The following is a 72,089-nucleotide window of genomic DNA, read 5'->3' on the forward strand; positions in this document are numbered from 1 at the left end:
GAGCACAGGCTCAGGACGCGCAGGCTCAGCGGCCATGGCTCACGGGCTTAGTTGCTCCGCGGCATGTGGGATCTTCCTGGACCGGGGCACGAACCCGTGTCCCCTGCATCGGCAGGCAGACTCTCAACCATTGTGCCACCAGGGAAGCCCCAGTTATCTGGATCTTAGTCATCCTAATAGCCATCTAGTAGCATCTTGTTACTACTTGGGATTTAATTTGTAAACCCCAAGTGACAAATGATATTGAACTCTTTTAATGCACTTATTTGCCACCTACATATTATCTTCGGAGATGTGTTCACATCTTTTGAACATGCTTTAATTGGGTTGTTTGTATTCTTATTTTTGAATTTTAAAAGTTCTTTTTATATTTTGGATGCAAGTTCTTTTCAAATATGTGTTTTCAAATATTTTCTCCCAGTCTCTGGTTTTTCTTTTGATTCTCTTAACAGTATCTTTCCCAAAGTAGAAGTTTTTAATTTTAATAAAGTTCAATGTATCAACATTTTCTTTCACAAATCATCCTTTTGGTGTATCTAAAAAATTTATCATGAAACCCAAGGACATCTAGATGTTTTCCTTTGTTATTGTCCAGAACTTTTATACTTTTATGTTCTACATCTAGGTCTATGATTCATTTTGAGTTAATTTCATGAAATGTGTAAAGTCTTGCATATGGATGTCCAATTGTTCAAGAACCATTTTTGAAAATACTGTCCTTTCTCCATTTAACTGCATTTACTTCTTTGTCAAAGATCAGTGACTATATTTGTGCAGGTCTATTTCTGGGTGCTCAAATCTGTTTCATTGATCTATATGTCTATTCTTTTGCCAAAACCTTGCTGTCTTAATTATTGTAGATTTATAGGAAATCTAGAAATTAGGTATTGTTATTCCTCCAACTCTCTTCTTCTCCTCCTCTTCCTTCTTATACTTCTTCTTCAGTATTACATTAGCTATTCTAGGTCTTCTACTTTTCCATGTAAATTTTAGAATTAGTTTCTCAATGATTGAAAAATATTGATTGGAATTTCAATGAATCTATAGATTAAGTTAGGAAGAATTAATATCTTAACACTACTGAGTCTTCCAATCCATGAATACAGAATATCTATCTAGATTTTCTTGGATTTCTTTCATCAGAGAGTTTTCCACATATATTCTGTACATATTTTGTCAGGTTTATACCTAAGTGTTTCTTTTTTTTTTTTTTCTGGTACTATTGTAAATGGTATCGATTGTTGAATTTCAAATCCCAGTTGTTCATTTCTGGTATATAGGAAATCAGTTGACTTTTGTATAGTTATTTTTGTCCAGTGACCTTGCTATACTCACTTATTAGTTCCAGAATGTTTGTTGTTGTTGATTTGAGGGGATTTTCCACATTGACAACCATACCATCTGAAAACAAAGTCAGTTTCATGTCTTCCTTCCTAATTTGTATACTTTTTATTTCCTTTCCTTGTCTTCGTGAACTAAATAGGACTTTCAGTACAGTGGTAAATAGAACTGGTGAGAGGACATCCTTAGTTTGTAACTGATCTTAGAGAAAAGGCATCCAGTTTCTCACATTATGATATCAGCTGTAGGTTTTTTGTAGATATTCTTTATCAAGTTGTGAGACTTATCCTTTATTCCTAAGATATACATTTTTTATATTCTTTCAAACTGTTTTATTTTCTCAAGTTCTAATAATTCTGCTATTTGTGGAATCACCTGACATTTGCTCATGGTTGATCATTTCCTTTTGTGCTTTGTAGTTTTGATTATGAAAGTTTTGTTTTGTTTTTCTGTGGAATTCCTGTTGTCTGCTTACAAAGATGCACCCACATAGAAGTGATAAAGTCCAGCATGTCAATCACTGAATTCACTTAAATACATTCAGATTCCCTGAGCAGAATTTGGAAGCAAGTAACTGGTTCACTCTTTAATATTCTTTTAAAATCTTCTATCATTTCATGTACTTGCGGGACAAAGTTGGGCAGTCAATAATAGACCTGGATACAGTTTCCTACTCAGCTTATTGGCTAGTTATACAATCTTGGCCAGTTTCTTTAATTTCAAAGGTCGTTAATCTTAACATTTCTCTCTATAAAAATTAAAAATGGTGACCTTCACAATTTCTTTTTGCTCAAAGAAGTTTAGAGAAGACTCAGTATCTGAAGTTATCAATCTGTGAACTCCTTGAATAGTGTTGTGAATAGCTTCTAAGGTAGCCCCTGATCCCCACCTCCTGATGTTCATGCCTTTGTATAAGCCCTGCTTTGTGAGTGTGGGTGGCTCCTGTGAATTGTATCTGACAAACAATATGCCACAATTGATAGGATGTCACTCCTGTGATTATGTTCTATTATATGGCAAAGGTGCCGAGATGTCAGTCTGGTTACGTTGCATTATTTAGGACTCTGTTTTGCTTGCAGTATCTCTTTCTCTCTGTTGCTGAGTTTTAATAAGCAAGCTGCAATGAAACCTATGGCCACAAGGAATGCTTCTGACAACAACCTGAGGGACTGTGGTAGGAAATCCTTCCCCAATAAAGCCTGCAGATGAGAACTCAGTCCTGGGTGACACCGTGATTGCTGCTTTGTGAGACACTGAGGAGACCCAGGTAAGCTTTGCCCATACTCCTGACCCACACTTTGAGATAATAAATATGTTTTAAGCCTCTATGTTTGCAGTAATTTGTCAAACAGCAACAGAAAGCTAATACAGGTGCAAAGCTTCAATTAAGTAGGTAATGCCTCTTAATAACAGCAAAAAGGTAGGTATTAAGAGGTCACCCAGATTTTTTTTAATCTTCTTTTAAAACAACCATTTCATTTAAAGTAAGTAAGTAAAGGGAGAGAGAGAGAGCAGAAAGTTCTGACACTGAAGAATAGCATTCTTTATTTCAAAAAGGTATCAAATTTTTATTTTGTTGCCCATAGTTCTGTAAGGAAATAGATATAAAGCACCAATAATTTTGTGATCTGAAGGATAGTATAGTTGTTATGTATTATTTACTGTGCTTAGATTGTATACATCCATAAATATTTATACTTTATGATTAGTTACACAAACTGTGTCCAAGTTTGATTTTCAGTTCAAACTGGGATTTTTAATACTGTTTGTATCATGCAACTAAGATATAAAAGAATTGAAAAGTAGAAAGTAATAAATAAAAGTTCATTTCAAAAAATATGGTTCCAACCTGTTTGACATGGTGGTGTTCCTTTTAGTCACAGGACAGTAATTCCCAATAGGCTTGATTCAAATTTGGCTTATCAATCAATGCCATACTAGAAAAATGCATTTTCATAACAAATTATCAATTAATAAGTTCACCAACATTACATATTTGACAACTTTGGGGTTAAAAAAAACTCTTCATTTTTCTTTTCCCAGTAAATTAGAGCAAAGTGAGTCACTGTGGTCATTGTGCACCAGAAAATTAGAGAAATGAAATCTTCTAAAGCCCCACTGAGGTCAGATTCAGTCTGAAAAGCTGTGCTATGAGAAATTACCCACATTTCCACTATACAAGAGTTTTCATACAACTTGTGAACACACAAAACATGACATACCCTTACTTCCTGTACTTTGGTTAAAAAGTGCTTAACTTTTTTTCCTGAACATATCTAATTCTTGACTAATTCTGCTCATCACAGACTACAGCAAAACATGCCATGTGCTTCTTCCCTGTACCATTTTGGGTTTGATGCTTACTGTAAGAAAGTATTACACTATATTTAACACTTAAAACCACAGAAAAGCAAATGACATATTGTCTGCTTTTCCAGATGAACTGTGGTAGTTCTTGAAACATTGTTCACATTGTAGAAGACTATAAAGTCATCTTTCCTCAAATAAATGTGATACTTCTTTCCCCTTGACTTGGCGAAATAGGATTAACAGATAATGCTGCATTCATGTAAGCAGATCTTTAACATGATAATTCTAGCCTACAATGAGAGATAAGCAGTATCAATCAAATCACAATTGATTTGCAAGCCCTTGTTGAAAATAAATGTATTGCTAACCATGCAGTTATTAATGTGCTTATATCTGAAAACTTGCTTGTGGAAGCGAGAAGGAAGAGTCACCCTAAATATATGTTTGTTTTCCTATTTACCAAATAGGAATGTTTTTTTTTCCTATTTACAATACCCTTATTCATGCAATATCTACAATTGCGCATTTTAAATTTTCCTGGGATTGGGGCAGGAGGTAGTCCTGTGGTGATAACTACACAGAACCAGCAAAAGGGTGAGCAATATCTAGAGAGACTAAGCGGGTAGGCTAGAGCTGGGAAGAACTGGCTTCCAATATCAGCACTGCCACTGACCATGGGGACTTCTCCCAATACCTGCTTCCTTATCTGTATGCCTAACATCTCTCTACAGGGTTATTTCCAGGATCACATGGAAAGCACCTATAACCTATTATGCATTCAGTAAATGATAGACAAGATTGCTATTGTTCCTGTGAAAGCTCTGCTTTTCACATGAATGATTCTCAAGCAGAGCCCGCTGGATACTTCTGAATTCAGAGATTTAATAGGAAGCAGATCTCAATTAGAAATCTTTTTCTATTTTATTTTATTATTTATTTCTTACCCTACAAGCTTCCTTACCTTCACCTCTTTTTTTTTCTCAAAATGACTCACTCTTTACTCAGTTTATTTAAGTGTTTAAGTGTATCAGTTGCGCTCAAAGTCAACTATCTCTCTCTCTCTCTCTCTCTCTCACACACACACACACACACGCACACACACACACACAGAGTTTAAAATCAGTAAGGACTATTTATTGCATTGTTCAGATTATCTACCCTAGAATATAGGTAATGAGCAGCTTTATCACCAGAACAGAGAAATCATGGACTTTAATGGGTATTGAATAAAAATATGATTGAAAGGCTAGAAGTAATGTGATATTAACATAACTAATAGACAAAAGAGTGTTGAGGCAATAACTATTTGGAATATATAATATAAAGTGAGGAGTAATGTGGAAAAAAAATCTACAGGAGGAAAATACTTTTCCTGACTAATTTTTCAAATTTTAGACATTTGTTCAAAAAAATCACAAGGCTGTAGGATCTTGAGAGAGCTAGACTTGTCATCAATGTTTAGGCAGAACAAAAGTTGAATTAGGTAAGAATGACATCCTCATCCATTTTGTTTAGGCTACCAATAAAAAAGGACTTATTATAGTCCTCCTTAGCACCCATCTTAGATAACATCTTTCCATGGATCTCATAAAGTTTAAACCCCCATATTAAATCTTATACTTCCTGATTTATTGTCATTGTGGATGTAAAAAAGGGCTGATGATCATCTTTGTTTATAATCTTTCATAGATTTGAACAGAAACATTCAAAATTGCCTATTAATAAGCCTCCCCAAAGGCTACTGAGCTTAAGCAAATATAAAGTTTTGTAACCTAACAATTAACCTACAGAAGGTATTCCAAATAATTATATTCTGTCACTTTCTTATTCACACTTGACTCCAAAAAGTTCTCAACTTTTTACATGAATAATCTAGAAAATAAACTTTACTCTTGCCTTCACAGGCAGCATTAAAATGAGCAGGCACTTGTGTTAATTTGTTATATTTTCTAAGTTATTACTTAATTTTCCTACTGCCTGCTTAGAACTTGAGTTGTTCTGGTTAAAAAAATGATTGAAGGAGCAAACATAATGATACAAAAATTTAAATAGGGCCTCCCTGGTGGCGCAGTGGTTGAGAGTCCGCCTGCCGATGCAGGGGATACGGGTTCGTGCCCCGGTCTGGGAGGATCCCATATGCCGCGGAGCGGCTGGGCCCGTGAGCCATGGTCGCTGGGCCTGCGCATCCGGAGCCTGTGCTCCGCAATGGGAGAGGCCACAACAGTGAGAGGCCCACATACCGAAAAAAAAAAAAAAAAAAAAAATTTAAATAAAGTTCACTATTGCCATGAAATGGGATGTCAGTTTTGCAATCCATCTGCACTTTCCCACTAAGCTGGGTGGAGTTGGTCTAAATGAATCTGAAGATATTTATGAAATAAGCTAATATGAAAGGGCACTACAACCCATTAAAAGCGACTCTCTTCCTCTTCCACAGCGCGATGAAGGCCAGGGATGAATTTTAAGAGCTGTTTCCGGACACTTCCCCTTCTGCTTTTCCTGGGCAGAGTCCCAAACATGCTTGAGAAGTTGCCTTCCCACAAGGGAGACATGGACCCACTACTAGCAGAACTAATGCTCTGGTTCCTCCTCGAAGAACACCTCTTCAGAAAATCATCCCCATCCTTGAGGACAAAACACTCATCATCTGTGCTTGTCTGCTGGCTGAAGGCTTCCCTGCTCAACTCTTCAGACACACATGTCTGGTACCCATCCTCACTGTCTATCGTCATGGAGCTCAGGCAGCTCTTACAGCTGCTCTCACTGGATAATCGACTCCGGTCCAAGAGAGCTGAACCAGGCAGGGGTCCAAACAAAGCTGATTCATCTATGTCCATATTTTCCAAACTTGGGCAGTTAGCTGCATCACCTAGAAAGCAGAAAACAAAGCCTACTGTGAAATGGATCTGAGCATCACTCCTTACAAGTAAATACACCAAATTTCTCTTTGAAGGGCACAAGAAAGAGTAAGGGTAAATAATACTTTTCATTAAACTTTCACTTGCATGAATAAGTAACTGTTCATGAGACCATTCGATAAACCTTATAGTACGATTTTTCAAACTATTTGTTCACAAACTAGTTTCCAGGTAAAAGGGTTCCATGGTGACAAAAATGGTAATGCTAGATTAAATAAATTGAAACAAGATTCTTCATGTGAGAACAGTTCAACTCATCTAACAGTATGCCAGTGCGACTTATGAATTTCCAAAAGAATCATTTCTTATATTGAAGTGACCATGCCACCTTTTATTAAAATTATCATAGAAATGGGCTCCAAAGAACATACTTGGGGAAATGCCTCTTATGGATTTTCTCTATTTTAGTTCCTCTGATTTTTAGTTACTATATTTTTTAATAATTGTAAAGTTATTATAACATCACTTGAAGTGTATGGGAAACACAGTTATAAAACCTGCCCCCAGGGGCTTCCCTGTTGGCGCAGTGGTTAAGAGTCCGCCTGCCGATGCAGGGAACACGGGTTCGTGCCCCAGTCCGGGAAGATCCCACATGCCGCGGAGTGGCTGGGCCCGTGAGCCATGGCCACTGAGCCTGCGCGTCCGGAGCCTGTGCTCCGCAACGGGAGAGGCCACAACAGTGAGAGGCCCGCGTACCGGAAAAAAAAAAAAAAAAAAAAAAAAAAAAAAACCTGCCTCTGTAGGCTGATTCTTAGAGAATTCAAAGATGTTTAAAACAGAAAGGATATCTTCCAGCCTCGATATGCCCAGATGATTCTTAGAACACTTTAATACTTAAATGCTTTGAAATGGTAGTGTACCCAGAAAAGATCCCTCTCCTAAAATAAGTAATAATTCATTTGAAGAAATTGAATGTTATCTGCTTAGTTGAATTTCTTCATCAACATTTTATAACCTACATCTGGGCTCTCCAAACTCAAAATTTAATCTCACACCAACAGCCTATTCATATCCCACTTGTTTCTGTACTATTTGAGTTGGTTAGTATACTGCTAAAAGAAAGGAGATTATTTGTAATACTAGCATGAGAAAAACATCATTAGAAGATGACTTTGCTTCAGGAAAAATAATAGAACCTTACACACTCAGAAATTGTTTTATTTTGTGCTGATAATATCTACTTCTGCTCTCCTTTGTCCTTGGTTGACACTATAAAAAGAGACTGTTTATTTTTCCATATGATCTGCAAGGTTGAGTAGGGCCAGCCCTGTGGTGACTAGTTATAATGCTTTCCTTTTTGCTAACAAAACCGATTTTAGTTCATCTCCCAACAAGTTGATGAATTTCTTTTGATTGGCGAGCAGTTGGCTTGTAGAAACTTATGCCCTGGATATTTATTGTAGGTCTAGAAAAAGTAAGCTAAAGAACTCCTTCAATCTCTCAAAAAATATGTACAACAATGACCTATGAAAAGTCAAACTCCTTGATTCTGAACTAAGGATCATGTCTATACAAGGCCACTTCCATAAAGCCATAGAACTGCCTACACTTACCAGACCAAACCCCATCTCCACTCCAGGATGCTCCAGAAGTAGAGGCAAAGATATCCCAAACACCTTCAAGTCTACAGAAATCCCGGAAGTGGCCAGAAATGTGTTCCTCTGTCTGGTTAGCAAACTTCAGACCCCCCCCCCCAACAAAGCCTGCTATATGGTTTTAAGAATATTAATTTAGAAACACAGAAAAGAGAAGTAACTCATACATGGTTTCATTTTTTGAAAAAAAAAAGAACTTTGACACAAGCCTCTAAGCCATAAATTAGTGCCTAATTAAGAATTAAATGTATCCTTCTTCTGTAAACAGATTATCACTTTTAACAAACAGATATTTTAAGGTTATAAATAGAGACATTAGCTCTGTGTTATCTGAAGAAGATACAACCTATATTTCACACCCACACAGTTAGTGGTTTCAGTGGATTATTTGTATCTACAAGTTCGTTACTCAGGTTATACCAGTCACATGGCAAATGCCAAGTCAACAAATTTTAAACTCAACCCTTCTTTTCAGAATGTACACAAAAGCAAGAGCCATGCATTTACTGTTATAATGATCCTTCATATTTCTGTTTTGGATTTGAGGGCCATGAAGAAGGATTTCTCTGCATTACTGTAACTTACACAATTTGAGCAAATAATAGGAGCTCCACCCAAGAAGCATGTTACCATTCCCAGCTTCAAGAGTTTCTGAGAACTACCCAGCCCCTGAACCGTAGATGTTCTCAGGAATTTAATTCTTCTGCTGAAGTAGTAGGAAAATCAGGCGATCATTCATATTACTCTTCTAAAATCCCCAGGTGCCTCTTGAGAGCGAGTGCACACGTGCACCTGTGTCCATGTTTTCATGTGCATGTGTCCTGTGTATGGAGGAGGGGGTGTGATGATGACTTCTCCCTCCTCCAAATACCGTGGTCACTCCAAAAGCCATGCCAAAGAAACACAGGCTACTAGTCTCAATCCATGCTAGGCAATTATTTGCTTGTAATGATGATAATCTTAAAACAATTTAGAGGCAGAAATACTGAAAGAATGAAATGTAAGTGTGGTTTCTGAACAGGAAATCACATTTACCATGAAGCAGGCGCTGTTCCTGTAACTGCAGAGATCTGAACTCCACCCATTTTCTCTTCAAGGTTTGCTGAGAAAGAAGAAGAAAAGTGCTAATTATTTGGAAACCCCAGTGAAGATAGCAATTTACTTCCAGGTGTTGAGATTTGTCATTAATTTCTTTTTCATTTCTTTCTATCACTAACAATCCCTCCCACTCATTTGAAAGATTCTTTTTCTGTATAAAAGCAGAATATTGGGAACACTAATTTCTCAAGAAATAATCTAGTATCACCAACAAGTTGAAACAATGATGCCATTTCAATAGAAACAACAGATAATAGAAACAATGATATTTATATATTTTTTATTTAAAAATAGTAAAGAAACAGATTGCTTAGGTTTGTGTCCATTTACTAGCTGTTTCGGCAAGGCTTTACACTCTAGACTTCTTCCGTCAGCAATATGAGAACAACAACAGAACCTAAACCTGGGAATTGTCATGAGGATTAAATGCATTAGTAAATGTAAAATGGTTGGAACAGTGGGTACAGCTTAGTAAACGTTCAAAAAATACCATGATCATTTTGAATGGATACAGAAGATGTAGTATACATATACAATGAAATATTACTCAGCCATAAAAAAAGAATGAAATAATGTCATTTGCAGCAACATGGATGGACCTAGAGATTATCAAACTAAGTGAAGTATGTCAGACAGGAAAGATAAATACCATATGATGTCACTTATATGTGGAATCTGAAAAATGATACAAATAAACTTATTTACAAAACAGAAACAGACTCACAGACATAGGAAACAAACTTATGGTTATCAAAGTGGGAACAGGAGGAGGGATAAATTATGAGTATGGGATTAAGAGATACACACCACTATACATAAAATAGTAAATGACAAGGATTTATTGTACAGCATAGGGGACTACATTCAGTGTCTTGTAATAACATGTAATGGAAAAAAATCTGAAAAAAAAATAGATGTATAACTGAATCACTTTGCTGTATACCTGAAACTAACACAATATTGTAAATCAACTATACTTCAATTTAAAAAAAATATACCACCATCATTCTATAAGCCTGGGGCACTAAAGTAGTCTTTTCTGCTGGATATCTACTTATTTTCTATACCCAAAAGGGGAAGTTCTAAAAGGCTTCATTGGAGGGCTAAACTTAGAACACTGTAAGCACCCTGACTTCTTAACTGCTTCCTTCCTTGGCTACCCCGCACATGAGAGCAGTGGCCCAGGGAAGGATGAAACAGCTGCTGTAATGGTCACGACTGCACGTGAGGCCTGGCCTAGCCCACAGGCTGGAATCAAAAGTCAACCAAGCAGAAGGCATCTGACAAGGCAAAAAGGGTCCTTCTCCCTCCCCCTCCTTGTTCTTTACTCCACCCCTTCCTTTGCCATTTCAGGTCCCCACAGCAAGTCCAGCAGGTAAGCACAGCTCAGATTTGCCTGGAGACACTTATCCTGAAGGACAGCCAGCCTAGTTGGAAACAAGTGGTCCTTTGTACAAATCAGTCTGGAAGGGGCAGATGAAGGCTAAAAAGGAAGAGGGGGAAAAAAAGCACATTTGGAAGGGGAAGACTGAAGGTAAAGAAAATATTACAAGAATGTCATTAAGGGTTTAAGGGGGAAAGTGGCTGGTTCCTCAGTTCAGAGATTGAACAATCACTGGGCAGGATTTTCCAAGCCTTGATAAGAGTAACATTTAGCAGCAATCATTATGGTTGTCAATATAATATGCAATCAATGAGTCAAAGCCATAAAATACCTGGCTCAGTTAATTTCTTGTTCTTTCTGTACTGTAATGTAGTCTACCTGGCTATGAGACTGCTGGGCGACCTGAATTACAGCTCTTGTAAACCTGTGGTCATGTGAAGGTCAGAGTTAGGAAACCAGGAAGTACTGAACTAGCAGGGATCTGGCATATATACCAAGCCCTTTTTTTCTTTCTTAAAGAGGTTTATCTCTTGCAAGAGAATAGAGTCTAGTTGGGGAGCATAAGGATAGACTGATGCTCAAAACTAATTATAGGGAGAAGAGGAAGTTGTATTTCTGCACTTACTATGCAGAAATACAAAGTTAGAGCTTGCCAAACAGTTTCTGTGAAAGTCAAGGTTTTTAAATGTCAAATCTGTTGATTTGTCCCAGTCATCTAAGTATGTCGTCACTTAAACCAAGAAAATACCAATGCAAAGAGCAGATGTGTCAAAGTGACTAAGAGTTTTTAGTCTATATTGAAGCTTCCTTATTTTCCTCAGAGTCAGCCTATTATTAATATCACAGTAGTGTATTTGGACAAATCTAACCTCTCATTGTTAGAAGAAAATTTAAAAATACATGTGAGATTTAACCCTACTGGATCACGTCACCTCGCTGTGCCTAGCTCAGTGCCTGGTACATAGCAGATGCTCAGTAAATATTGGCTAAATGAATAAATGAAAGGATGGCTTCCTGGAACAACACTCAGCTATCACAGACTGGATATTTTGGTTGAACATATCTCCAACGTTTTCATTCTACATGAGACATATAGCTAAACATTTCCATGGCACTTTACTACTTTTATAGTGCTTTCATGGATAATATGCTGTTTAATTTTTCTAACTGTCCTAAAAAGTTCCAGATTAGAAAATAAAGGTTCAATGTAGCAAAATATTTCCCAAGGGCTACAAACCCAGTAAATATCAGATTAAAAAGTAGGTCCTTCAGCCCACTAGATGTGCTGTTTTCGTGTTAAACATTTGAGTCACAGGCCATGAGAAAGGGAATCCCTGAAAACACAGCTCAGAAGGGACCATTGTTTCCAAAGAAGAGGTTATGGCCCCACAAAGAGTCTTCGAGGGACACAATGCACACGTAGGATGCACAAACTAAATGTCATTGTGTGAAGGGGAAGCCAACCTGACTCTGGTTAATAGGTCAGACCCAGACATTTCTGGTTCAAGAGATGAGCTGGAAATCTCATAATTTCAAGATTAGAAAAGGAACAGAAATGAAAGAAAGTGAGCAGAAATGAACCCAAAAGTCTTCTGGACCTAGAGAAAGAAAGAGGTCACAGGGAAATTGGACCCTACGGTGATAGTTTAAATGCAATTATGTGAGGCAGAGACAAAGACAAGTTTGAGAGAAGAACCTTGGCTGAAGCTCCACCATTGTGAAAAGAAGCTGATCAAAGTTGTTGAGGGCGACTAAAGCCCATGGAGATCATGTACCCAGAGAGGCAGGGGCACATAAACGTAGCCTCATGACCTGAACTGAGCAGCACACTGGCCCTCCAGGGAAGGCATCCAAGCTGCCAGACCTGGCTTTAGGCTGGAAGCCTTGAAGTGCAGAGCAGAAGCCACTGTCCAACTCTCACACTGAGTGGAAGGGAGAGGCCCAGGGAAATGGGAAATCCAGACTCCGGAGCTCCACAGAAGTTTAATGATAAGAAAGACAACAAAACTGATCATCAGTACATGGACTCTCTACAACAAAATAAAAATAGAAAAGTGTTCAAAGATTTTAAAATAAGAATATTTACAATCCTCTGAGAGAGAAATGTGATGTTCCTAAGAATAAGAAATTTGAAACGAAGAACAGATAGACACGAAAAAGAACTATTTGAAAATTTTAAAAAAACTTTTAAAACTCAAGAGAAAGAACACATCCTATACAGAACACAGACAACATTACTGAAGATATTACTAAGGAATTCAAAAATAACATAACCGTGAAAAGAACTGAAAAAAAGAATATAGATATAGTAGATGTATACACACATATATGTAAAACTCAGTCACTTTGCTGTACACCTGAAATGAACACAATATTGTAAATTGACTATACTTCAATAAAAAATAACATAACAAAAATGATAAAGTGATACAAAATCTGAAGTGGTTAGGAAGCATGGAAAGTAAATCAAAAGATGCTGAAATATGTCTAACAGAAATTTCAGAAGATAATCCAGGGAATGATGAGGAAGGTGTATTCAAAAAGGTCAAGCTGATAATTATCCAAAACTGAAGAAAGTCAGAAGTCTTTAGACTGGAAGGACACTGCAAGTTCCAAGCAGTATAAATTCAGAAATGAATCCAGACCTAATCACATTGTGGTGAAACTGTAAATCAGGAAAGACAAAAAAACACCTTAAAAGCAACCAGCAAAAGATGAAAAATTGCCCAAAATTGAAATACTGGGTTTTGAAAAGAGCTTAAAAATGGGCAATCCTCTAGAGAGAATTACCAAGAAAAAAGAAAAGAAAAAAGGCATAAAAAGAAGTACAAATGAAAATGGGGACACAAGCACAGCCGTGATAGAAAAGAAAAAGATGAGAACAGAATGTTTATTATCAACTTCATGCAATAAATTTGAAAATTTTAAAACTTTATTAACAAAAACATCATTCAATAAATCTGGCTCAAACAAACAAACAAAAATAGAAAGCCTGAGCAGTCTTATAGCTAATAAAGAAACTGAAACAGAGTTTCACAGAGTATTCACATCAAAAAGAAACACAAGCCCAGATGATTCAGATAGTGTTACAAGAATTCTACCAGAGGACAAAAAGGGGAAGAGACTCCTCACCTCATGCTAAGAGTCCAGTAAATTTGATACCAAAACTAAAAAAGATAGTCTGAGAAAAGAAAATTACAGGCCATCTACCTGTAAGATGAAGTTACCCTCAACAATGCTAAAGAAAATGTTATAAAATCAAATCTACAAGTATATAAAAAAGATGATAAATTATGACCAGGTTGGATTTATTATAGAAATGCAAGGGTGGTTTTACATTAGAAAATCTTTAAATGTTATTCACCAAATTGACAGATTTTTAAAAATAAATAAATGAGAAGACCACCTCAACACTTACAGAAAAGAAGTATTTGACGCAGTTTAATACACGAACACTGTAAAAACTACCAGAAAACTTGGTGTAGAAGAGAACCTCCTTAACCTGAAAAGTATAACCCTAGAGACAGGAAAGAATCAAAAGAATTCCCTTTAAGGTCAAAAGCAAAGCAAGGATGCCTTCTATTTTAGCTTCTATCCATCATTGTATTATAGGCCTTAACCAGTGTAGCAAAATAAGAAAAAGAGCTAAATATCATTCTCAACAGATAGTTATTATCTTCATGAGAAACTCAAAATAATCTGTAATTTATTAGAAATTATATAGTTTAGTAGGATGTTTGAATATAACAGCACAGAAAAATTGATTTCACACATCTACACATTAATCTCAATCAAAACATTATTTTTAATAAAGAAACTATAGTAAGAACAAAAATCATTTTACAAAGGAATAAATCTAATAAAAGCTGCATAGGATCGATCTGCATAAAATTATAGGAATTTATGGAAAGACAAAGAAAATAATAAAAATTATTTACTGAGATAGTCTGTCAGTAAGAAAACAATACCATATGGATGTAAGTCTCCTCAAATTGATCTATCTATATAAAACCGTATTATCTATCAAAACTCCAACATACATTCATAGAACTTAACAATTTGATTCTAAAATGTATACAGACAATCAAAGGACCAAGAATAACCTGAAAGCTTGCCCAATCAGACATCAATATTTATTACAAAGGTACAATAGCTGAGTTTGAAATAAACAAATTGATCAATGGATCAGAATTGGAAGCCTGTAAGATCCATTCATATCTGGAACTAGCTTAAAAATAGAGGTTTTACTGCAGGTCCATTGGGGAAAAAGAAGGACTGTATAAAATAAATGGTACTGGGAGAACTGAGTACTCAAATAGAAAAAAATAAAACAAAATTGGAATCCTATCTCATACTACATACAAAAATTAATTCTGAATGAATTAAAGACTCAGATATTTAAAAGCTTTAAAACTTTTAGAAGAAAATATAGAAAATGCAGAGTACCTTACAAAGGATAAACAATCAGGAGCTCCCTCATAAACAAAATATCAAAGGAACAAAGTGCTCAAAGTGCTAAGGAGACAAAACACCAACTTAGAATAATTCAATTACCTATAAAACTCTCTATAGTAGTAGTGAAACAGATATTTTTCAATAAAGACCCACCTACCCTCACTAAAAGGAGTATAATACTACAGCAAGAAGGAAAGTAAACCCAGAGGTAAAGAACAGAATACAAGAAACAAGGACAAGGCCGACAGTTCACAGGTTGGTATACTTGTGTACCAGCTGTTAAGAAAAAAATGCCGTCTTTTTCATTTTAAAAATGGATAGAATTTTCTAAAGTAAGCAATAATAAGGAAAATGGAGACTTAAATGGACATTTAAATATGTTAAGGTCCTCATGATGTTCTGGGAGAGGATGGAGATGTTGAAAATTTTCTAGGTTAGAAAAAATAATAAAGTATGTATATTAAAAAGCTCAAGAGAAAATGTTCAAAGAATACAAAATGCTTAGAAGCATGCAAATATGTGTTGTGCAAGAGAGTTCTTTATTCCATGAAACATAAACTTATTTTTCACTTATGTTTTAAATAACATCACTAGTTTATATTCTACATTTCTTTCCTTTTTTTTTTTTACAAAAGCCTGAAAAAGCCAGTTTTACTTTTTTGAAAATGATGTTCATTAAGACTCTCTTTTGCAGAAACAAATTAACTTTCGACAATTTAAAAAACCTAAATATAATATAAAGAACTATTTACTCCTTACAAAAATTTAATGATAAAATGTTAGGGGCACCCCTTTTAACATGAAGAATAAGACTCACTATTTACAACATCCTGAGGGGCTTAGCCAATATTGTAAGAGAAGAAAGAATAAACTAGTTGAGTAATTGGGAGTAAAGGGGCAAAACTTTGGTTATTTGCAGATGATACTATGCTTATATAAAAAAATCCAAGGGAATCTACAAACATATTACTAGAATAAAGGGAGTTCAGAAAGACTCCTGGATTTAAAACTTTACACAAAAATCAATAGCAATAAGCAGTTGAAAATGTAAAAGACCACATTTATTATAGCAAAAAAATTAGAAGGTATATAGGAATAAATATAATCAAAGATATATAAAAATGTATGAAGAAATTTAAAAATGTTTTTTTTTTTTTTTTTTTTTTTGCGGTATGCGGGCCTCTCACTGTTGTGGCCTCCCCCGTTGCGGAGCACAGGCTCCGGACGCGCAGGCTCAGCGGCCATGACTCACGGGCCCAGCCGCTCCGCGGCATATGGGATCCTCCCAGACCGGGGCACGAACCCGTATCCCCTGCATCGGCAGGCGGACTCTCAACCACTTGCGCCACCAGGGAGGCCCTTAAAAATGTTTTTGAAGTACATAAAAGACCTGAATGGAAAGAGAGATCCTGTGTTTGAAGTAAGGAAAGCGAAAACCATAAAAACATCAATTGATATCATTTATTCTATAAATACAATTCAATTACTATCACAGTCTAAAGAGTACTTTTTTCCAATGAATTTTATAAATTGATTCAAAAGATCACAGGGGTAAGCAAAATGACAAGAATATAAAACCAATGTTGACAAAGAAGAAAACAGGTCTTGCTGATGAATTAAATGTGGTGGAAGGGAGGAATAAAAGATAAAGTAGGAATATACTAACTCTACCCTCTTGAGCTCAATAACTGAGCACATCCTGAGATGCACATGAGCGAGGGCCTAGACTTCATGGTCTGCCAGAACCTCACCAGTCTAGGAAACTGAGATTTTTAAGACCCTCAAATAGCCTAGAGAATTTTCACTGAACATCCTACATTGTACACTATCTCCTGTAAATTTTAATTTCCTCTTCAAAGTTGACATTGTATTTACCAGTGAAAGTAGATTCAAGGACAACCACAGGAGTAGAGGGAGATGATTTTTGTAGTAAGAATGAGGCAAAACGAAAGGACGCAGAGGAGGACAACAGAAAAACAAAAATCCCAGGCCCTCCTGCACACATATATAGCACTTGGGATGACAAAAAGACAGCTTCTACTTCTTTGGTTTTTTCCAAACAAAATGTAAATTGAAAGAGATCACAGGTGCATTAATGAAAAGTTCTTCAGGTGATGTGCCTTCCTGTTGCCTTTCTGAGCCTCATAGACATGCAGAAGGAGGAAGGAAGAAACTGATTTGCCCTGGTTTGTGGAATTTAATATTCCTGCAAAGGTAATTGTATGGCTCTTGATAATTCAGCAGTTTAGTCTCATCATGACATTTCATCTTCAAGGGCTATCTCAATTCTTCAAATAGATCTTTATTCTACCACTCACATTCAAGGATGAAAAATGTGTCTCACTGTATTAAATTAAATTACCTTTAAAACTTGCAGCTTTGCCTCAAGCTCTGTTCTTTTGAGAATCATTGTTCCATTAAGAGTCTCTATCCTGTTTTAAGAAAAAAAAGGAGGGGGAGGGGAATAGCATGAGTGATTCTTTCAAACAAGTACCATCCTTATGGAGTACTACACTTTGAGCACAGGCTATCTTTAAAAAGCAACGTAAATGTTACCATTCTCATGGCACTTCAAGTATCTGGATGTAAGCCAAACCTTCTGACAACATTCTAAGAAAGAATATGGAAAATAAATACTCTCTGAGAGTGTGACTGAAAGAAAAGACTCTGGTTTATTTGTAAACTGTAGCTCATTTTATAGAAGACCCTATATGGCAATGACGGTTGTTCTCTGCTAGAACCTATTCTTTTGTGGTCTGGGTGAATCACCTCCTTCATTTGGTGAATATTTATTGGGCATCTACTATGTGCCAGACTCTAGACATCGTGCTAAAAGTGAGGGATACAGCAATGAAAACAGGCACTAGGGACTTTCAAACAATGGAATCAAGAAGCTATTTCTTGAAGCAAGGGAAAATCCTTTCTTCCCTAAGATTCTAGGAAATTTTACCTCTGTAACAGCCTTAATTTTGGAACTAGAACAAATAGAACCAGAACTACTATGAGATAATAACTTTCATATGACTCTCTCATCTCAAAACCTTTTAAGTGTACAAACTTTAATCTTAGAATTATCCATCTAATGGTGTTCTTTCTCCCTATACCAAATGCCCTTCTAAAAATAAAAAGACTTGCTCTATCCTGAGTTATTTGATTTGTTTTGTGGGCTCAAGTTAGATGCCATCAATCTGCATAAGATAAATATGATATGTGAGTTATACAGCTAAGCATTTTTAATATATTGCTTCAAATTCATTCTGATAAATAAGCTGTAAGTCTATAAAGATGCAAGAAAATTTTCAAGCCATGGTAAAATAATAGTATTAAATGCAGAGACCAGTTTCCCTCTATTTCCAACAGCATTATACCCAAGATAATGAGATGATAGCAAGAGAACACGTTGTCTGCTTTCTCATTAGTGGGTCTTGACTCTGGGCGATAGTGACAATCCCTATGAATCTATTTGGCACTTTAATGTTGACCTGACCTGCCCAAGCAATAGATGTCTGTGGGAAGAACTGCAGCCATAGATTGGCCACTCTCTTCAGTATTTGTTCAAACGGTCTCTCATCTTTCTTATCTCTGGATTGCCAATTGTCTCCACCCAATACTCTTTAATTATCCACCTGAGGTCTGCCCACTTTACCCATCTGGAATATAGGTTTCTGTTTCTAATCACCAGCATGTTCTCCTGGACTCTATATGATTCCTACCTTATAGACTCAAGTTTCTCTGGAGCTCAAGTGGCCCCCATCCTTTACCCTGAACTCATAGGATTCATAGAGTTGGACTCAGTCCTCTACCACCACCAGTCATCTTTCAAAACTACTCTCACACAAACCCCAAAGAAACATCCTTTGAAGTTTTAGACTAGAATCACTAAAGAGTGTCCAGCAGATTTTTTATTGGCAGCTTACAAGGAGCAGCTGTGGTGTAGCTGGAGAATAGAGCCTGGCATCCAGAGCAGATGGTCAAATCCCAGCCCTGGCACTTACTAGATGGTTGGTCTTAACTAAACCTCATTTCAGCCCGAGTCACTTCGTTTATAAATAGGAATATAACTAACTTCTGTGAAGAATAAATGAGATGATCAGAATGAATTCTAAAACTATTAAGCCTGGCTGGTGAGGCCCATACTCTGCTCCCTGGAGAACTGTCTGTCTTCATTACTCTTCCTAATTCACCAACCACCAATTACAATGGCTTCCTCTCTATCCCTTGAATATGCCAAGCCCACTTTGAAACTCAGAGACCTCTCCCTTTACCTGAAATGTTCTCACCAGGAGTTCATCTAACCATCCCTTCTCTTCATTTCGCTCTCAGCTCAAAGCTCACCTTCTCAGAAAGGACCACTTTAAACACTTAAGCTAAAATAGCAGCCCTCTCACTCAATGTTCTATCCCATCTCTTGTTTTACTTTCTTTATAGCAGTTATCAATAATTGAAATATCAAAATTACTTATTTTTGCAGGCTCTTCTTACCTATCTCCTTCCACAATAAAGCAATAGAAGAGTCTTTGTCTCTCCTGAGCCTATCACAGAGCTGGAAACATAGTATTTGCTCAATAAATATCATTTTAGTGAATGGGTGAATTCCATCTTTTAACTAATTACTAAGGTCTTATTAGGTACTAAGGGTGGAAATGTCAGTTGAATCTCTAACTGGGGAAACAAATGTCCCATTAGTAAGCTGGGAATAGTAGCAGATGCGAGTGTGTGTGTTGCAGGGCAGGAGGTCCGAGCAGACTGTTCTTTCAAACAGAACACTAGGAGAGAGAAACAATTGGCTGGTGGTAGAAGAGGAAAAAACTCAGCCCTTCTGACCTTTCATTTTTTCTAACCACAGGATTACATCAGCCATGGAAATTGGACCCATTCCTCTCTGTCCAAAGAGAATGTGTGCCAGTTTAATTGAATTTGAATTAAAAATAAAATTTAAAAAACGCTATCCCGCCCACTCAGATGTTTGGGTTATTGATGTTCTCTGACTTCAGATGTTGACAGCATGTTCAAGTTTGAGGAAACCTTGAGAAACAAAAGGAACTGATAAAAACGTCTGTACCCAATCCGCCAGCTATGGTGCACTGCCTCCCTTCTTGTGATCCTGAACAAAAAGCCTATTCATTCACTCAACAGGCATTATGAGAGACCGTAACATTTTTGAAGCCCCACGGGAAGCAGCCAGATAGTTACGTTAGCAGGTTTCCTGATGATCTGATCAGGTCAACAACTTGTTTGTGGGTAAAACCTTCTGTGCTCACACCATTGATATTTGCAAGGACATCACCTGGGAGATGCCAAGACAAATGAGTGTTAAAATGGTTGGTTAAATAATCTTTCCTGACCCGCGAATGAAATAAAACAAGCAAGACCCAAACCTTGGCAACATAAAGGAGTTAAGGAAATTCAAAGCAACAATCATGTCCTGACCTTCACTATCAAAAAAGTTATTTTTCTTGCTATTTAAATAATTCCTAACATGAGCATAGTTCTAACTTACCAGCTTTCAGGCCAGCGCAGTGTGCTGGGCTATCCTCCTGGATTTTGCAGATCAGGGTGCACATCTCTGAGGAGCAGGTGTTCTGGTTTTGGAGCCTGTAAGTCTGTAAAATTAGAGGGATACATAATTACCATTACCAAATATAAAATAGATTACCATTACCAAAAAACTCAAAATCTATTTGTTAAAAAAATATTAAGTGGTATCAGTTACCTTAAGCAGCATAATAGATAAGTGCAAAGAACAATTTGGGAAGCTTTTCTGAATATAAACTAAATCTAAGTACCAATCTTACACTTCTCCCACACAATCTGTAGCTGATTCCATTCATAAAAAATACATTTGGCTTAAGAAAGAAAGTAGGATAAGACTGGCTTAAGACTTTAAGACTTTCAAGCCTAAGAGACCACCTGATGCTATCATTATTGCATATTTAACAAGAAAAATTTGGTTTCTCTTTTCCCAATGGGCTAAAACAATAATGGCCAAGAGCAGAGAGAAAAATCTCTATGTGGTTCTCCCGAGCTAAAGTACTTATTACAGGAGCGTATGAAACAGTACACATCCAGCAAGGGAGATATGCCAACAATAATTATTTTAAATCAGAGTTCTGCAAATAATGACAATCTGCCCTGCATTCATTCAAAAGCACCATGATTGACTCAATTACCTTCATTCCTGAGTGCTCGGTGGTACATCTGCCCTGAATACTCATTCATTAGCCACTCGACTAAATTAGAAAAAGTTATGCTTCACCTCTGGCCTCAATTTGGCAAAAGCAGCTTGTTTTTGTTTTTGTTTTTGTTTTCGATTTGTACCAAGAACACAGCATAAGTGTTTGGTGAATAGAGTGGCCCAAGGACCTATACTTTTCTTTTTCACATATTTAAGTTTTGAAGTCTCGTTGCATTTAGAATCAAAATCAGCATTCTGAGTTGAGTAAGTCTTCTAAACATCTGTTTCCTAAAATTAAACCACATTCCAGCACTGCTTCCCTGTGGAAAAATGAATGTCCGATGTTCATTCCTTTTGATTTTACAGACCTACAGCCTCCAGAACCAGCAGAACCAGAAGTCAGTCAAACTTCTAGAAACTTGACTTTGTTAACCTAAGAGATTTCTATGTATTCTGCAAGGCATTTAGAATCCCCATATCTTAAAGATAAAGGGGACTTTTAGAGATTGTGTAATCTACTTTCCATCTGTGCCAGAGATCCCTTTAACAGCTTTTCTGCCAGGGAGTCTTCTTCTTGCCACAGCCCGGGCCCTTCCAGAGATGGAAGGGTGGTCTGGTTCATGGAGGACATGAACCAAAGCTATAACAGACCCTCCTTTGGGAAACCACTGTTATAATGATTCTCATTAGCAGTGAGAATCTACCCTCCATGTCCAGGGAGCAAGGTGAGTACAGTGAAGGGGAAACATGTTAATTGATGTAGCCTGCACCTGTGTATATGTTTGCAACAGGTGTAAAATTTGTGGCTTTGAGAAGGAAAGGCAGAGGTCCCCAAGTTTTGGAAAGAAATTATTAGTTGGATATTTCTCTCTTTTATCCAGTTTTCTAGCTCAATCATTTCCTAGAGACACAAAAGTACATTGCCTTTCTCATGCCTGATAGCCTTCATTCAAACACTTTTCATTTGCTGACCTTCTACTGGAACCAGGAACATTACAAAGTACTTTATGTGTTAGTTCATTTGAAGCACCTAAGAACCCACTAAGGTAGCACTGAAAGAATATGAACTCAGGTGTACATGAATCTAAGGTCTGTGTTCCTGCCAAATTACTACATTATTCTCTGTAGCAGCAAAAAACTAGCACCCATGGAAACCAGAGGAGGTGGACTTGTTCTCTCCCAGCATGCCCTGCACCTAGTAGACCAGGGCCCAAATACATGTTAATGATGGGGGCACAATAAAGGTACATGAGGTTCTATCTGGTCTTCAAAATGTTCCCAGAGCATGTCACCTATTTGATGACTACTACAAATCTTATGAGTACTAGAGAATAGGTTATGGCGTAGAGCTGGTAATGGAAAGCATACGCCATAAGGGAATTTGCAGAGGAGTGGATCCTTGCATCACTAAGATAGCACAGACATGCTGCAGTCCAGAGGTGAAGCCATTAGCTCATGTGAATCCACAAAGCTTCAAGGCACTATAGCCTGCTGTTTACTAATGATAGCTTTGATTCTTGCTTCATGTAGAGTAAGTGTTTACGGTATAAGGGAGAAACATGGGGGAAGCAGTGACATGTCTATAGAAAAATGAGAAGAGATCCTCACTGGTTACATTAAGTAAGAGTAAGTGAGTAGACTTTTCTCCTGTTTTCAGTAGCAATCACTGCACATCCTTGGGGATAATCTCATTTGAAAAGAAGTGGTCACAAAAAGCATAGTGTCTCTACAACAGAATAGGGAGTGTTTCATGTAAATGAGGAACAAGAGAGAGTACTATGCTTCTAAAACCTGATGGAAGAATTAGAGTTTTCACCAAATTCAAAAGTAGAAGAGTTCAGAAAGGAGAAGGTCTCTTCTTTTCCCCTAGAGCCTTCTACCTATTCATTGCAGCTAGAGTTCCATTTTGTTTCTTTATTCATAAAACACATCTTACATAGCAGCTTCCTGTTCCTAATCTTAAAAGACACTGACTTTACATTTGTGGGGCTGATATTTAGTCACCAAAGTTTTCTGAAGGCAGCATCAGAGTTAAGATATAAAAACTGATGTGCAGTTTAAGGATATGGTTATGCAGAATGCCTCTAAAAGAAATGCAAAAGTGTAATGGAAAAAGAACACAGTAACACTTAAACTACTTCTCTTGCACTTAATTAGACTAGACTTCATTTGATCTAACTCACCACCTTAGCAAATATGGCCATGAAAAGCAGACACAAATAAGAAATGAAATTCTTAGGCTATTAAATAGAAATCCATAAATAAGTTAAAATTTTCCTAGAGCATGAGACAATACGCACATAGAGCCAAATGTTCTTAAGTGTTCCAAATAATAGTTTAAAAATGTTGCCATAGCCAAAGCAATCTTGAGAAAGAAAAATGGAGCTGGAGGAATCAGGCTACCTGACTTCAGACTATACTACAAAGCTACAGTAATCAAGACAGTATGGTACTGGCACAAAAACAGAAATATAGATCGATGGAACAGGATAGAAAGCCCAGAACAGGATAAACCCACACACATATGGCCACCTTATCTTTGATAAAGGAGGCAAGAATATACAGTGGAGAAAAGACAGCCCCTTCAATAAGTGGTGCTAGGAAAACTGGAGAGCTACATGTCAAAGAATGAAATTAGAATACTTCCTAACACCATATGCAAAAATAAACTCAAAATGGATTAAAGACCTAAATGTAAGGCCAGACACTATAAAACTCTTAGAGGAAAACATAGGCAGAACACTCAATGACATAAATCACAGCAAGATCCTTTTTGACCCACCTCCTAGAGAAATGGAAATAAAAACAAAAATAAACAAATGGAACCTAATGAAACTTAGCTTTTAAACAGCAAAGGAAACCATAAACAAGACGAAAAGACAACCCTCAGAATGGGAGAAAATATTTGCAAATGAAGCAACTGACAAAGGATTAATCTCCAAAATATACAAGCAGCTCATGCAGCCCAATATCAAAAAAACAAACAACCCAATCTCAAAATGGGCAGAAGACCTAAATAGACATTTCTCCAAAGAAGATATACAGATTGCCAACAAACATATGAAAGGATGCTCAAGATCACTAATCATTAGAGAAATGCAAATTGAAACTACAATGAGGGGCTTCCCTGGTGGTGCAGTGGTTGAGAGTCCGCCTGCCGATGCAGGGGACATGGGTTCGTGCCCTGGTCCAGGAGGATCCCACATGCCGTGGAGCGGCTGGGCCCGAGAGGCATGGCTGCTGAGCCTGCACGTCCGGAGCCTGTGCTCCGCAACGGGAGAGGCCACAACAGTGAGAGGCCCGCGTACCGCAAAAAAAAAAAAAAACTACAATGAGGTACCACCTCATACTGGTCAGAATGCCCATCATCAAAAAATCTACAAAGAATAAATGCCGGAGAGGGTGTGGAGAAAAGGGAACCCTCTTTCACTGTTGGTGAGAATGTAAATTGATACAGCCACTACGGAGAACAGTATGGAGGTTCCTTAGAAAACTAAAAATAGAACTACCATATGACCCAGCAATCCCACTACTGGGCATATACCCTGAGAAAACCATAATTCCAAAAGAATCATGTACCACAGTGTTCATTGCGGCACTATTTACAATAGCCAGGACATGGAAGCAACCTAAGTGTCCATCGACAGATGAATGGATAAAGAAGATGTGCCACATATATACAATGGAATATTACTCAGCCATAAAAAGAAACGAAACTGAGTTATTTGTAGTGAGGTGGATGGACCTAGAGTCTGTCCTACAGAGTGAAGTAAGTCAGAAAGAGAAAAACAAATACCATATGCTAACACATATATATGGAATCTAAAAAAAATGGTTCGGATGAACCTAGGGGAAGGACAGGAATAAAGATGCAGACATAGAGAATGGACTTGAGGACACGGGGAGGGGGAAGGGTGACGAAGTGAGAGAGTGTCATGGAGATATATACACTACCAAATGTAAAATAGATAGCTAGTGGGAAGCAGCCGCATAGCACAGTGAGATCAGCTCGGTGCTTTGTGACCACCTTGAGGGGTGGGATAAGGAGGGTGGGAGGGAGACACAAGAGGGAGGGGATATGGGCGTATATGTATACATATAACTGATTCACTTTGTTATACAGCAGAAAGTAACACAACATTGTAAAGCAATTATACTCCAATAAAGATGTTAAAAAAAAACACATCACTAATTCAAATATATAAAATGCACATTTTAAAGAGTATATCGCTCTCTTATTTATGAGCTGGCTGATATCAAGAATTTCTGATCAGTCTCAAACCTACCAGAAGACTAAAGCAGCTTCAAACAAGAAGCAGACTATGTCTCAGGGTGGGTTTTTATCCGCTTGAATGTTTTCTTTCCTTGATAGTACCCAACACACTGAAAAGCTACCTAAAACATTGAAAACAAGTCACAGCCTCCATCATTCCCTAAGCCCAACTTCATTCTTTCTCTGCAAATATCATGACATAACCAGTGCCACTTTCTTCATTAAAAGTCTGGAAAATCTGAAAACTGCCCACCTGAATTTCAAACCCAAATTTTCCATTATCTTGTTTTTCCACAGTAACAAGCTTTCTGTAAAACAAAAAACAAAAAAAGATCAAAGTATAACATTTGGCACATACCTATCATTAAAAATAACTGTCAATAAAAAATAGCTGATGTTTATGTAAGCTGTAGTATATATGACTCTGTGTGTGTGTGTGTGTGTGTGTGTGTGTGTGTGTGTGTGATATCAACAGCCTGGAAAGCTGTGTTCCTAAATATCTTGCTGAGAAACCAAAAAACAGATTAATTTCTTTACCTTTGAGCCCAGGAAAAGTCACCTGAAGAACTTGATCTCGTCAGAGCAAGCTGAAAAACACAAGCACACAGTTATTGAAAGGTCCTTAAGACACATCTGCAAAATGTTCTATATCACAAAGGACTTTGTTCTTTATCACCTTCTTTGGCCCAGCTCCTGGGAAATTGTTACGGAAAGGCCGTAATTTCCATTCTCTAGCGATAGCAAAGGAGAGCTGGGAAAGGGACCGTTCAGGCAGTCCACTTGAAAGATTAAATGAGGCTTCCATAATAATACCCCATGGCAAAAGAGTTAATGTAATGTGGCAAAGTTCCAAAGCTTCCAAAAAGAACTTCATATCTAATCTGTATTTAAAATAGCCTCTGAAAGGTTAACCAGAGCAATTTATAATCACACTGAAATCCAAAGAAAAATAACACCCATGGAATGGCATATAAAACCCAAATAGTTGATAGTTTTGGGAGATGCTGATGAAATGACTGTGTTTATTGTAATAGTTCAATATGTTACTGTTTTTAGCAGGATAAAATCATCTCTAAAGAACTAACTAATACCCAGAAGCACAATTCGGGTGAAATCAGAGACTCAAAACCTCAATTCTTTTTATGATTTATTTTTGCAATAGTTTTAAAAGAGTACAGTGAGATTTCCAGCCAAGAAAAGAAAGGAACCTCAGAATGATGTAAATGGCATAAATAACATCACCTTTACTCCTCTGCATGTTTTGGGAAAAGATCTTATAAACATAAGCTTCCAGGATACAGTCTACCGTTATAAACAAAGTAAAAGTTAACAAAAAGTGGCATCTTGTTTTTAAGGTAATTACAGTGAGTTTTTTTGTTTTGTTTATTGCTTAGGGATTAACAAATGTTAATTAGCTCTTTCTCAAGTGTTGGTCCAGGGCTCCAAAACATAAGCTCATTCTACTAGTTAACCCATGGTGTTCATTTAACTGGCAACCTATTATGCTTCTCATATGTCAAGGACTACAGAAAATATCAGGAGATCAATTCAGGAGTCCAAACAAATAAAAGTAAAATAGAGGATGAAAGCCAGGAGAAGAACACGTAGCAGAAATTAACGCACAAATTAAATCTTCATTAAGGCATTTGTTAGTGGAAAAGCTTACATCAGTATAAGGAATTTGAATTACCAAGTACAAAATGTCAGCATTCTCACAAATTTTCTGGAATGGCTCAGTGTTCAGAATTTGGCCACTTGTCAGTAATGTTAACGTAATGAAGACCTGATCTCTTCCTAACAATTTGATGTAAATTAATTATATTTTCCTCACTTGTCAGTTTTGGACTTCAAATCATTTATATCATCGTGAAGACTGCAATTGGAAGGCTCAGAAGCAAAAAAAAAAAAAATTCTCTATATTTGCTAAAAAGTATCTATTTTCAATTTATAAGGACTAACTGTGGAAGACCTATAACAGCTTGTATGGTTTGTTTCAGCCTGATTTTGTCCTGATAAGTACCATTAACAAGGGTGGGGACCATTCAGTTATGCAGCAGCCTGCCTTCTTGTGGAAGATGGCAGTAAATTTGATATGCCCAAGCATTCTCAACCTCTCTGTTATACTGTACACACATTTTCTTAATCTACTTTCATTATTTCCATTTGCTTGGCTTTGATCCTTATTTCAGATTGTAAAGTACTTAGGTAGGTCATACCTAATCGTGCTATCTGTAAATCATACCTAGGGTTTATATTTAAAATTATTACTCTTGCTGTCAATATTCATCAGATAATGCACATATTCATTCATGTGGAGGCATATATGTGTATTTATGTGAAGGGAAGATTGGATTAAATACCTCACTTCTGTTCATAATTCCCCGTATCCTTTGGGCCTCTTGGGGAATGTAGTTTTACTTTCTACCCCAGTGCCCATCACAGGGCCTGGAGTCGAGTGGAACCATAAAAACAGCTAAACAGACAAACAGAAGTAAACTACTAGACTACAATACGAGCAAGTAAGAGGTGGTGGGAGATCCAAAGTAAAAGAGTCTTCAACTCTGTCCCTCATTAAATTAAATATCCATAGGAAAACCCCAAGGGTAGACATTTAAAAATATAAAGTAAAATTTAAAATGAAAGAAAACAAACAATGATAAAAAACAAACACCTGAATCGCAAAACAGCAAGAACCATAGAAAAAGGACTAATAGAAAACAAAGTAAGTCAGTAATGCCTTAATACACAACTACTAAATGAATGAATGGTGGCAAAAATCAATGAATCCTTACAATTTTGAGCCTTCCTTCACCAATTTTAAATACCCTTTTGCTAAGCAAATAATCATAGCATTGAGGGAAACTTCAAGATTTCATCTCTTCCACCATTAACCTGCCTTCTAAATCAAAAATTATTCTAGGTAGATTCAAATATAAAATTGTTTAAGTCCACATGACAAATCCCAGACTTCTATAGAGAAGGAAATTTCCCCACCTCTCTCGGTCTAACCTTTCTATCTAGCTAATCGACTAAATTAAGATGGAAATATCTGCCTAGCACAAGGTGAGATGCAGAGCAGATACTCAATTCTTGTGGACTGACTGATCCGGGTCATCAGTGACACAAAGGAAAAACTCAGACTAAATCAAATTATGAATTAGTTTCCACTCTGGATCAGCAATGAGCCTCTCATAGGCACCTAACATTTAAATAAAAAACAATTTAAATTAAGCACCATCAAATTCTCTGACACATTCCACATCTTGACACAATGTTTACGTGGTTTTGATCTGGGCTGTCAGACTCAGGCGATGTGGAAAGGAATGTTCTCAGGGTTCAACCAACTATCTGCCTAAGTGACAAGAAGTACGTCTGAGGTCTTACCAAAGGTCTTACACTTTAGAAAAAGTTTCCCCTGCAGCCCATTCCCTGGAGTGAGCAGCCCTCTTCTAGAATCTGACCAGTGGAGTCTCTGCTCCCTTGACTGCCCTCCCAGCCGGAGCTTTTTCTTAGGGCTGTGGGGATGACATCAAAACTCATGAATGAGGAACTGGTGTGCAATGAACAGCATATGCTGGCAACAGCTGTCTTTTATTACACATTATCTAATATGAGAAATCTAGGCTTAGCAGTTTGGCAGGGCTGCAAACTACACATTCGATTACATCTGCTGAGTAGACAAAGCTCTTTAACCCCTTGCAAGCCTCTAAAATAAAGATGCCTGGGGTAGGGCTGAGGATCCGTCTCTTTTGTTTTTAGTCAGATGACTTAAAAGATTAGACATCAATGTTAAAAATGTCATTTTTGCTGCTATGCAATGATTCACAACGCCCCTCTTTAGTGGGAAACCAAGACCAAATACTTCAGCTGTCAGTTTGCAAAAGCTAGGCATATACCCTGAGAAAACCATAATTCAAAAAGAGACATGTACCAAAATGTTCATTGCAGCTCTGTTCACAATAGCCCGGAGCTGGAAACAACCTAAATGTCCATCATCGGATGAATGGATAAAGAAGATGTGGCACATATATACAATGGAATATTACTCAGCCATAAAAAGAAATGAAACTGAGCTATTTGTAATGAGGTGGATGGACCTAGAGCCTGTCATACAGAGTGAAGTAAGTCAGAAAGAGAAAGACAAATACCGTATGCTAACACATATATATGGAATTTAAGAAAAAAAATGTCATGAAGAACCTAGGGGTAAAACAGGAATAAAGACACAGACCTACTGAGAATGGACTTGAGGGTATGGGGAGGGGGAAAGGTAAGCTGTGACAAAGCGAAAGAGAGGCATGGACATGTATACACTACCAAACGTGAGGTAGATAGATAGTGGGAAGCAGCCGCAGAGCACGGGGAGATCAGCTCGGTGCTTTGTGACCGCCTGGAGGGGTGGGATGGGGAGGGTGGGAGGGAGGGAGATGCATGAGGGAAGGGATGTGGGAACGGATGTATATGTATGACTGATTCACTTCGTTATAAAGCAGAAACTAATAAAAAACAAAACAAAACAAAAAAAAACTAGGAATAATCTGCCGCAGAGCCAGACAGACAGCCCTGCAGAGGAGCTTGTAGTTCCGTACTGTAGCCACTTCTGCTGCTAAGTAACAGCCTGTTACTTCCTGTCCCCACTGTGTACTCATTTCCTGAAACTGCTGCGGGTTGGGGAGAGGAGGATACCTATTCACAGATGAGGTATTTTTGTTTTTGTTGTTTGTTTCAAAAGTCCCAAAATTATGTGCTCCCTTTCCAGTCCCCTGCCTCATTCTCCCCAATTCTTCCATGAACACAGATTGCTTTTTTTCCTTTTTAAGTCAGGAGCTTTAGGATAGCAGGGCTCCAGAGAAATATTCTAAGATTAGCAAAATAATGGAGCTGAACTCAAGTTTTTAACCTTAAGTGCCCTTAAGGAACCCAAATAGAATGTTGCAGCTTCTCGGGAAAGTCTCATTGTGGGCCCATGAACCTCTTTTTCAAGAAAAAATTTTTGGATATTGTCTCTAAGCATACCACAGTATAGATTAGAGAATACTTTTCAAATTCTTTTGTAGTGAAATTAACAGTTTTCTACTAAAAGTATACATTAAATGATCAAAATATCTTGCTGTCAGGAACACTTGGGAGTTTTGGTAACGGATGGGTGTGTAGCCAGAAATAATGTAAAAGATCCTGAAGGGTAGAACCCATCCCAGAAATACATGCATTACCGGGTTTAGTACAATATTCTGTACCTGAACTTATAAGTGAAATAACCCTTCCAGAAGTTGTCTATTTAGTAATAATTCGATAACCAAAAGAAAACCAGGCAAAGAGAGTCTGTCTATGGTCCCACTAATGCACATTCAGGCTTCTCCTCTGTTTGTCAGGCTTTCACTATAGCATTCAGTGGAAACTACTTTCCAACGACAACCTACTACCCTTGGGAGAGTGGGTGTAAGGTCCAGTGGCTACTCCTTTAGCATTGCCACATTCATCAAGATGACGTTACTTCGTCCTGTCTCCTTCCTATAGCGTTTTCCATTGTAGAGATTTTTTTTTTCTAAAACCATGCTCAGAAGTAGGAGCCATACTGGGAGTGTGTCACCTTCTACAAATAAAGGTATTGAGATCATATAAATACACAGAAATCTGTTTTTAAATAATGTTGAGTATAAACACCCTGGCTAACCAGATAGAGCTTTGCAGAAAGCAAAGCCAATGATAACAAGACGTATGAATTGTTGACGTCAGCCCTGAAAAGGTTGAAAATAACAGTGGGCAGAGAAACACCTGCTTGTGGGATTGCCTCAAAGGGATCTTGTTGCCTGCAGTTCAGTCAGTGCCAAATATGTGATTATTCTCTAAAAAACCAGTTAAGGGAAATGAACACCCATTTGGAAAATTCTGAACTGTTGGGATAAACTTGCATCAAGCCTCACTGATGATAATTGTACAGAATCAGAAGTATCGTACACAAGATGTTTTGTTTTGCCTTTTTTTTAAAAGTAAATCTCACAACAGTAAGAAAAAGCTGTTTGAATAGGAAAAGTCTTACCATGGGAAAGAATATGAGAAAAGGGAAAAGAGAAGAACTAAAAACGATGAGAATATATGAATAAAATAACTGGTGTGGAAATGTGTGTGTATGTGTAGATATTATACAGATTATACACACACACACACACACACACACTCATGTACATCTCATATGCCTACATCCCTCTCATTATCTTCTGCCAATAGCCTTCTACTGATTCCTCTTTTTAGTTCATGCTACCTTCACTCAGGCTTAAAACCAGATGTGTCTCCTCCTTCTTCACTGCCTTCACAGCCAAGCCTTTGAGGCTCTTCTCCATTCCTTCGAATCTTCTTTCTCCAACTACAAAAGTTGCTCCCTCACTGCTAGTCTCTACCCACTTACCGACAAGCATGTTGCCCGACTAAGGTTCCTAAAACCTTCTACTCAATCATGCTCAGTTGCTTCCCTGTGCTGGTCAAATTACTACTTCCTCAGGGGAAGTGTCCAAGTGTTGTGTAAAGCAGCCCAGCTCTGAGGTCTCCCCTCCCCTCCCACACAGACTCTCATCAGGTCCACCTAACACAATAATGTGTTGTTACGTAAACTGCCCTAAGAGCCCCAAGATCTGTGCTGTGGCATTTAAATTATTCCTTTGCTCTGGAATACCCTTCAATAACTGGAATATCTATCCTTCAATATCTGGAATATCTATCCTTCAAGGCTGCATTCAAAGACATGTACTTGGATTGGAGCAGGTATGTTATTTTACATTGTATGATGCCTATTGGTTCTGCCTACTCAATTGTAAACCCTATAAGGCCAGGAAAAAGTGTCCTTCTCATCTTTGTACACCCTACACTGCTGTACATATGAAAAGTGAATAGAGATTTTGGTACTTCCCACAGTTGCTTTAGTTTCAGACAGTAAATTGATAGGAATATTCATTATTATGTTAAACAATGTCATAAAGGCACTTTTGGATTGAAAAGGATCAATCATCCAAACCATGACAAATTATTCCCTTATCTTCATTGTGAAAAATACCAAGGAATCCGCTATGTACGTCACTGAAAAAAGATCACGAATCTCCCACTATGCTGTAACTCCCTAATCCTGAAATTAGAAGGCTTAAGAGGAACATATGATGTGCATACAAGAGTTAAGGGCAAAAATTCATGCTTTAAAGCAATTCTTAATATTTTCTGTATTCAGATATGTACGTGGGACATTATAGCAAGTTATTTAACCAAAATCTGAAGAGGTGTTTTGGTTTGCATTTTTTTACGAGCTGGAAATTGAAAAATGAAAAAAACTCACAATAAATCCAGTTGTATATGGATTTTTTCCAAATGAGTTTTCCTCTCTAGGGAAATACTTTGCAATAAAAATTAAAATAATAGCATAATTATTGAGCACATACTACATGTCAGTCAACTGTTAAGCACTGTACATTTCCTCACTTAAGCCGCAGAAGAGCCCCACTAGATGGTTCTATTATTATCTTCATTTTAGAAAAAACAAAACAATCTTAGAGAAGAAGGTGACTCTACTCAAGATTCCACAGCTAGTAAGTCATGGATCTCGCACTCATTTATCCCGTTAAGAGTCTTAATTCCCAATAGTGTGAGGTATGTGCCAGTGCCCCAGAACTGTAGATAATTTAGTCAATAAAATTTGCCCTAAAAAAAGTATTCTCATTGGATTATGAACTGAAATGACTATCAAGGACTGGGAGAGAGGCTGGGAGGGAAGGAATCAATGGGAGACATTGGAAAACGGAAAAAGGAGCAATAACTCTCAAGCTGGTTGTGTCTACATACACGTTCTTCAAGTTGATGTGTTCAATGATTTTTATTTTACCTGAACACCTCTTCCAGTGAGAAAAACAATCTTCTTTTAACTTTTGCCTTAAAAATGTTGTCTTATAGTCTTGGGCTTCCCTGGTGGCGCAGTGGTTGAGAGTCTACCTGCCGATGCAGGGGACACGGGTTCGTGACCCGGTCCGGGAAAATCCCACATGCCGCAGAGCGGCTGGGCCCCATGAGCCATGGCCGCTGAGCCTGCGGGTCCAGAGCCTGTGCTCCGCAACGGGAGAGGTCACAACAGTGAGAGGCCCGCGTGCCGCAAAAAAAAAAAAAAAAAAAAAAAGTGTTGTCTTATAGTCTTAAATCTTAAAGATTTAAGGATTAGTGCAGGAGCTCTCTGGGTTCCTCACCTCCTTCCTCACCCATACTCTGAGCCACTAATTCCAAAGCAGCTAAAATAACATTTTTAATATGCAGTCAGACAAACACATCACTCTGCTCTCAAGAGAACATGAACACTCTAAAAGGTACAAAATAGCAATCATACCTGCTTTCTTCCCCGAGGCAAAGTAGCCACAGTATCTGCCAGCATTTGAAGCCTTCTATTATCATCCATGGGAAAGCTGCCTGTGAGTGTGGGGTAAGAGCTATACGCTGGACCAGCACAGTACTCCACGAAATTGCCATTGCTGCTCTGTTGCATGATCCTTTGTAAAGACATTGTGAATAAAGATTACTCCAGCTAGCACATGGTTGAGTGGTCTTGCAGGCTGGGGGAAGCTAAAAGTATAACTCTCTGACAAGTAATCAAAAGTAGCAAAGCAGAGAGAGCCCATGTGACTTCTGTGGTTTGAGGTACTTGTTATACAAACCCTATCTTGCAGTTCACTCCCATTTCTCAGTACTCTTTTTTTTAAGCCCCTGAGAAAACCTAAAGCTAGTTTATACCATTAAAATAAGTCGACTTATTTTTTTTTCTCCTTCAAACAGCCAGAACTCTTATGCTTTCATGTTCTATGGCAAGTTGTGTTCAAAACACCATCTGCCTTACTTTTTTTCAAAGGAAAAAGAAAAACTTCCCCAAATTCTGCCATTTGTTTGCCATCCACTAGCCTACTTAATATGGTCAGTGCAATGTAAAAGTCAGGATGTGCAGACATTGAGTTCTTGTGAATATAAGCAAGACTTATAGGATCCAGTCATAAGGTCCTCTCACAAAGTCCTTGGAATGTACTTTCCCCAAAGTACATCTTAGCTCATTAATGGTCATCAAAAAGACATTATATCTGCCACGTGGTCTGTGACCATTCAGCATTCTTCTGATTGTCCTTCCACTACTTTGTCCTCACTAAAATTATCCATCATCTTTACAAAGAACAATGGGAGGGGAAGACCAGCCCATTTAGAGCACAAAGTTGGCCATATCTTAGACTGGACTTTGTCACAGCATCAGCAAGTGGTCCCAGGGGAGGAATGAGGAGGCCATGAAAGTAATAGGCAGACCAAGGTGGCACAAGAATGTTGCCAGTTGGTCCCTGCCTATGCATATGGGGCAAGGGTACCATCATGAATTACTCAAGATCACAGATGCTTTTATTGGCTGGGGGGTGGGGGGGATTGGGGACATGCAGTTTTAAGAGACTTGATTTTAGAGAAGGAGCAGTGTATATAAGTAGAAGGAAGATTCAAAACAAAAATCAAAATGAGAAGTTTTGCATAGTATAAAAAGTCAATTGTCATTTTCAAAATCATTTGCAAGGTCAATAGTAGAATTTTAGAGACAAAAATTCTTTGAACTAAAATGGAAGTCAATGTGAATTCAGCTCAAGCAGAACCTGCCAAATGTAAATTATAAAATCTTCTGAGTTAACAGTGCTTCAAGAGATGGAGCCACCTCAAAAATTTTTTAAACCCTATCACAGCATGACTCATTACCATTGGAATTGGATAATAACATGAACAAAATGATGTCTCCAAAGACATAAAAAGATCTAAATCAGGGATTACAAACACATATGCCGTCTGGGTTCAGGTAGGTAAAATAATATAACATATATGTGTAAAACAAAAGAGAGTGGTAGAGACTTTGGCAACTAAAAATATGGTCAATTATAAAGACATTTATGTAATGTGTGTGTGTGTGTGTGTGTGTGTGTGTGTGAGAGAGAGAGAGAGACAGAGACAGAGAGAGAGAGAGATTGATTTTAAAAACATCTCCAGGCTGCTATAAGGTACATGACTTAAATCAACACTGTTACTTGAGGACAGCAGTCTACCTGTCTTCTGGGAATTTTATAAAATTAGGGAAATATTTTAATATTTCAAAATACCAAGTGGAAATTACATATTTGCCTGATATAAGGCCACTAGGCCAACCAACAACCAAGTTTTACAGATGGATGCTAAAATTGTATCAATTTAGTTGTGTGATACTAATCTTAAGCTAATATAAATTATAGAAATCTATTATTAAATTAAGAAATTGGAAAATAAATTATCTTTTTACTTAATTTATGAAATGTGTTTAACAAGTAGAATATTTCAAATCATGAGATCCATGGCTGTAAAATTGGAGTCAAAGGCAAGTTTGACATTCAGCCAGTACATACCGGTATGGTCACACTTGTTAATTACATATTTATGACTTGCTCTATTTTGATTAGTCAGTTCCCTGTTCTGATTGTCAGGACCTGTGTCATACTAGTTATTAAATATTTTTAATAACACCCCTGATCAAAAGTATCCTTTGTGACAAAATGTGGGGAAAAACTAATCTTTCCATACAAATGTGACTTCAACCATCAAACCTTGATTTACAAAGGTCTTCTACTATTTATAACTTCTCTTTTCTATAGAATTTACCTTAGGACAAATATAGTAGCTTGAAGCTGTCTTCCCCTTCATCATCCCCTTTATTTTATAATAAAATGAAGCCAGATCAAGCTATCTACCTACTCAAATGATTTCAGGAGCCTGAAGCTGTCTTTTCCTTCATCATCCCGTTTATTTTATAATAAAATGAAACCAGATCAAGCTATCTACCTGCTCAGAAGATTTCAGGAGTCCCTCATTGTCCATAAAATAAAATTAAAAGTAAAAGTAAAATAAAGAATTTCAAGTTTTTACCTAATTTTATCTCTGAAATGTCATATCACTTTTTTTTAGAGACATCAGTGGTTTAATGGATGGGGGATCTTACACGTCTGAAGCAAAGTCCTGGAGCAATACTCCACTGTGTGCTGCAGATGGAGGGCAGGACATGGTATCTGCCTTCACTCTCATATCACTTTTTTCAGATCATTCTTTTAAGACTTAATATATTATTGTTAGACTATAGTTAATTGTACACAAGTCTGTTTCTACACTGTCTAATTTCCTCTAATTACCTTGAGCACAAGGCCCATCTCTTATCTTTAAATTTACACTCATGTCCTATATCTACAGGTGTTCAGTAAATGTTTGTTAAGAAAAAGAAAAGGGTAGAGCAGTAGATATTTAACAAAATGAATTCAGCAATATTGTTCTAAAACATCAAAGAAGAAAAACTAAACTGGCAGAAAATTTTTGTGCTATTAACCCATATTCCAAAGTGCTATAGTCTTCTATAAGAGTGATCTGAAAGATGTGGACAGAATCTTTTACAGTAGTCAAAGTAGTCAAAAACTCATGAGATTAGATCCAGGTTACTTTATCAGTGCTATACCAAATTTTCAAGATAAATACAAATCTTATATTAATAGTCCCAGAGCAGAAAACAAGATGCATTCTCTAAAGCTAATTAATCTGATCCTAAACTATATATAGAGGGAAAAAAAGGAAGGAAGGAAGGAGTGAAGGAAGGAAGGAAGGAAGGAAGGAAAGGAGGGAAGAAATTAAGCTAATTAAGCTAATTTCACTTATTAATTCTGATACAATTAAAATATCAAACTGAGTCCAATAGTGTATTAAAAATAATACCTCACAACGAAGTAGGATGTACCCCAGGAATACAAGGATACTTCAACTTTAGGATATAAAATACTAACAGAAGTCACTAAATCTCTGGATGAAAGAAGAAATTCAATGCAATAGACACCGACAGTATAGTGATTCGTCTTTGCTTTGAAAAATCCTAAATAAATGAGGAATAGAAGGAAAACTTTCTTAACATAATGAAAGGTATCTACCAGAAACACCCACAAAATATCATCTTCAATGTTGAAATGTGTTTCCATTACAGTGAGAAGGAAAGCAGAGATGACAATAGCCCTCACCACTGATCACTGTTGTAGTTCATATCACAGATAGGAGGTATAGAATTTGTAAAGAAAGAGACAAAATTATAAGGTTTGTTGGTGATATGGTTGCATAACTAGAATATCCAAGACAATCCACTAAAGAACAGACTTAATAGGATAGTTTTCCTAGATGTAAGATTCAAAGAGAGATGAGAAATTAAATAATGAGAAATTAAATAAATTTCTCATACAGCAGCAGTGGATGATATGAACTGGTAATATCGGAGGAAAGAAATACTATCAAAATAGCCAAAAATTCATAAAACAGGAATGAACTTAGCAAGCATTTTTAAGATTTTATGAAGAACATTATAAGGTCCAAAGTAAGGGAAAAAATACCATGTTCCCATATGAGAAGAGTCCTTCTTGTAAAGATGTCTATTATTCCCAAATTTTCTAAAATATTCAATGTACTGAATTCAAAATCCACACAGGTTTTGCTTGTTTGCTTGCTTGTTTATAAAATTTGACATACATTCTTACACTCATCTGAAAGAGAAAGCGCACAAGATGAGCTAAGAAAAATTTGAAAATAATAATGGTAGGGGATAGAGGTAAGGATGAGCATTGAGAAGATTACCCTACTTGGGTATCAGAAAATATTACAAGAGTTAGGATTGTATGGTCAAATAGAATAGGTCAATGAAAAGAATACTGACAAATCAAATATTGTCAATGAATAGAGAATCCCAAAACATATCCATGAATATTCAGAAATTTACTATATCATTAACTTATTTTAACTCATTAGGAAAAGAATAACCCCTTCAATAAATGGGTTGGTACCTGTGTGGAAACAATTAAGTTATAGTCTTTTATTACATTATAATAATAAATTCCAGATGGCTTAAGGAGTTAAGTATAAAAATAATTTTAAATATTCAAACTAATAGCAAAAATATAGAGTATTTTAGTAAGATTAGATTAGGAATGGTTTTCCTAACAATACAGAGAAGTCCAGAGAGCATTAGTAACATAAATATTAATAACTTCCATTCAAAAAAAAAAAAACTTCCGTTCAATGGAAGCTATAATATACATAGGCTAAAGCTAAATGACAACAAGAAATTATTTGTGATACATAATTGATTAAAGGCCATAATACATAAGGAATACTTTATTCTTTGAAGAAAAGTATTTTTAGATGATTAAAGGCTCTGAACAGATAATTTACAGAGAAAGCTCAAATCATCAATATACTTATTAAAGGATGTTCAAACTTACTAGTAATCAGGAAAGTAAAACTTGAAACAACAGTTAGATACTAACTGTTGCTCACCAAAAAATGAACAAAAAATAAAAATTGGCGATATCCAGTATTGGTGAAGTTACAAGTAAATGGGCTTTTAGCACTTTGTAGGAATATAAATCAATAAAACTTTATTAGTGGGGTAATTTGACAGTATTGAATTTTTGAAATGCATTCCAGGAATTCTACTTTTAAGAATTTATCTGATAGGGGCCTCCCTGGTGGCGCAAGTGGTTGAGAGTCCGCCTGCCGATGCAGGGGATACGGGTTCGTGCCCCGGTCTGGGAGGATCCCACATGCCGCGGAGCGGCTGGGCCCGTGAGCTATGGCCGCTGAGCCTGTGCGTCCGGAGCCTGCGCGTCCGGAGCCTGTGCTCCGCAACGGGGGAGGCCACAACAGTGAGAGGCCCGCATACCGCAAAAAAAAAAAAAAAAAAAAAAAAAGAATTTATCTGACAGAAGTACTCTTACATGTGCAGAAAACAAGTATGTTTCTTGTGACATTGTTTGAAATTGTGAAAAATTGAAGTTTTAAATGTATATCAGTTGAGAAGTAGCTACATAACTTATGATAATTTAATTCAATGGAATGCTTGGCACCCACTGGGAAGTATTAAATAAACAATTACGTGCATAAAGATTTTTAAGACAGATAAAGTAGGGGAAAAGATAGAACAATGTGCACGATATGTTCCCATTTATTCTTTTTTCTTAAAGAAAGAGCATGTATCTATATGTACAGTGACACATACAGACATAAAAAAGACTACATAATATGGATGGTTCCCCACGTAAGATGGTCTGACTTAGGATTTTCCACATTTACCTTGGTGTGAAAGTGGCATTCAGTAGAAACCATACTTTGAATTAATGAATTTTGATCTTTTTTCAGGCTAGCAACTTGGGGGATGATACTCATGATGCTGGGCAGGGCAGCGAGCCGTCGCTGCCAGTCAACCACCTGATCACGAGGGTAAACAAACGATAGACTTTACAACCATTCTGTTTTTCAGTACAGTATTCAATAAATTACATGAGATATTCAGCACTTTATTATAAAATAGACTTTGTGTTAAATGATTTTGTCCAACTATAGGCTAATGAAACTGTTCTGAGCACATTTAAGGTAGGCTGGGCTCAGCTATGATGTCCGGTAGGCTAGATGTATCAAATGCATTTTCAACTTACAATATTTTCAGTCTGTCTGGATGTAAACCCATTGTAAGTCGAGGAAGATCTGTATATACTAATCTGTTAACAGTGGTTACCTCTGGAGAACGAGTTGAGGGAGAAAGTGGGAAGGTTTGTGAAGGAAGACTTTCAAATTTTGTTCTATTATATATATGGTTTGAACCTTTTTAAATACGTATGCATTCTTATATTAGTTGGTCAACTTTTAAAATATTAATAACTCACAGAGAATTTTTAAAAGCCAATCACATTTTGCTGAGAATACCTTATGATTTTCTAGATCCTCATACCGTTTATGCTTACTGATAAGAATTATTAGTCTATCTACTGAATGTTTGCCATTTGTTTATAGGCTAAAATTTTATTTTGCTTAATGGGATTTTTAAGGTAATTCTTTCATATTTCTTTATCATTTTCTTCCAATCAAGCAAAATTCCTCCTCAAAAAGGACTGCTGAAGTCTCCACGAAATAGTACAGTAAAGGAGAGTAATGCAATCACGCCGCTAATTCTTATGGAAGCAAAGGGCATTGGTTTGTCCTGTTGAAATCTGCCGTTCTCAAATGGCAGTTATCAACTGCCTAAGAGTTCGCATTAGTCATTATTACCTCCACCTTTCCCCACCGCATACACACAGTTCCATTTCAAAATCGAAATCTTTTATCAAAATTCAGGGTAAACAGGTGACAGTGCTCCTTCCTCTTCCTTTAACTAACACCCTGCGTCACACTCAGAGTCCAGCTTTTACATAACTTGCTCAATGGGGGTGGGCAGAGCCACCCCACAGAACTGAGAAGGGCTTTAGTGCTTTAGAAAGTAGCTTCTTAGAAAGCAAGAAACCTGTTGGGGACTGGAATTTTGTGTAATACTTGGAACAACAAAATACTTACTTGAGACATAGGTAAATTCCCCCTGGCCTTTGAATAAAATCCAAACTTTTTAGCCTGTCATTTAAGGTCACGTATGTTCTAGTAGAGCCTATGGCGTCATATCAGACCACATCCTGGTCACACTGGCCTTCCTTCTAACCCTCCAACAGAAGCAGTTTCTCCTCAGGGCTTTTGTACTGACTCTTCCTTCTGCCCGGATCACTGCTCTCCCCACCAGTCTTCATTTGTCTTGTTTTCTCTCTCTCTTTCTCAGTCTCTCTCTTCAAATCTCAGCTCAAATGCTATCTACTAGAGAGGCCCCAAATATTCCTAACTGAATGGATAAAGGTGTTAAACAGGCTGCATCCAAATGGAACAGCTCCAAAGAGAGCTTTCGCCATGGAGTTCTCTAAGTAGACACCCCTCCAATCTGCTCATCCCCCAGAGCTGCCTGGATTGGCCACCTGGTGGGGACTTGCCTTTGACAATAGCAAGAGAATCCGCAGAGAAGGGCCAGCAGGAAGCAGCTTAATGGAATGATCGTCACCTTCCCCGTTTTGGTTTTCAGAGCCTAGAAAGGTGGCAGGGGCGGGTAGCGGAAAATGTGTGTGCACCAGAAGGAAGTACAGAAGAGCATTAAGGTAACTTCTTAGAACATCAGAATCCCCTATTTTCTTTCTATCCCTGTCTAATTACAATTTCAGAAAACGATATGCAATCTCAACTTCTTTGATATTCAAATGTAACACAGGGAAGAATAGTATAGTAGTCATTTCTATGTATAACCTAACACAGAGACTAACAGTGGGCATCGGTAGATATTTTTTAACTTTATTGAGTTAAAATAATAAAGCCAAACAAATATAGCACAAGGTAGTAAGTACAGGAGATAAACCACTAAGAATACACCTTTCTTTGGTAATCACAGTGTTTGTTAGAATAGAATCAACTATATATAGAACTGAAACTATATATATATTCTTGAAGTCATCAGAAGATACCAGCTGAACTTACAGAATGTTAGACTGGAAGGAACCTCAGAGCCATGTCATCTAACTCCCTTAATTTTCAGATTAAAAAAATAACGCCTACAAAATGTAAGTCTTGCCAAAGAGACACAGTAATTTAATGGCAGAACTATGGCTGGACTACTTGGTCTCCTTCAACTCAATTCTACAAAAATTTATTGAGAATATAGTCATAGTAACAGCTAGGCAATGTGCTAAAGAGTTTAATCCCATAAAACAATGAGAATAGTATTATATTTCTCATTCTTTTCCAGATGAGGATACTGAGGCTTAAACACCTGCCTAACATTACACAGCTGACACCTAGGATAGCTGGGATTAGAATCCACATCACCCATTTCCAATGAAAAGGTTAACCACTATGCAAAACTGCCTTCCCCAAATTGTGCTAACACTGTACGGATGAGCCAGGTATGACCCCTGCCCTCATGGAGATCAGAATTTGGTAGGAAAGATAGAGAAAAAAATGTCTCAGTGTGATAGCAATTAAAACAGTGATTCTAACAGCCACTATGAATTTACCAAAGAACAAAACAGTACTCCCTCTACTATAGTTCAACTCACACCCCTAAGAATTTTACAATCTAGATAAAATGTTATTATCTGTATAGAATTAACCATAATAAAAAGGAAGAGTGCCAATTATTGCTTACTATCTTATAGGTTAAATTCTATCTCCCCAAATGATATGTTGAAGTCCTAACCCTTGGTATCTGTGAGTGTGACTCATTTTAGAAATAGGGTCTTTGCAGATGTCATCAGGTTAAGATGGGGTCTTAGGGTGGCCCTAATCTGATATGACTGGTGTCCTTATAAGAAGAGAAAAATGCCATGGTAAAAACAGACACACAGGAAGAACACAACATGATGTCAGAGGCAGAGTTTGGATTGTAGGCTTTACAGTTGTAAACTAAGGAACACCAACTATCAACGGTCACCACCAGAAACCGGGAAGAGGCAAGGAAGTATTCTACTCAGAGTCTTAGATGGAACATGGCCCTATGACAGCTTGATTTCAGACTTCTAGCCTCTGCAACTGTGAGGGAAAAAAGTCTGTTGTTTTAAGGCACTAAATTTGTGATAATTTGTCATGATAACTAGGAAATTCATATGCTAGGAAACACATACACTCTCTATTCTTCCTTACATTTAGAGATATTATGACAATATTAGAAGTGCAATGTGCTGTCAATCTCAAGAACAGACAGATGATTGCTCAGCACCTCATTGGCCAGGATATTAACTCAAAACACAGTGAAAGTTCTTTGAAATAACCAGTATTGAAATTTAATATAAAAATATATGACAAAGAATTGTGCTGAATTCAGAAATAGTGACACCTTCTCTTTAGCCAAGCACTGTGGACTTTCTATTTCACTAAGAAGCTGCAGGGTCGGGGTCAGAAAGGTTGTGAAATGAATGATTTAACCTAAGATAGTTGGACAGCTGGCCTAGTTCCCAAAAGAGCAGTCTGCAGAATTTTCCATGAAATCCTGACACTGTTTCAAGAGGCAGCAGCTAGGACAGCTCCCTCCTCATCAGTGGAAAAGTACAGAAGTTACTGTCTCCTGACCAAGCACCTGACTATGTGGTCCTGCCTGTGTCAGCCAGAAACTGGTCCATTTTTCTTGTTGGGCAAGGATACTATCTTTTACTTAGGAGAACTTATTTCCAGTGTTGAGCAAACCCATCAATTACAGTATGTAGACCCATTTACACCTCTGAATGTAAAGAGGGGATTGTTGATGTAAAACCAGTAAAAGGAAAAGAGGTCTGAGGAAAAGGCAGTAGCAATGATCTAAGCTCCAGAAGATCTTGCTTCCTTCTCTAGCTCCACCATCTATCAGCCCTGGGGCTTGCTTAGGCAAAGTTAGTCCCAATGTAGGGTATGTTTCCCCATATACTTAATGCAGGGAGAAATGCCACATCAATCTAAGGATCAAAATAAATGACATAGGAAGTGAAAAAGATCTTTGAGAATGTAAAGTCCTATAACAATTTAAGGGTTTTAAGTGTTCCCTGGAGGCTGCTAGAATTTGACACACAACCTACCCTCCTCTGGTACCGTATTTCTAAGGACCATTACACACATTGATTCTATTACACACACTGATTCTATTACACATACCAAAAGGGGGGTGGCAGAGTGTTCCAAATCCAGAGAATGCCATAACATTAGCTGCAGAGTAAACTTCAGACTCCATCACATAGTTTGCAGCACCTTCCCTAACCTGTGTCCAGCATTCTTTCACAGCTGTATATTCCTGTGTGTGCCCTTACAAGCACACTGCTTATGAAAGGAATGAGGCCAAGTGGTTCAGCTTGAGCTCTTAGACCCCTGGGCAAGTTAATTAACTGACCTGGTCTCACTGTCCTCAGCTATAAAATGGGATCAATCATTCTACATATCACCAAATAAAGTGTAACAGGACCTAGCACATAGTAACTGCTCAATAAATGTTTCCTGTAATCATCGTTATTATTATTATTCACACTTTTCCCTGCAACTACCCTGGACTGCTGTGCTCCCTGAATATGCATGGTTCTTTCCAACTTAACCTTTGTTCATAACACATGGTTTACCTGGATTCACTTACTTCACCTCTGTCTGTAGAAATCCTACCCATTCTCCCAGGCCAAGTTTAAATGCTACATCCTTCATGAAGCCTTGTCTGAGATCCCCAAGCAGATATGAGCATCACCTCCCCAGAGCATCCAAAGTACATCTAAAGGACCTCTCTTATGATAAATTACACTTTGCCCTGTGAAAATTTTGTGCACCTGCCTTTCTTCTGTAATAACTTGTAAGCCCCCCATTCCTACCCCAAGACAGGGATTCTTTCTCATTCATCTTTGTATCCTTCCTGCCCTTAGAAGAGTGACTTTCTCATAAGAGCTGCTCGGTACGCATTTGATGAATACATCCATAATCTCCCCAAAGCTCTGGCAGTTGATTTATTCTCCTAGTGATCCTTTTCTTTGGGCAATGTAGGTATTTGATGAATAATATTTACTGTGTGCTTAATACTTAATGTAAATTATATTTACTGGGTAGTTTGGCTTAATTATAATGAGAAAGAAATAATTTGGCAGTTTGAAAGGAAAATTCAATACAGTAATAATATATATTTTAAACTTTATTTCTATTATGATAAGTTGCCATCAATTGCAGTATTCACCATTGATTTACTAACAACCTTTCAAGGAAAACTTTCACATTAAATGTGCCCATAGATGGTAAGAAGCAACTTAATTTCAGAAATGTAAAGGGTAAAGTAGAGGTGCAACAACATGAAGAAGTGCAGTCAGGGCTCTTTTCTCCCAATACATATTCCCCTCCATACCCCAAGATGTACACACATTAAACTAGACTCACCCAGTCAGTCCTGTAGAGCAGAACACAGTCTAGCATCTCATTTATCTCAGACTTTTCTTTTTCTATTGATTGGACCTCACGTTTTGTCACTTCTGCCTCTAGAATGTCTAACATCTGTCTCCTCCTTTCCATGACCACCTGTTGCTTCCAAGCTGAGGCCCTGGGTTCAGTCCTCAACACATATAATAGCAGGCAACGGGTCTCCCAATACAGAGTCTCCCAAACCTAACTATTACTATCTAATCATGTCCTACCCCATGCCTACTGAATTAAGTTTAGACTTCTTAGCTGTGCATTAAAAGTTACCCACCGTCTAATTCTTACCTAAGGTTCCAGTCTTAAGTTTTAATCTAAATGAATTGACTTACAGGTGCCAAGATATAATAGCCTTCCTCCTGAGAACATACCTAGCATTGTCATACCTCTGCATCTTTTTTTAAACTATTCTCTCTTCCTAAAACTCCCTTCTATTCATTGAAATCCCCTCTGCTATTAAGAGCTGAGTTCAAATTCCACCTCCCCTGTGAAGTATTCCCTTTTGACAGCAGCCAAAATATCTCATTACCACTACTGAACTCCCATAAAATTTAGTATCTGCCCCATTCACATAACCCTTGGTACATCACCATATAACCCAGTTATTTATTTGCATGGCCATTCTCCTATTAGGACAGGAACCCCAATTTATATCTATTTGTGACGCTCATAGACTTGAACATCTTGGTTTAGTAAAAATTGGATTAACATATGTCAAATAAGTAGATTTTTGGAACAGGTAATTTCGTTGATTAGATGTCACATGGCGGTTTCTGAGATGACACGGAGGGAGCCAGACCGAATAAAAATTACTGAAATTAAGAATTTTATTTCAAGCTATTTCGCATGCTCACTCGGTGGGACACTCAGAAGCATGGTAGAGGAACACACCAGACATGTTTAGAATGCACTAAAAGGTGAAATAGCCATTGTCCCAACCAATTTTTGTTTTTTAGACTAAGCAGAACAAGTGCAAAGTGGAAATTATAAAACATTAGTTTCAGAATCAGAGAGGGGGGGAAACCAGGGTGTAAGTAATCTACAAAATACCTGTATTTTGTATTAGCGGTGTCAGGAAAAATGTATCATCACCATTTTACAGGAAAGAGAGAAGCAAGGAAAAATAATGCCATTTTGCAGGAAGAGAAAAGGAAGCACTTTATGTCTTTCTCCCTAGTGGTATGACTTCAGCAGATAAGCTCTGTAACACAGAGAATTTCAGCACCACCCTTCTCCATAAGACTGGAGAGGAATAAAAATGAAGTCTGTGTAAGAGATGCATCTGGAGAGAGACAGTAATTACTGGCCAGGACTGTTTAAAATTCTCAGTAGGACCTCAAAGAAACACATTGAACATGGCTGAGCAACGGAAGGAAAGCATAGCAACTGCTTGGAGGGAGGAACAAAGAGAGGAAAATATAATCCTGGCTTCCAGCTACAAGCTAAAAAACTGAATGAAGGAAAAGCCAGATTGTATCGATCTGTCACTCCTATCCATGATGTGATATTCAATGCCACCATAGGTGTATAAGATGTACTTCCCCTCCCTGGTAAGAAGGTTGCTAACATTTCCTAGTCTTTCTCATGCTGCTGCATTTCCTCTCCCTAAATAATACCTACCGTAAGGGCCAAGTGTGTTTGTGTCACATATTTTGTCTTACACACCTGGCAAAAATTCTGTACATATTACATACCGATACAGAACCAAATAGGGAATGTTTCCTTCCCTCTTGACTCCAGAAAACAGACTCAAGAGTTCACTCCCAGAACCAAGGGTTGTAAGGTGTTTTTTTGCCAGGCTACTGACTCCCATCTTTCCCTAGCTTTGAGAGTCAATTTACTAACCAGCTTTTTTTTTTTTTTTTTTTTTTTTGCGGTGCGCGGGCCTCTCACTGTTGTGGCCTCTCCTGTTGCGGAGCACAGGCTCTGGACGTGCAGGCTCAGCAGCCATGGCTCACGGGCCCAGCCGCTCCGCAGCATGTGGGATCCTCCCGGACCGGGGCACAAACCCGTGTCCCCTGCATCGGCAGGCGGACTCTCAACCACTGTGCCACCAGGGAAGCCCCTAACTAGCTTTTAAAGTAGATTTTTCAAAATAGATGTTTTTGAAATATTCTTTCTAAAATGCAAGGATAGGGACTTCCTTCGTGGTGCAGTGGTTAAGAATCCGCCTGCCAATGCAGGGGACACGGGTTCGAGTCCTGGTCCAGGAAGATCCCACATGCCGTGGAGCAACTAAGCCCGTGTGCCACAACTACTGAGCCTGCGTTCTAGAGCTCGCAAGCCACAACTACTGAGCCCACATGCCACAACTACTGAAGCCCACGCGCCTAGAGCCCGTGCTCCACAACAAGAAAAGCCACCGCAATGAGAAGCCCGCTCACCGCAACGAAGAGTAGCCCCCGCTCGCCGCAATTAGAGAAAGCCCACGAGCAGCAATGAAGACCCAATGCAGCCTACAAATAAAATAAATAAATATTTTTTTTAATTAAAAAAAGAATTAGCCAGGAAACTTTAAGAAGATAAAATAAAATGCAGGGATAACATGCAATGGTGTTCACTACAATTAACTGATTTGTTTTCCAATTACTGCTAACCAATGACTTTATTTTTCAAAGGGTAGAAATTCCCTTAAATAGTAAAGAGTTCACAAGTGCATAGCAATATTGATTTGTCATTCTCCACTGGACCCGTTGCTTGCTGTTCCCTATCCTTTGCTTAATGGTTTGGCTTTTGAAACATGGCTCACTCTTTCAAGCAACTGGAAAACAAAAACCCCCTAAATTAGTGAACTCTCCAGGAAAAAGAGTATACTTATCCGCAATGCTGGGTAGGGGGGTTGGGTAGGGACACACTAGGAAGTAAAACAGCCTTTGTCATTTTCAAGTGAACTGCCTTGCCCTAGTGTGACTTCCCCTTTCCTCCACTTTTGGAATGCGATTTCCCTAGAGGCAGGAATCATGTCATGGAAACTTTAGACTGCATGGGACTTTGAAGATTGTCTAGTCCTTGCTCAACAAACCCTGAACCCCTCTTTGTCATTCTCCAAGGGAGGAGTAGTTAGTTATTTACTCAATTCCATGGGCTTGTGAAGGTTTTAGGTGTGGAGAGGAATGCAGTTCTGCTATTTTGCTTTTAAGTACTGAAAGTCTGTTAGTTTTATTTAATTTTGTGATAGCCTTTCTTTTTATTTCCTTTTTTAGCCCCACTTTTTTTTTTTTTTGCCAAAACTCTAACACAGTTTGCAAAGACACACACAAAACTGGCATGCAAACCAGGTTTGAAAAAAAATAGGGCAGGCTGGAAGGAAACAAGTAGACTCCCCAGAAGAAATTGTACTTGGCATTAATTTTTCTATTTACATTCTTTTTTTTTCTTTTTTACAGCTGGTATTTGAACTGCTAAGGATAAGCAAGACACAATGGGCTTTACAAAGGGAAGGAAAGAAGATAAACATTGAACCCAAATGCCAACATCATAGATTAAATAAAATTTCCCCCAATTCTATGAATGTTTAATCCCTAGCTTTAAAAATGCAGTATTTTTTTTCTTACCAAGGTTAACACCATACACTCTGTACATTTCTTCTTGTTCCACATTTCTGGTAGATAAGAAGCCATTATAAAGTTTGAGCTGGAGAGACCTTAAAAATTAACCAATGCCCTCATTGACTAATATGGACAATTCAAGACAAAGAGGTAAACCGACTTGGGTCATTGGCAACAGCTGTAGAACAAGGCAAAGGTCTCCTACCTCACAGAGCAATGCTCTTCCTGCCAAACCACACTACCTTTTACGGGAAGATCATCATGAGAACCCACTTTGCCATTTTCTCACCTTTTTTCATAAATCCAAATTTTCAATCATTTTTATGGTCTTTCAACTAATCTGTAAAATTTCAACATGGCACAAGTAATTTTTCAATAAAATACAAAATAATCAGTTCATTTTGTTGTAATGGTATCGAAAGTTCCAGCTCTCTAAACTTACTATCTTTCTATTCCTCCTAGTAAAAATAATTCTTTGTTGCTATTTTCTGACTTTAGACCAAATTCTCATACATATTTCTGGTTTTGCTCTTTTCCTACTCTTTTTCATGTGCTACAGATCAGATTGCTAAGATTTCTGAAGCCTGACACAAGAATCGTTTAGTACTCAATCCTGCTGCCTACTGCCTGTCATCCATCCATCAATTCAAAAATGAATATGTAGGAATGTATTTCATAGTCTTGGCAGGACAAATTTTTTAAAGACTCTTACTGATTTACAACATTATACTAAATTGCTAGAAATATACTTTGACAAAAAATAACTCTCAATACTAAAACATAATTATAGGAAAGCAAAAAAAACCTGGAAAAAAGTCCGAGATAAAACAACTCTAAATGAAACTGTTTTTCTTTTTACTTATTCTTCTAACTTAAATAAATCTAAGACTTTTTTTGTCCTTGATTATTTAAGGTAGAAAGGAAAGGAGGTAGAATACAGATTCAATCATGGTAACTGGAATTTCATTAGAAAATAAAATTAATATGTTAAAGCAAAAAAAAATCCATTGTACTAAAATATGCACCCTGAATTAGCATTACCTTTTTTCATGGGAAGGAAAAATATCATGGATATAAGGAATCTCACTCTCTAATAAATATTCTATCCACTGAGCCCTTTCTGTCTCAGGTGGAAAGTTAAGGAGATGCAACGTTAATTTAATATACACATAATAAAGTTGTTAAAACACATGTGGACATTGTCACAGACTTTTTGTTCAATATCAGTCTACGTAAGAATAAGAATTTGGGGTAGTCATTGCAAAAGCAACCTAAGTGTGCTGCCTAGAAAAAGTATGCCTTTTTTCCTCTGGAAGAATAAAATGGGAAGAAAGAAGAAGAAAGAAGAGCATAGGGGAAGGAGGAGGGGGAAAAAAGGAGAAGAAGAAAGAAAATCAGCAGGGTAAGAGAAGGTTGAAGACTCTTCCTGAGTTACGGTGAAGACTCAGCAGGAGAAATATGATCCTATTTGACTCCCAAACTCTTTTTTAACTTCAAAATTCATGTCTTTTTGTCCAACTGTCCCTTCATATCACCTTTCTATCCACAATGAAGTTCACCTACAATCTCAAAATCAACAAGTATGATTGGAGTATGAAACATCCTTGACATAATCCCGTTCCTCTGCTTCATTTATAGACAAAGAAACTTAGGTAGAAACAGGGTATTCAGTTTGCTCAAGAACACATAGAAACTTATTCTAAATAAGTTAGAAGAAATAAATTAATTCCAAAACAGAATTACTCTGGGCAGGAGGTGGTGGGATGGTCCTTTAGATCAGTTTACCAAAAATTTATAACTGAATATTTAGAAAAGATATATTGTCTATCCCCAAGTGTTCAATCCCATGTATATAAAGACACTAAGTTGAAAGACTCAGAATGACCTTTTACTAAAAGTTGTCACAGGAGTATATCTTCCTGGTCCTTGAGGTTCTTAACCAGAAGAGTTGGAACTGAACTAGTTGGTGAAAAAGCAAACTTCCTTCACTGAGTTTATTTCATGTAGAAGAAACTTCAATATGGAAAATAACTTTAGAATGAAGAAAGCCCCAATTTTAGTCTTTCATAGGTTGCAGATATCTGGGAGGTGATTCAGAGAAGAAATCAGGAAGAAGCTAAGACCCTAATGACAGGGTTTGGATAAAGCATGATAGATAAATGACTTGATATCAGTCTTCTGATTATCTAAAAGAGGACATGACTGACATCCTCAGATATCCCGATAAGAACAACCTGGTTATTACTCTTCAGATGATTACTTGAGGTGGTACTTTCCAGAAAAGAAGACCATTTGACATTAGCATGTATTGTCAAGGGAATTTGTGAAGTGTCTTTTTCCTAAGTTCTACAAAGTTAAACAAGACATCTGGGGAAGAGGGTTGGATGAAACCCAGTGACTACATATAAGAACTGAGCATGTGGGACTTCCTTCGTGGTCCAGTGGTTACAATTCAGTGCTTTCACTGCCGTGGCCCAGGTTCAGTCCCTGGTCGGGAAACTAAGATCCTGCATGCTGTGTGGCACAGCTGCAAAAAAAAAAAGAACTGAGCATGTAAGAAGTGAGTGTCATCAAGCACCCATCTAGCCCTAAGAAATCAAGCAAATGACCAAGAATGTGGAAAAAAGAAAATATATCCTGTTCTCTAAAAGAAAAACATAAAACGACAACAAACAAACAAACAAAAACAGGAGGTAAAAAGGAAATTGCCTTTGTCTGTCTCCTAGCATTTGCAGAAGAGAACACGCTGTTCGCATCTACAAGGATTGAAAGATACTATCAAAAATTATCAGTTTAGGGCTTCCATGGTGGCGCAGTGGTTGAGAGTCCGCCTGCCGATGCAGGGGACACGGGTTCGTGCCCCGATCCCGGAAGATCCCACATGCCGCGGAGCGGCTGGGCCCGCGAGCCATGGCCGCGGAGCCTGTGTGTCCGGAGCCTGTGCTCCGCAACGGGAGAGGCCGCAGCAGTGAGAGGCCCGCGTACAGCAAAAAAAAAAAAAAAAAAAAAAATTATCAGTTTATGGGGTCCCATTTCCTGCCAGACTAACCTAATTATCTTTAACTCACTTTTAATCTGAGTGGGTGTGGTGAGAACGGCTGATGTTGCTTAACAGCACTTGGTGTTGGTGTTAAATATAGAAAATTCACAAAAAGATTCTTATCTACAGAAGAATGGAAAACATTGTTACACATGATGAGACAGTCAGAGAGAAAGGAAGTTGGGAAACGTCCCCCATCCTGCCACACATTTCATCTATGAACAAAGCTCTGACTGGCCTCAAAGGAAGCTCTGTGCCCAAAAGAAATAGTTGAATATGCAGTGGGGATTGAAAATCAGATCCATTATGAATAACATTACGAAAATATATATGTATGTATTACCTGAAGGTATGATGGAAAAATGACACACTTCAAAACTGAAAACAGGATAACTAAATATTGTTGAGGTGCAAAGAGAATCAATTCTGAACATTATAACATTTAATATAACAGAAAAAAGATTTGAAACAAAAAATCACAAGAAAGAGCTTTTCTTTAAAAATAGCAGTTTTAAGACTTTAATATGCAATTTTCTGTGACCCTAATTCTCATACTAGCCTACACATCAGTTGGCTCTTGTTAGTATAGTTGAAGATGGAAAGACACGTTGGAGGTTCTCTCTTCTCATAAATCTACCACAAGACAGAGCTCACCTCTAAAAACAGATGAAGAAAACAAAGGCATAAGGCATATATAGCAAAGTATTTAAAGACTTCCCATGTCAGCATATTGGGTAAACAACCATTGGCATTACTTATAATTGGAGTTACTGTCTACGAGAGTTGTTAGAGTTGATAAGCTTTAACACATAAGAATAACCACTGTACATCCAATTTTTGAGGAAACAATCCTATTGTCCTTGGGCAATTATATCTCTTTGATATCCTTTAATAAATCACATTAAAAATTTTTGGCTTAGCAAATATAATCATGGTAATTAGACACCAAAACCAATTATACAATTTCTTTACACACCCCTTGCTTTACACTCTTTACATACAGAAAAACTGGAGTTAATGGTCTGAATTAGATGTAACTTTTACTCAGAGAGAATCTGTGAAAATTCGATTCAAAACAACAAATTTTAGAAAAGGTCTACTACCTACCTGGCTCTAAGCTAAGGAAAAGCAATGCTGAAGTTATTAAAACCTCATCTCAGCCCTGCATGAGCCTACAGTCTGGTAAGAAATCAACATGCCCACTTCCATAGCTTACAAGACAGAAAATGATACAAAGCACTTCAAGAAGACAGAAGAGAAAGAGTAATTTCTTCTTGAGGTGGCATAGGAGTTGCCATTGAAGGACAAAGAGAAATTTAAAGAATTAGTATAATTCCAATAGTTAGATGTGGTGGCCAGGAAAGAATCAACATTTCCCATGTGAATGAGCTTATTAAGGAGAGCCATTAAGAGAAAACACAGAGAGAGAACTGATCAGAGATTGGTAATGAGACTGGTGTTTCAGGACTGTGGGATGCTTAGTAAGGGATAACTACCATGCACTTTATTAGGGCTGGATGGGTAAGGCCCCTTGTCTATTATACCAAATAATTTGAACTTGATTCAACAATCAAAGGGGAAGAAATAGAGTTACAGATGTAGAAAACAAACTTATGGTTACCAGGGGATAAGGGGTGGGGGGAGGGATAAATTGGGAAATTGGGATTGACATATACACACTGCTATGTATAAAATAGATAACTAATAAGGACCTACTGTAGAGCACAGGGAACTCTACTCAATACTCTGTAATGGCCTATATGGGAAAATAATCTAAAAAAGAGTAGATATATGTATATGTATAACTGATTCTCTTTGCTGTACACCTGAAACTAACACAACATTATAAACCAACTATACTCAAATAAAACTTAAAAAAAAAATCAAAGGGGAATCACTTTTTTTTTTTTTGGCCTCTTCACGTGGCTTGTGGGATCTTAGTTCTCCAACCAGGATTGAACCCTGGGTCACAGCAATGAAAGCGCCGAGTCCTAACCACTGGACCGCCAGGGAACGCCGAAGGGAATCACTCATTTTTTGAGGAGAGGCATAAGTTAACTAAATAGGAATTTTAGGAAAATTGACTTGGCATTGGATTATAAGAGAATTGAAGGGAGAAAGCTAAAGACCAGTTCAGTTAATGCCATAATCTTAGAAACAGGCAATAAAGGTTTGAACTAGATCAGTGCCAGTGGGGGAAAATGGGAAAGAGTAGAAGTCAGAAGCACTGGAGAGGAATAAGCAATAGGATTTTGTGCCTCCTGGATATGAGGAGCAATAGAGGGAGATGATGACTGAACCATCCTGGGGAACAGGAAGGATGATGGACCGTGATGACAAGGAACCGAATGATTTTGCTCCATCTTTTGATCCGAATTTCACTGCCACCACTCCAGTCAAGATCCAGCAAACTGTGCTCAACCTCTGAGGTCCAAAAATTAAAATCACACTGGGAAATCTAATTCTCTCTTTATCCCACACTACAGAAGCCATTTTCAATGGCAAGTCAACAAGTGTCAAGATCCTGTAGCTTTCCAAAAACAGTAATTCTGAAAGCCACACTAAATGTACACTTTGAACTCGACTAGATAATTGTGTCTGACCATCCCTTTAGACCAATGTCCAATCAGAGAATCTGACTTGAGTATCAGGAGGCTGTCGTGAAATTCATGTTTCAGTTGCTTTCTCTTCCTATATCAGGCAACCCCCAGTGGTAACTAAGAGGTTATACTCTACCAAATAATTTTATCAGTAGGGGAAGAACTTGGTCAGCGATAGGTAGGCAGCTGGAGGTTGGCCTTTAATGACCTATTCAAAAGCAATGGTTTAAAGTAGTTTAAATGGTAAAAATAATAATAAAGCATAAGCCACCACCTTACCTCCCCTGTTGGCACTAAATTAAAGGGAGGATGGAGTCAAGCAATACTCAGAATATCCACTTGGGTGGAGTTCTCAGTAAGCAACATGACAGAAAGCTTCTACAGGTAGCCAGACGTATTTAGCCAAAGACGCTGACCTTGTCTGTCTGATAGTTTTCCCAATACACTTAATTGTGAGTACAAGCTTTTTTTCCATTGTATCTCTGGTTCTAAGCCCTTGCATCATCACTGAACCTTAATGACTGCTTGCTCCAACTCTATTGAAGCCAAAATGGGAAGAAGAGCAGAGCCCTTGGAGCTTGCATGCCCCAGTTAAGACTCCTCTGAGGGAACACCACAAGTATGTGCATTACAGTTGTACATGTGCATGTGGTGGGGGTCAGAGATTATTCCTAGGGGCCAAGTTGGTCTGAGCTAGGTGTCAGTTCAAGTGACACCAAGAGAGAACTAATATGTCAATTTCCAGTGAGCAGGGGAGGTTGAGAGCTGAGTGAAGAAACCAAGTGTGAGACGATGAAGGGTAGTTCAGAGGAGATGAGAGAGAAACAAAGAAGACAAAATAACACGTAACAGGAATGGGTTCTGAAACAAATTCTGTAAACAAGGGCATCCATCCTATCTCCACCTCTCTCTTTTGCACAGCTTACTTTGCTTGGCTTGGTCAAGAAACGTGTTCTTCAAAACCAGACCTCAGCTGATGTTACAGACTAGTTTCAGTACCAGAAGGCCAACATAGATACTGTCAGTGCTCTGATAGGCACCTATAATATTTATCCCCCCGCCAAGGCTAAGACTAAATAAGACACATCCTTCACACTCGGCTCTCATATTTCCTACCCATAGTTTCACCTTCATACTAATTTAACCACTGCCAAACATGCAAAACTTTTGAGCAGTGCAGGTGAGCTTCACTAGAAAGGGGCAGGGCTTTACGTGCTGACCGTGGTTCCTAGAGGATGCACAGTTTCAGTGCACCTGCTCACATGAAACTGAGCCTAGAACTGGTCCCTCTTTCCCCTTTACAATCAAAATGGCACTTCTCAGAAACCTCCTGGACAAAGAAGACAGCTCAAAGGCATCTACTAGTTACCCCAAGGGAATCATTTCATAAGCACCTTTTCTAGTAACCCCTAGCAATTGTCCCTTGTGAGATTTTACACCCTTTTGAGATAATGGACAGCATATTCACAAGCATGAGCCACCACCTCCCCTCCCTTGTTAGCCCAGAGCAGTGCAAAGAGCCGCCTCCTCCCAATCTGGAGTCAACAATTCTATCGAGCTGCCTCCTCCCAATCTGGAGTCAACAATTCTATCTCCTAGGCATTAATTGAGCACCTACTGTATACAAATATAGGAAATAAACATCTGGACAATAGAGTGATGGATCTAAAACAAAAAGATACTTGTAACAAGTTGTATTTTCCAAAGATGGCCTCATCCATATAGTTTATCCCACACAATCTACTTACAATGTGATTTTTGAGAGGCAGGGTATACATTCTTTCCCCTTGAATCTGGGTAAGCCCATGGATACTGCAACAATGATGTTATGTGGCATCCAAGGGTAAGTTATAAAAGAAAATACAGCTTCTGCATAGTTCTCTTGGGATGCTTGGAACCCAACCACCACACTCGAGGAAGCCAAGCAGCTACATGGAAAAACCACGTGTAGGTGTCCCAGCCGCCACCTCATCTGAGGTCTCACTGACAGCCAGCATCAAACACCACACATGTGAACAATTGAGACTTCAGGTAATTCTAGCCCCCAGCCTCTGAGCCACCCCAGCTGATGCTGAGTGCAGCAAAGGTGAGATTTTCCTAGTGAGCCCTGCCCAAATGGCAGATCTGTGAGCAAAATAAATGTTGTCTTTAGTTTAAGCCACTAAATCTTGGGATTATTTGTTACTTAACAATAGGTAACCAGGACAGCACACATAGCATGACCTCAGAGAGCTTACAGTCAATTCAGGGAAATAAATATGTTCACATATAACTATAATATGTCAAGGTATGACACAAGTACCTTAAGAGATCCAAAAACTAAAATGAATATGTATATATATGTGCTTATATCTTGATTTATGCATAGATAATTTTGAAATACATAAAAAATTAATAATAGTTGCCTCTATGGAGTAGTCCTTAGGTGTAAGGGATGGAAGTCATTTTTTTGTTTCCCTATCACTTTGTATGTTTTAGTCCTTACCTTATACATGCACTTACTTTTGTAGCTTCAAAGACAGTTTAATTTGTAAAATAAAGATGAAATAAAGAGGAAAAGAGCTAAACAAGTGCTGCTGGTACCCCATGAGGACTGTACTAGGGACCCCATGAGGACAGGAGGCAACCAAGCTGCTGGGAATCACTGCATTTTCTCTCTGTGTCCCAGTTTTCACATCTATATAAAAACAGTACCAACCTCATATGGTTTTTGTGAAAATTAAAGTGCTGTAGAAGTACCTGACACAGTAGCAAGCACTCAATAAATATTAATAAAAATAAGATATCCTGAGTGGCTGAGCACTGGCACGGCATGTGGACACAGGGTCCCAAGTGGCAGAATCAGACAGTTGCTTTAGGAAGAAAGACATTCTCTCTCCTCCTTAGATTAAAGGATAAAAAGGAACCAGCATTCTTAGGTGCAATTACAAGAGAGAATATAAGATGACTTTGATAACAATGTTAGAACTTCTGCAAATACCACATTGACTTACATTTTCCAACATGTTAAAAGACCACTAAATTAAAACTTTCCATCCCACTTCCCCATTCTGCTTCCCCTTCATGGTTTTCATTGGGTGTGACAAGCTGTCTGTATATTACAGATGACTGCCTTCCATAGGAGGCCAAGGAGACTAGGTGTTTACAACAATTTTGCATCTAACGTTTAGCTTCTCCCTGTATTTTGAGAACCCAATTATAATCTCAACTATTTCAAAGGAACACCAATCTTTCCATTTGTTCTCATATATAGTTTTCCCATTCAAATTATCAATACATAGTATGGAGTAGGTCACCCAAAAGACGAAGTGTTGTAAGTCATCTTCTTCCTCCCCAAAGTGTCCCATGTTCTAAAAAGTTTGTGAAAATATGATCTAGTTCTGAAGGGCTGGAGTTGTCTAAAGGAAATGGAGAAGGTGAAGTTGTCCATGAGATTACATGGTGTGAGAGCATAACCATAGTATTTCATAATTGACAATGAGTTGTCTTAAGTTTCATAGATTTCAGGGTAGTGGCATCATCACTCTGCTTGCTAAGTCACATGAGTAATGAGCAGTTCCTCTCTGACTCAAGGACTTCTGTTGTTTCCTGTTTGGTTTAACTTATCTAAGTATCTTAGAAACAGATAAAATATTATTTCAGCTCCTTAAAGATGGCTGTACTTAATGTTTTTTTTTTATGAACTAGGTGTTTTACCTCATTCAAATTTCTGGCATTTGAGAAAAATTTTTTTATCTCCATTTTCCTTTCTTTAACTTAAAGATGATTCCAGCTTCTCAACTGCAAGCAAATTCTCTATACTCACAATGAATGAACCCTCTCCCCAAAAAGTAAAACTTTCTAAAGAAAAGAGAAATCATGCTAAATGTCAAGAGCCAAATGGTTGCATTTTACTAAAATTTAGCCATTTAAATCCCTTTTGATATAAACAGGGATGAGATTAAATAAACCACGAGATTGGCTAAATAACAAACAAAGTCTGGCTGATTCCATTGCTGTGTAGTGCATATGAACAAATGTGAGTATGTGAATTGTAATGAATATGGAGTGTAGACCGGACAAACTGAATACTCAAAACTCTTGCTGATACATTGGATAGAATTGTATAGGGGCATGAAGCATCCCTAATTTGCTCTATGTGAAGTTCTTGAAGGGGGAAAATTTACCTATAAAGATTTTGTGACAACACTTAGCTGGGACTTCTGAAAGCTGGTCCAAGCCAAGAACAAAAAAAAAAGTAAACAAGATTTATGTAATACAACAGTCAGCCACAGCCCTTTTCCAGGCAATTTCTCCTTCCATTTCATGCCTCCATCTATGGCAACATTCTGAAAAAAGAAGTAGAAGTGATTCTCTTTGATATCTTCTAAGTACCCTTTTATCACATGCCTCTAGCACTAGTGGTTCTTCAACAAGAAGGCTACTCAGTATAAGATGACTAAGGTCTGAGGATCTAATGTATAACATTGAGACTATAGTTGATAACACTGTATTGTACAATTGAAATTTGCAAGAGTGTAGAACTTAAATGTTCTCACACACACACAAAAAAGGTAAACTTGTGGGGTGATGGATATGTTAATTAACTCAATGTGGGGAATCCTTTCATGATGTATACATATAACAAATCATCACATTTTACAATTTCAATATCTTACAGCTTTGTCAATTATACCTCAGTAAAGCTGGAGGAAAAAAAAGAAGTCTATTGAGGTTGACAGTTCTTCAAAACAAGAAATAGAGCCCCATTAATCCATGGCCTATAGATAAATACACCTTCTATTCTTAGCTTCCCAGGCCATACCTCTTCCTCCATCACTGAAAGTGCCTCTTCAGTGACCTGGTTAGAACCAATCTGACACTTGCTCTAACTTCATCCCCTTGAAGTAAGGAATCTCTAGAATCTTTTTTATCTATCCACATAGCACAGAGAGTAAAAATTAAAATTTGTTTTTGTGTTCTTTCTTACTTTATGTATTCTTACAATAAGTAAAAAATTATTTTCATAAAAATGTGGTTTTTTACTAATAAAACTTTTATAGCAGCGCCAAAGCATCAGTATATTTGCAGGGTTACATAGGAACTGCTGATGTAAATGGTGTTGATCTGATAATCAAAGCACCTGTCTCCCTGTCCCCAACCAGGGTGGTTTCAACTACAATACTTCAGATTTTTTCTGGCCAAGAATTAACAACTCTAAGCCCATAGTAACCAACACTCAGTAAACAGTACAAATGAAAACAAAAAATAAAACAAAACAAAATAGAAAATTAATGCCTAATGACACCTCTGCCCCAGGATGGAGTATTCAGGCCTCCCCATTGATTGCTGATTCTGGAGTCTGACATTGTTTCTCCACCAATGGGGCCCACTTGGCCTCAAGAAGACCCTTTGCTTGCCTTGTGTTATGGACTGCATGTTTGTGTCCCCTCCAAATTCATATATTGAAACCCTAATACCCAATGTGATGTTATTTGAAGATGAGGTAATTAGGAAATGTAGGTGCTCTCTCTATATTTGCTAAAAGAATGATTGAATGCTAGAGGTAGAAGCAATGGTGGAAGGGTTTACATCAGAGGTTAATAGCAACAAGAATTCCAAGAGGGAACAGAGGGACTTATGTGATATGGAGTAAAACCGCAGGCTAATACAGCTCCACACTTCTAAAGAGACTTAGTGACTCTAGATGCATCTGAGCCTACCTATAGACATTCCAACTTTAAATTAGCATTTTGCAATTGTTTGTGACTTTTTTTTTTTTTTTTTTTTTTGCGGTATGTGGGCCTCTCACTGTTGTGGCCTCTCCCGTGGTGGAGCACAGGCTCCAGACGTGCAGGCTCAGCGGCCATGGCTCACGGGCCCAGCCGCTCCGCAGCATGTGGGATCTTCCCAGACTGGGGCATGAGCCCGTGTCCCCTGCATCGGCAGGTGGACTCTCAACCACTGCGCCACCAGGGAAGCCCTGTGACTTTTGTATTTACAAAGCAGCAGCCAAAATCATAGCTGAACTACCAGTAGATGTGTACCCACTGAAAGATGAACTGGCTCAAGTGATGAGATGTTCCTGTAAATAGGCACAACACCACTTGCATTTAAAAATTTGGCAGTTGGGGTACAGTATTTGGTGGCAGGCAAAACTGCCTTCAGAGAGAAAGAGGAGATAGGAGATGAAATAAAGTGAGGGTGGAGGAGTATGAATTCACAGGCATCATCTCCTTGGCTCAGCAGAGCAAAGCAGCAAAACATTACATATGCTCTGATGATTAATGCCCTGGGACTCGGTGACATCACTCTTTGGAGGTCCAAGAACCAGAATGTCACATCCTGGGTTGATGGAGAACCCCGTGGAATCTTACTGAGTCTGAGGGGAAAGAAAATTCTCCTCTCTACATAATATAGTTCAACGATGACTCAATGGAAAACACAACTCTAAATACACTTTGTTTCTAGTCAAGTTCTTTAGATATAAATAATTATATTCATGTTTTAACCAAAGAAACATTGATACCTCTTAAAAAGGAATTAAAAAAAAAACACATTCTTTTCTATCATGCCTACCTAAATGGTCACTCACTGTTGGAATATGGGGTTAGGTGGTCGTGGGCAGGCTAGTTAGTGGCGAGAGAGGATAGGATGAGATCCCAGAGTAATCTGAGGAGACAGAAGCTGAACTTATAAACTTGAGTGTGTGGATCAGGGATCCATTATGCTGAGAGCAAGCACATAAGAGCCTGACTCTGGAAGGGTTTGATTAGAACCAAGAGGTCCAGTTGAGAACTGAAAATGCAGGGAAGTAAATTCTCTTGGCCATGGTGCAGAGCCTACAGCCAAGAGATAAACACATCCAACTTCAGGGGAGAAAAGCATTTAAGAAAATACTTAGACCTTCAAACACCTCCAAGACAGAGGATGCCAATTGATGAGAGCATAGGAAAAGTTGGAAACTTCTGTATTTTTAGACTATAGAGAAATAAAAGCAACAGTTAATAGACAAATTACATCTACGTTTGCTGTTGATTCCTGAACCCCTCGAAATTTATAATATAGCATGAATCGGAAAGCATGTTCCTGGACTTAAACAAAATATAGAGAAAATGCTAGAGACTGAATTCCAAGACTCATTTCTTTGAAAACATCTTAACCAGACATTTTAGAGGTAAATTTTGAAAACCTACATGACATCTGTAAAAACATGAGTTTGGGCAGAAAACTAGTTTGTTTTAAGAGAACCCTTTCATCAACATATCTCAGGGGATGGATTGGCTTCCCAATGGTTGAGCAAGGAGCAGAGGTCTGTCTTTGCAGTTGTTCTGTTGACTCCGGTGCTCTGAAGGAGCTGGCCAAAAGCATTAATTGTTTCAATAGATTTATTTGCTCTCTGCTCCATTCCAGCTCTGCCAGGATATCAGATCTGAGATAATATCCATGTGCCTTTCACCATTTTCAATGATCTGCCCTTTTTTCCTTTGTCTTTGTATTGCACCCTGTATTTCTTTTTTCTTACTTAAAATAATTTTCCCCATTATTATGTCTGTTTGTTTTAGGCAGTTTGTAAAACATAAAAATCCTTTCCAGGGCTTCCCTGGTGGCACAGTGGTTAAGAATCCGCCTGCCAATGCAGGGGACACGGGTTCAAGCCCTGGTCTAGGAAGAGCCCACATGCCGCAGAGCAACTAAGCCCTTGTGCCACAACTAGTGAGCCTGTGCTCTAGAGTCCGCGAGCCACAGCTACTGAAGCCCGTGCACCTAGAGCCTGTGCTCCGCAACAAGAGAAGCCACCGCAATGAGAAGCCTGAGCACTGCAATGAAGAGTAGCTCCCGCTTGCCGCAACTAGAGAAAGCCCGCGTGCAGCAACAAAGACCCAACACAGCCAAAAATAAAAATAAATTAAATTAAAAAAAAATCCTTTCGTCACCAATTATCATCATGGACATTTATCATGACCTTTCTATTCCTTTTTTTATTGTTATTAATTTTAACTAGATGAGACAATTATGCATAAATAATTATATATCCCCTTTTATTACACAAAGCATTATCTAATAACTGTTTTCTTTTCTCACTAAGAACTGCTCACAACATGATTTTAATTGTGGTGTGATGGTCCATCCTATAGCTGTACCATAATTTCCACTTATTACCAACAAATTCAATTTTATTAAACATTGTTTCTAATATTGCACTATTAGAAATTAATGATGTTATAAAAATGTGAACATAAATCTTTGTCCACAAAACCATTTTCTTAGGACAAATCCTTATATGAAAAAATATTGGTTTGAAAAATATGGCTGTCTTTAAGGCTCTCGACGGATGTTGCTAAATTGTTGTCAGAAAGCTTCAAGATGAAATTGTCCATCCATCCTGTAGAACTCCTGACAACCTAGATTATTATTAGCTAAAAATCTTTGCTAAAATGTGCTCTGTGAAAACTGCTACCTAATTTTTGTTTTAATTTGAATTTCTGAAAAATTTGTCTCTCTTATATTACAAAAGAAGGTATTTTTCATATTTTGTTAACAATTTCTGCTTCCTCTTTTGTGATTTTCTTATAGATATGTATGAAAAACCACAATTTCTTTAATGTGTTAGTTGTTGTTTGTCTTTTCATTTGGTTTATAACATACAGAAACTTTTTTATTTTATCCGTCAATCTTTTCCTCTGTGATTTCCTTAATTGCTTTTAAGTTTAGAAAATCCTTTTCCATCTAAAGATCAGATAAATATTAAAGTATATTTCTTCTAAGTTATTTTGGTTTAGCTATTTAGACTTAACTTTTTAATCTATTTAGAATAAAATGGGTAATTATTTTATGGGGATTCGCTAAACTGAATTTATTTAATCTAAATAATCAGTTTCCTCAAAATAGCATTTTAAATTACCCATCCCCTGTCTCACTGATATATGGTGCTTCATTTATCCTATTAAGCTTTTTTGTTATTCTATCCTATTTATCTTTATTACATTAATAGCTCTGATCTTTAGCTGGTACTGGTGCTTGTTCTCAGATTTCAACTCTACCCCTTACTAGCTATCTAACAATAGACTAGTTATGGCCTCTCTGTGACTCAGTTTCCTTATCTGTAAAATAGGCATACCAATATTACTTCCATCATGAGACTGTCATGAAGAGTAAATTGATTAATAGAATAAAGAACTTAGAACAGTGCTTGGCACGTAGAAAGTGCCACAGAAGTATTGGCTATTATTGTTGTCATTGTTCTGTGTTAGCAGTGCAAGTCCTTCTTGTAACCCTCATCTTTCAAAATTGTCATACCTTCTTTATCTGTTTTTCTTTTAGATAACCTTTATTTTCAAATGAAAATAGATTAATTTTTTCTGATAATAAAAAATGCATGTCTATTATAAGAACATTTTTCAGAAAATGCATAAATATAATTTTAAATCACCTTTCATACCACCACCAAGAAATACATGTTCTTAACACCTAGCTAGAAGATTTCCAAATATTAACGTTTTATTAATTGGGCACGACCTCTTATTTTGATAGAAGGTAGTCTGAGATACTGAGGCACAGAATGGGTGTATACAGCTAAATGTGAAAAAGTAACATAATAGGCAAATGCGAGGTTTACCCAAGGGGCTACATTTCTCAGAGCTGCTATACCATGTCAAATTTGCCAGCTTCAATTTTGTCTTTCTCTGCTTCTTTTAACCTGGTTCAAAGACCAACTAAAATTGTGAACACAGAAATGAATGTTCTAGGAAAACAGAATCCCAAATTTGAGGGACTGCTGGTTTTTTAGGTAATAATGAGTCACTGTAGAGTTACATCATTCAGAACAGTAAGTGTGGTGCAGTTTTCTGTGGCCTTGAAAGTAGCTGCGCTATCAAAGAGAAGGCTTCCAGGAAGAGGCGTCTCTACTCACCCACCTGTGCTGCTGCCTAGTCATTTCAGGATCAGTATCGATGACCATAAAATACAGAGGAGGCAGAAGAGTGAATGCATCTATCATTTGCTAGACATTCACTGTCCAAGGGAAGGAGTCATATAACAAAACATCACTCAGTCCCACACAAAAGTGGAAAATCTGTTATCCATTTAGAAAGCAGACTTCTCTACTTTGGCTACCTATGACTGTTTATAATAATATTTCAATATAAATTAATGTTTAAGTAGACTATCTTTTACAGTAGTGTTAGGTTCACAGCAAAATGGAACAGAAAGTGCAGAGAGTTCTCATGTACCCCTTGTTCTCATACACACACAGCCTCCTCCCCCATCAACATTCCACACCAGTGTATTTGTTACCACTGATGAACCTACACTAACACCTCATTATCACCCAAAGTCCAGAGTTCACATTAGGGTTCACTTTTGGTGTTGTACATTCTATGGGTTTTGGTAAGTATACAATGACATGTATTCACCATTGTAATATCACACAGACAAATTTCACTGCTCTAAAATCCTTTGTTCTCCACTGGTTCATGTCTGTCCCTCCAGTCCTTGGCAACCACTGATCTTTTTAATGTCTCCAGAGTTTTGCCTTTTCCAGGATATCATATAGTTGAAATTTGGAATCATACATTTTGTAGCCTTTTCAGATTGCTTTCTTTCACTTAGTAATATATAGTTAAGATTCCTCTGTGTCTTTTCATAGCTTAATAGCTAGCTCATTTTTTTAGTACTGAATAATATTCCATTGTCTGGACATACCACAGTTTATCTATTTACCTACTGAAGGACATCTTGGTTGCTTTCAAGTTTTGGTGATTATGAACAAAGCTGCTTAAACATTCATGTGTAGGTTATAATGTGGATACAATTTTTCAACTCATTTGGGTAAATACCAAGGAGTGAAATTGGATCCTATGGTAAGAATATATTCCATTTTGTAAGAAACTGTCAAACTGTCTTCCAGAGTGACTGTATCATTTTGTATTCCCATTAGCAATGAATAAGAGTTCCTGTTGCTCCACATCCTGGCCAGCATTTACTGTTGTCAGTGTTTTGTATTTTCACCATTCAAATAGGTGTGTAGTGATATCTCACTGTTGTTTCAATTTGTAATTCCCTAATGAGATGATGTTGGGCATCTTTACAAATGTTTATTTGCCATCTGTATACCTTCTTTGATGAGGTGTCTGTTTCGGATCTTTTGCACATTTACTAATCAGATTGTTCATTTTCTTATTGTTGAGTTTTAAGTGTTCTTTGTATATTGTGGATAACAGTCTTTTAGCAGATATGTCTTTTATAAGTATTTTCTCCCAGTCTGTGCCTTGCCTCTTCATTCTCTTGACAATGTCTTTCACAGATAAGAAATCTTATATTTTATATCAATTAATTTTTACCCCCAAGATTGCACAAATGTAACAGGCTATTGAGGGCAAGTCTTCCTCTTACCCTAGATATGGCCTGTAAGGCCCCAATGTTGGGATAAAGGAGTTGGATAACTAATGACTGGAGCCACTATCTCCTTCAAGTTCAGACTCCTCAGGCAAGTTCAGATTCATCAGTAAACGCTTTACTCAAAGTAAACAAAATAATATAATATTGCCGGTAAGAACAGAAATCCTTCACTAAAGTGATCATAAGTGAAAAATGAAGGAGTAGGACACTAACACACTTTGCATTGTATTTCTTTTTTTTAAAATTTCAAATACATATATAATTTTTCCAAGCTTCCAAATATTTTTTTGTTAGTTTCTGCTTTATAACAAAGTGAATCAGCTATACATATACAAAAATCTCCATATCTCCTCCCTCTTGTGTCTCCCTCTCACCCTCCCTATCCCACCCCTCTATGTGGTAACAAAGCACCGAGCTGATCTCCCTGTGCTGTGCGGCTGCTTCCCACTAGCTGTCTACTTTACATTTGGTAGTGTATATATGTCCATGCCACTCTCTCACTTCGTCCCAGCTTAACCTTCCCCCTCCCCATGTCCACAAGTCTATTCTCTATGTCTGTGTCTTTCTGAATAAAAATTAGGAGACTCTGAATCAAGGAGAAACTGTACAGGATTAATATGAATGCACTCAGTACAGAAGATTTATGGTATATTAAAGGAGTAGAAGCATGGGTTTTGGAATTAGAAAGACCTAGATTCAAATCCTGACTCTGCTATTTGCTGTCTCTGTGACCTCTCAGAATTCTCATGGAAGATGGCCACAATAATGCCAACTTAACAAGGTTAGTATAAGGATGAAAGATGAAATGTGATGAGCATAATAACTGGCAGATGATAGGTGTTCAAAATATAGTGGCTTCTGTTATTTTTTTCACTATTTATCATTACTCTCTATTACCATAGTTATTTATCCAGAGAACTAACAGCATTGGTAAAAACATATTTAAGTTGAAATTTGGATTTATGGGGGAAAAACACTAAAAAATTCATAGTTCAGGGTAAACTAAACTCCTCAAAATAGCTAGCATTTGGTGATAACTTAGGTGCCCTAGTTAGGGACTACTTTCCAGGTGTGAAAAATGCAAAATAAAATGTTTAAAGTGTTGGGATCTGACCCACCATCTATACCTTATCACAGTGTATCAGGCCTAGAAGGGCATTTAGAGAGGAAAGTAAGGCCCAAAGAGCTAAATGATTTGCCTACAGACAGTCTGATCCTACCTCACCCCCACCTGTCCGTATCCCTCATCTACTAACTTGTTGGCTGGTTCAGCCGTAGCATACATTCAAGTGCTGATAAATTTCATCTTTGTCTTTTAAGAAAGTATCAGTCCTCTACTCTTCATGCGTCATCTTGGCAGAGTACCTGGCAGCAGCCACACGCAAGCAAGCCAGCTGGTTCAGTACCACCTGACATACCACTGAATTACCAGAAAAGGATTTCATTTAATGATAGTCTATTTGATTTGTGGTCCCTGTTTCCTTCCTCCCTTTGACCATTTTTCTCTTCATTCATTAATCCTTCTATGTAGGGTGGGTGGCAGAGATGAACAAATCACTGAATTTGATGCATTTCACTCTGTTCCCTTTTAGACGTTCTTATAATGGTTTTCCCGAGGACAATCAATTAAACTATTGACTTAAATACTTTTGGGGGATCAATTATAATTCCAATTAACTGTGCCATCTGGGTTGTTCATTACCATTCTTGGGAAACATTTGTAATGGTGAGAAATTTTGTCTCCCAAGCTCATGTTTATTCATCTTCCGGTCTAGGATCTAATCTATCTTTAGAACTAGCCTCCTGGTTGGTCCTGCCTTGCTCTGTCTGCTGCACACCATTTTCCTGGCCTCAGAGGACTTGTCCTTCTCTGCCCACCACAAGAAGTAACAGTTTACTAATCGCTTTGCTATGTGCCAGTCACTCTGCTAAGTGCTTTTTTGCATTATTTCTTTAAATCCATGAGGTAGACAATAGGGTTCTCGTCTTTCTAAAAGGAGGAACCTGAATTTCAGAGAAGGAAAACACTTTGCACAAAGCCACAGGGGATTCAAACCCTGGTCTGCGTGGCACAGGCATTAATTACCTCTTCATCCAAGCTGCTCAGTCCCTCTCAGAGCCGGGCAGCTGGTGGGTTCTGAACCAACAGTCCTGTGATGAGATCAACAAGCTAGAGAAGCCTGACACTTTTTTCTCAAAAGTGACGTCCTCCAACACCTACATCTTTTACAAAGTAGAGATTCCTAGGGATATCCGTCCCACCCCAACTGATGACTTCCTGAATCCGAATCACTAGAAGTGACAACCCGGAACTAGTCCTTGAACACTTTTCATTCTTAAAAGTTTGAGATCCACTGCCCTGTGTCTTTCTTCTTTGACACCAAAAGTGTCCTTTAACAAAGCTTTCTTGGAGACAATGTCCTGATCCGTGGTGGTTTAACCCAAAAGCGTGACTACCCTGACAGGGATTTGAGGGAATACTCTGTGATCTGCTGCTCACAGCTCGCCTTTTGGCTGCAACTTATTTGATTAAGTTCCAGCTGCCTCTGCCTGAGCTCTGATTACTTTCTTCAGGCCTGTCTCACAGAAAGCACATAAAAGCAACTAGTTTGTGGACCTTTTTTTTGTAGCAGCTACAAAAAGAAATACCTTTTATGATCAATAAATGTTTTTTAATTGTCATTCTTTGCAAATTGTACAGAGCTAAGAACAGAGTCCCTCTCCTCAGAAAGGCTAGTGTGGATATAGATAAGAAAATAAGCAAGTCTTCTCTCCCTGTCTCTTACGCGCGCGCACACACACACACACACACACACACACACCGTAAATTTCCATTAGCTGCCTTACCCTGTCGTCGTCATTAGAATATTGTGTTTGAGCTCTAGCACTCAGCCAATTTAAACTTGGCTTCTTACCAATTCCCTCTTTGCTTTTCTCTTAATAAAAACCTTCAACTTTCTAAATCAGCCTCTTCTATTTTTCCCTTCTTGCAGTAACGTCACATTCCTGTTTTTATTGGACCTTTCTAACTATAACCAAAAGTTGTCTGGATATTACAAATTCAACCTTTGCCTTGATAGAAGACATCCCTGTCATCAGATCTGCTGACCATATGCTATCAGAAAAAGTAGCAGAGACATAGTAACGAAAATATCAACAAAAAAGAGAGACCTAATTATAAAACACTTCATTAAAACTTGTTTACTTCCTCCCCTCCCCCATATCAAAGACAAGAACATAATGAGAATCAACCGCATATTTCAAAGTCAAACTTACCATAGAAGTTTAGTTAGCAAATCTCAGTCAGAGATTCCTCCTGGTCTAACACCAGAGCATATGAGGTGTCCTCTAGTCTGCTGTAGATGAATTTACAGCCCCCTGCAATGCAACAAGACACTGACATTCTGAAAAGGAAATTCAATCCCACCCTAACTCATGCTAACCTCCTCATCTTTCCTGAAGAGGGTTCCCATCTATTTATTCCAGGACATGGACAAGCTGTTTAGTATCAAATACCTTACAAATACAGAGAGAAACAACAAAAATTCAGTAATGCCTATGTGATCCTTGAGACCTGTACAAATGGAAAATCAGGGTTCTTCATTCTATAATGAATTAAGTGGAGAAAGAAACCATTTCTTATCTGGAGTCACTCCCATCTAAATGTTTCACATGTGGCTTTTATGGGGATGCTAAGCTTTCAGAGTTTCAAATGCTACTTACTGTAAACTAACTACAAATTTTATTCCCCTTGCTTTTGTTTTCAGATTAATAATGGTTGCAATTTAATTGGAAGGTACTTCCATAATTTATTCTGAACAAAATTTGAGACTTTTGGTTGACTTCATGCTGTTCAACTAAACCAGGCTTACCTGAGTTTTCCCTTTAAAGCAAAGCAGGCATCATTTACACAGTCTATCTTTTCAATAGAAAACCATGTTAGCGCTTTGTGACTGCCTGGAGGGGAGGGATGGGGAGGGTGGGAGGGAGGGAGATGCATGAGGGAGGGGATGTGGGAACAGATGTATATGTATGACTGATTCACTTTGTTATAAAGCAGAAACTAATAAAAAAAAAAGAAAAAAAAAAAGAAAACCATGTTAGCTTTTATCCACATAACATTCATTTCCAGTCCCTAGAAACAATTTCTAGAGAGAGCAAATTTGCACGCATACAGCAGCTAACATATAAATATGCATCATGGAAAATTTTCCACACACAGAGAAAACATCATGATTTGGTTTGGAAAACAAGTCATTTTAAAGTTGTGGAAAATAGGATCTGTTCCTGCCTTTAGGGCAAGATCTGCCCCTGATACAGTCATCCTAGTTATTCTGCACCTGTAACTGGCTTTCCCTGAATTACCTTGAGATATGCATTGTGTGTGATCAGTTGAAAGTTCATATATTGTAACCTGAAAAAGAAAAAAAAAACTCTTCTTCTAGAATTTGTTCATAAAGGACAATTCTTAATAGAAAAGAGCTTTTGTTTCCCAAATCACATTTGAACTGTTTAATTATTGAGTTTCTAAAAATCAAGGCAATTTTTATAGCAATAAACACATTGGAAAACATTGCAGCCTATGATTATCTATTGTGAGATAGAATCTCTTTTTTTCATCATCAAATATCTTTTTTATTTTGCGGTACGCGGGCCTCTCACTGTTGTGGCCTCTCCCGTTGCGGAGCACAGGCTCCGGACGCGCAGGCTCAGCGGCCATGGCTCATAGGCCCAGCCGCTCCGCGGCACGTGGGATCCTCCCGGACCGGGGCACAAACCCGTGTCCCTTGCAGCAGCAGGTGGACTCTCAACCACTGCACCACGAGGGACGCCCTCATCATCAAATATTTTTTAAAATTATAGGGAAAGTAATCATAACAGTTGAAATTTTTACCCATGTAAAAGAAACTTCTAAAAACAACTCTAGTATTTTCTGCCAGTTACTAGTCAAGGTTCTGTATTGTGTGTCTAAAATCATATACACTTTAGAAACCAGCTGCTTTGGCACATGCTCCCAGTTGCCTCTCTGACACCCTCTATCTCCCCTTCAGGATCTAGTTTGATGTATCCTCACAGATCAACCTGCCTGTCCCAATAGCTTCTTCCATGGCCGACCAAGAATCTGAATCCCTCTATACACCAGTTGCTCTAAGTGTTATTAAAATCAACCCAAATTCCATATTCCCAGAGTCTCTTGCAAGGTCTTAAAGAAATCTTTTTGGCATTTGCTCTGTCCCTACCTGTCCTGCAGGGCTGGAGGTAACAGCTGGGAGAAGACAGTGAGAGCGGTGAGGCTGCCTTCTGGGAGATCCTGGTGCAGCACAGAGCTGGGGGAGGGCACAGTGTGGGCAGTTGGAGGAAGAGGAGGAGGAATAATTTGTTTGCCACTGCAAACATGAAATGGTGCCAAAAAAAACACCATTCTTTTCCCCAAGAAGTTCAAAGTGCTTTGCAAACATTAACTCATAAGACCAAGTAGTCATGGAGCAATTACTACTTTATTATGCCCTTAAGGTAACCACTGCAAGCAAGGTCAGGAGGAAAGGGAGTCTATTCATTGTTTCATTAGACCACAGACATTTAATGAGTACCTACTATGTGCAGGGCACTGGCGGTAGAGAAACAAGCAAGAAAGCCAAGATCTGTGCTCCTCCAGGCTCTTAATGCTAGTCTATGGCCTCTTGTTTGCACAATGAGGGCACTAAGACGCTGGCTACACTTCTTATCACACTTATTTACACTTTATTTTTGCCCAAATTGTTTAATGGAATGTGCTCCATCCTTCAGAATGCCTATAATGTGCTAAGTGCTGAGCAAACACACAAAAGAAAAATTTCTTAACTTAAATGTAAATCTCATTATGATGATAGGGATCGGGGAATATCAGTTCAAAGTGCTTTCTTTTAAGATGCCATAAACAAAGCTTTATTGTGAACAACTGTCTCTTGCAATGTTTGTGGAATTACTATAAGCAGACAAGAAAGTTTAATATCAGTAATATCATTCCAAGCAGCTTATATAAATAGCTTGACTTTTAAAAATGATCAATCAGATGAGCAAGCATATTTGGTGAAGTGGAGAGCCTTTATCCATGGGTCTTTTTCTGATCTCTTTTTTATTTTATGTGACAAAACAGCAGG

At 37.9% G+C, this 72,089-nt stretch overlaps 1 protein-coding gene across 1 annotated transcript; it reads right to left on the reverse strand.

Annotated features, from left to right (window-relative positions):
- Positions 1-5,943: 5,943 nt before the first annotated feature.
- On the reverse strand, positions 5,944-34,079 carry CYTIP (cytohesin 1 interacting protein). Its single transcript, XM_060107066.1, has 8 exons — positions 33,906-34,079; positions 26,087-26,136; positions 25,803-25,857; positions 20,602-20,704; positions 20,295-20,388; positions 17,464-17,533; positions 9,200-9,266; positions 5,944-6,520 (listed from the first exon to the last, which is right to left on the reverse strand). Exons 1-8 carry the CDS (start codon positions 34,077-34,079, stop codon positions 6,060-6,062), a joined length of 1,074 nt encoding a protein of 357 aa, XP_059963049.1. The 3' UTR covers positions 5,944-6,059.
- Between the last annotated feature and the right edge of the window lie 38,010 nt (positions 34,080-72,089).

The sequence above is a fragment of the Mesoplodon densirostris genome, chromosome 8 (assembly GCF_025265405.1).
Source record: "Mesoplodon densirostris isolate mMesDen1 chromosome 8, mMesDen1 primary haplotype, whole genome shotgun sequence".
NCBI classification, from domain to species: Eukaryota; Metazoa; Chordata; class Mammalia; order Artiodactyla; family Ziphiidae; genus Mesoplodon; species Mesoplodon densirostris.

Coding starts and splice junctions, on each gene's coding strand:
- CYTIP (XM_060107066.1), bottom strand. CDS start 34,079: ATGTCTTTACAAAGGATCATGCAACAGAGCAGCAATGGCAATTTCGTG. Junction 25,858..26,086: donor GACTTTTCCTGGGCTCAAAG/GTAAAGAAATTA, acceptor TTTGTTTTACAG/AAAGCTTGTTACTGTGGAAA. Junction 20,389..20,601: donor CTGCGCTGGCCTGAAAGCTG/GTAAGTTAGAAC, acceptor GGCATCTCCCAG/GTGATGTCCTTGCAAATATC.